Consider the following 72,089-nt stretch of genomic DNA (forward strand, 5'->3'; position numbering starts at 1 on the left):
ACATATAAAATATATATCTGATACTTGTGGGAGAGATATTTCTCTTCAACTCAGTTTTTTTTTTTTTTACTGTAGTTAAAAAGATGTCTAAACTCTAAATAATTTTCAGTTGTATCTATACTTAGCTAAAATTCAGCTGTTTATCAGTAGTTACTTAACAATTAACACAGACAAATGAAATTTTAAGAAAAGTAAGTTAACTCGGGGTGCTTGGGTGGCTCAGTCAGTTAAGCAGCCAACTCTTGGTTTCACCCCAGGTCATGATCTCCTAGTTGTGGGATCCAGTCCTACTTCAGGCTCTATGCTCAGCAAGGAGTCTGCTAGAGATTCTTTCCCTGTTCCCCATCCCTCATTCATTTATGTACATGCTCTCTCTCTCTAAAATAATCTTAAAAAAAAAAAAAAAGGTAAGTTAATAGCATTTACTTTTCAGTGTCTACATGATGGAAATACCAAAAAGAAAAAAAACAAAGAAGAAGAAAGGAGAGAAATGAGGGGGGGAAATTGTATAACTCTCTCTATTTTAGAAATAGGGAAAACAGTGTTTGTACAATTATGGTAATCTTTTTTCTATAGTGGAGTAGTCATATTATCATAAAAAATGTATTCAGCCATCTGCTAGACGACTAGAGATATGTGTTTGATCCACAGCTGCTGCAATAAATGCTATTTGTAAGTTGAATTGGACTGCTTGTATTGTTCTCAAATTTGAATATATATTTCCAGATGACATGTGCCACTTTATGGACATGCTGCAGAAATATTAAGCAATTACAATGGCAGAATATTATCTCCAAGCCGTTCTTCTACCATTCATAAACATAATGCCTTCATGTTCATACCTTAAATAATCAATCCAAGACCAATCCCAGTAGAACCCTGGCTTTCATACATATGATATAGGAAGTGTGCCTAGAATCTCCATTCCACCCTTACAATGACAGATATTAGGATATGTTAATTAGCCTGATTATGGTGATGATTGCATGATATATATGTACATTGAAACATCAGTTGTACACCTTAAATATATACATTTTTACATGTTATTTTTATCTCAATAAGACTGATTAAAAAAGAAGGAAAAGAAATTTCATCAAATCTGAACATTTTCCTTGAAGCAGATGAGTGACTAAATTATCAAGTCAGAGAGTTGTCTTTCTCTTTTTAATGAACTCTAGGAATAGATCCTCTTAAGCTTTCTCAGTAGAACTTCCAGTGTTTTATTTCTCTTATCATCTGAGGTTGCTCTTTTCAGTGTTTAACTGAAATGACTGGCTGTAGTGTTAAATTTCATGGGTGTAGTTATATATTCATAAGATCCTTCATTTACTTGTAGCCATCAATTAAGTCAGTCCATAGTCTTTTTAAAAATTTTCCTTGCTTTAAGCTAAATAGATCTAAATGCTGTGACCTTTCTTTATAATATGTGAATTCCATTTCTTTGGTCATTTTTCTTTAGTATTTGTGAATCATCATCATCACTATTATCTTTTCTGGATTAGCTACAGTACATTCATTCAGTTCTGAAACTTGTTGGTTTTCTCATAAGAATCTTAAAGAAATCTGTTATATGCATTAAAAAGTTCAATTTTAATAAGAAGAATACTCATAATGAATACTCCCTCCATTACTTCCCATTATGTGACTTGTATTTTATAGTTCTCAGTGCTCAAGTAGTCTTTCAACATTAGCTTTATTTTCATTTTTCATTTGCACTTGCATTTTCACTATGGGTCCACCTTCAAACTCCTCTAAATTGAATTTAATTATTTAAATGATAAATGGAGTGATTATATAAGAATATCAATGCTTTATTTTCAAGTTTGATGACTGAAAAATATGCTAGTGATAATTATGCAAGAGTCAAATAGTCAGAATGCTCTGTGTGTTCTAAAACAATCCTCACCAAATTGTATACCTCCTTATCAGTATTAAGAAAAGATCCACTCATCTTCCATTCAAGAAGGCACCCCACAACTCAGAGAGTTCTAGATAAGTTCCACACCACTCCCCTATGCACACCCCAGATCTCTAGACATCTGTGTCAATTCCCTCCATCTCTGCAGCCTTCATACCTTGGTGACGTTTGTCCCTAGCAAAACTCCTACACCTCTGCTAATAAGTCCAACTCCACAACAACCAGCAGTGCCTGGGATGTGAAGGACTATTGTTATAGGCCTTTTATCTCTGTTATATCTGTACTTCCCAAGAAGACAAGAATTCTCACCCACTCATCCGCCATTCTCTGATTCTAATCTATATTAATTTTGTGTTAGCAATAAGTAATACTTACACCATACCCATCACAGTTTCCTCCTCAATTTCTGTAAACAGCACTTATCAGCTTGACATGGTATATGTTTTACTTGTTTTTCTCCCTTTAAGTGAATGTACGCTCTAGAAGAGTTGAAATTCTTGTCTATTTTATTCACTGATGTATCCTAAACAACTAGTATATTGCCTGACAGTAGATAAATATATGTTAAATTTCTAGGTATGTTAAGTGAATGTATAAAAACAAAATTTTAAATAAATACTTAAATATGTACAAATATATAAAAAGTAAAAGGTCTGAGTCATTAATTAAAATTGACAGTGTACATTGTATGTTCACAAATATTCGGGCCTAGACTATTTTGTATTATTCTGCTTGTATTAATTTGTTGCACCACAGTGGAAGACCAATACAACTATAAAGTCTTTAAGAAATATGTTCCATCTAGTAGGAAAAATAAGTGTGGATTTTCCTAAATTAATACATGTATTACAAAAAAATGTGAATAACAGAATAGTTTTTCCACCTAAAGAAAAATATATCACAACATATTAATAGTAATTTTTCCATTAAACAGGTCTAATCTCATAGTAGGAATATATAATCCTTGTGTTAACATTGCTTAAATTCTATTTTTTAACTAAGAGAACTCGTGGCTCTATGACAATCTTCTGAGAGTGTTTTCATTTTAAAATCCCTCTATAGCCAAGAACATGTCTACTTGAGTAATTACCAGACAGTGGCACCACTCCAGATCTTTTTTTTTTTTTTTGATCCTCATATTGAAAAAAAGAGAAAAGAAGGTGGTAAGGTGAGAGGAGAGGGAGAGAAATAGAGGAAAAGGAGAAGGAGAAAAAGAAAAGGGAAAGGAGAAAGAAGAAAAGAAGTAGAAGGAAGAGGAGGTAGAAGTGGGTGAAGAAGAGGAGGAGGAACAATAAAAATATGTTGTGAACATTACAGTGGGTAGAATAGAGAGATTAGTAACTTCTATGTCACACTTCAGTGTATTTTATTGGGTTCTTATCTTGTTTTTCTATACTTACATGTTTTTATTTGTAAGAAGAAAAAATGTCTAAAGGAAAAATTGTAACGCCATGCCCAACTGGAATCAGAACTGAAGGTCAGCTATGCTGGTATTTAGAATACTTTTATTGCCACAGAAATGAGCCATTTATCTTGATTTTTCACAATGTTTGGGGATTTCTTATAAAGAATTTGAACACTCTCAATTACAATTATGGTTTAGTCCTAAAGAAGTGTGACTGACAGATTAAGGATGGGATTTGGGATGATGTGAGCCAGATTACACTAAAGGACAGTGGAGCCCTCAAAAGTAGAATGAGTAAATGTTAAGGAATAAGTTAGAAGAGATCCAGCAACTTTTACTGAAAGGAACAGAGGTTGCTGCATGTATCAGAAAGACACAAAGAGAAGGCCTGAAGTAGGTGGAGACTGAGAAGATGAAGGAAATGGTTCTTCTAAGAAGCTGGAGAACAGAAATAAAGAACACATAGAAAGGGGGAAGAAATGCAGAATGCAAATTAGTTAATTAGATGAACCATTTGTAGAGGACTATATAGATCACATTAAGGATTTTTGAAACCTTTAATGCTTTCATGAAAAATGTGAGACAGTTCAGTTTGTATTTTCTGAAGATCATCTGACTTCAGGGAGTTAATGGGGAAAATGAGAATAAAAATGAATACCAGGGACCAGTTTGGAAGTTCCTGAGGTAAAAAGACATGTGTGACCCTGATTTCAACTTAAGTGATGGTGTAATTGAAAGATATTAATTTTTCGATAATAAAATAACTTACAACATCATGATCTTATCCTGTTATGCCATGATTTAGTCAGATTGTCATGGTTTTATTGTTATCTTCCATATCTTAAAACTCAAGAATAAGTGAATTCTAAATTATGGTATTATAAACATCTGTATTTTTAAATTTGCCTTGGTGGTCAGCTTTCCAGTACTAGGGTCTAAAAATGCTAATTCTTAATTTCTAAACAAATGTTTCTGGCAGAGTGAAGGCATGGTCCCTATGCCATAAATTCAATTGTCTGCCTTTATTTTTATAAGAAACAGTAAAAAATACCAGCTTGACTATCCTTGTAATTATTATTCATTGTCTTCCTTCAGGTGAATAATACACAGTCTTAGAATTACACGACACATAGTTTATGGTGGCCTTTATCAGTGTCCACAGGGCAAGAATGTGTTAGTATTTATTGGTTTTATATATCCCTTCACAAATTGTGCAGTTTTGTTCTTTAACTCTTGAAATGCTTCCCTTTTCCTATCTTCCCTCATATGTCAAGAAAACAGAACAAGAAAAATAAACTTTGACATTCAATTCCATGACCATTTTATGTAACTGATCTTATATGCAAGGGGTATATGATAAATTCAGTATCCAGATTTTATGTGAAAGATTAACTTTATGTAATCCTGGCTAAGCATGACACACAGGGAAGGTGCTGGTGTGAATTTAGGGTCAGAATGTGGCAAGAGCTAGACTGGTGATGCCAAGTGCTTTGAGGTCACATGGAAACATCAACATTATAGTGTTGTGGGGAATGTGATGAAACTCCCTGGAAGAGAAGGAATTTCCATTTTATCTTGAGAGCCACATCAACGTGGGAATATAGAATCACTACATCATGAAAACAAACTGCCATTCTAAACGATGAGGACAGTAAGAAATAAGAATCAAGAATAGAAAGAGTAAAATGCTAAACATGGAGTGAAAACTGAAAGCAGTCTTTCATGCTGCTGTATTTTGGAAATAGAATAATCTCAGATATTTTAGAAACCAAATTATCTAGTGCCTTCAAACTGAGGTCAACATCTGGATGTTAATTTCTAGGGTGTAAAATTTCCAGGTTAATTTTAATTTTATAAAAACTTTGGATCACATTTTTCAAGAAAAAACATGCAAACGTTACAATTTACAACCAAGGAAATTAAAATTGCCCTAGTTGATACAGAGATAGAAGAAATAGGAATAGAATCATCAAAACTATACTCAAAATTGGGTGTAGTAGTGAGGAAACAGAAGTTACAGAGAAAATGAATTTTAAGTTACAGTTTGGAAGGGCCAACTTTGTTTGGACGGTGGGTCTATTTGTGAAAAGAATGAATTTCACTTTAGTTGTACTATGTTTGAAGTTTCTGGGGTATCCAAAACACAAGAGAGATTTCTTAGAAGAAATACATAAAGAAGCATTTATCACCAGCCACAGTAAATAGGTTTCACTGCTACTTCTATTTTAATTCCTCCCATAAAAAAGTACATTATACTCTGTATACGTTAGATGGTAAAGAATTGAAAATGCCAGATTAAAAATCTGATTCCCTGTCGGTGGAATGAACATGCTGTTGCAGTATAACCCACAAATTCTACTACTCAAGTCCAGCATTTTATAGAAGGAGTTTGCAAATTCATTCACAGATCTCTCACTTTCAACTGTCTTCCCCCATCTGAGCTCATTGTTTTATCCTGAAATTCTCCATTGAGATAAAGTTTGCATTATTTGTATATTTATTTACTATTTAAGAAAAATTTTAAAAGATAAATCCTTGAGTTATTGTATTAATATGCATATTATTAATATATATTATTATATATAATATACTTATATATATTATTAATATATATTACTTTTTCCTATTAAAATGTTATATATAGAATATTATAAATACATAATTTTATGACAAAAATCAAGTATCCATCACATAGATTAAGCAATAAGTAATTAAATCTTAAATCTTAAATAAATAGCTAAATCTTCCTTGCATCCCTACCTGATCGTACACTCTTCCATGTCTTCCCTCCCCACACACTCCCACCCCACACACATACACCCTTCAGATAACATCTTTGTTTGATTTCATAGTAGTCAATATCATGCGTGTCTTTACAGTTTTGAGGTAGATATGCTTTCCTAAAAATATGTTCAATCATATTTTGCATGTTTATGTTTTCTCTATAATAAATGATACCTCATTGATCTTTCACTTCTCAGTATTATATTTGTCAGCATCATACTCAATGATAAACTGATACTAGCCAATTTTTATCAATTTTAACATTTCATTATGTGATTTTACTGAAATTATTTACTGATTTTACTTCTAATAACATAGAAGTGATCTTTAGTTGTTACTGCTGTGGATTACATGAATATGAACACTTTTTTACATGTTACCATGCATATCAATATGAGGAGTTACCTAGGTATATACATAAGAATGGAATTGATGAGTCTGAGATACTGCCGAATTGTGCCCCAAAATGTTTATATCAGATGTCATTCTTATTGGCAGTGTCTAAGAATTCACATTGTTCCACATTTTATTTTATTTTTATTTTTATTTTTTAAAATATTTTATTTATTTATTTGACAGAGACAGATCACAAGTAGGCAGAGAGGCAGGCAGAGAGAGAGAGGAGGAAGCAGGCTCCCTGCTGAGCAGAGAGCCCGATGCGGGGCTCTATCCCAGGACCCTGAGATCATGACCTGAGCCGAAGGCAGAGGCTTTAACCCACTGAGCCACCCAGGTGCCCCTGTTCCACATTTTAAAAAGCCTAAATATTTATTTCCTACTTGATAGTATAATAAGGTAACTCTTTGTAATCTTTAATCTTGTAATCTTTGTAATTTTGTAATTTTGCTTACAAAAGAAAGAGGTTTTTGTATATAGTTCATGAATTTAACAGATTTATAGATTTATGATACTACCATCTCAATAAGGATGCACAATAATCCCATCATCCCCCCAAGTTCTCTCATGCTGCCCCTACATGGCCAAAGTTTCCTCTCACTTCAACACTTGGCAACCACAGATCTGTTCTCTCCCTCAATTCTTCCTTTGAAAAAGTTTCATATAAATGGTATTATACAGTATGTATACTTTTGTGACATCAACATAATTCTTTAAGATTCATCCATGTTAGGGGCGCTTGGGTGGCTCAGTCGTTAAGTGTCTGCCTTTGGCTCGGGTCATGATTTCAGGGTCCTGGGATCAAGCCCCGCATCAGGCTCCCAGCTCAGCAGAAGGCCTGCTTCTCCCTCTGCCTGCTGCTCCCCCTACTTGTGTGTGTGCTCTCTCTCTCTCTCTTAAAGAAAAAAAAAGAAAAAAAAAAAAAGACTCATCCATGTTGTTTGGTTATGAATACTTTATTTGTTTTTATTTCTCAGTAGTATTCCATTTTACAGTTGTGCTATATAGTTTCTTTATCCATTGACCCATTGAAGGACATATGCAAGACAGACATATGAAGCACCTGTGCACATATGCAAGAATTTGCAAGAATACAAGTTGTCTTTTCTTTAGGGAAAACACCTAGAAATGTGATTGCTAAGTATATATTTAGCTTGCCAGGAAATTATCAAAGTATTCTCCAGCAAAGCTGTGTCCTACCATTAGGTTGTGAAAATTCCAGTAACCTTACACTGTCGCTAGCACTTGGTATAGTTGACTGTAATCATTATAGCTATTCTACAGGAGGGTGGTAGTACTGTCATCTCCTTTTGATTTCAACTTAAATTTTATTAGGATAATTCTGTTGACCATCTTTCCTGAACATATTTGTCATCTGCATATCTAATTTGGTATAGTGGCTTTTCAAATACTTCTCCATTTTTAAAATCGGGTTTTTTGTTTCCTCATCGTTAAAATCCAACTTTTTTTGTGGATTTTGCTTTTGTTCTCATTTTTAAGAACCTTTGCATAACCCAAGACCATTGAGATGGGCTCCAGTGATTCCTTTAAATGGTTAATAATTTTATGTCACACCTTTAGATACATTATCCATTTTGAGTTAATTTCAGTAAAGCTGTGAAAAACAGATAGAGGTTCATATCCAGGTGTTCAAACATCATTTGCTGAAGACACTATTCTTTCTCCATTTGATTTCCTTTGCATAATTGTCAAAAGTCGACTGATGATATTTGTGTGACAATAGTAATTCTTTCTCACTAATCGATGAGCCTATCCTTGTTCTAAAACCACAAAGTCTTCATTATTGTAGATATATAGCAATTCTTAAAATCACATGGATAAGCCCTCCTAACTTTTTTATTATCAAAATAGTTTTGACTGTAATTTGCATTTTCTTACAAATTTATTGTCGTTTACATTTTCTTATACATTTTAGAACACCTTCTTGTACCTACAAAGAAATACTGCTGGAATAGTTTGGGAGACATTATCTACTTATTTGGTAGTATGATGATAGAGTTTAATAAGACAAGTTGAATTGCTTTCCATATATTTCTATTTTCTGAAAATATTATGGTATGACAATTATGTGTTTCTTAAAAATTTTTTAGTAAACCATTTGCCTTGAAGTTTTGCCCTGGAAGTAATGTTTGGTTGCATTTCCACATTCCTTTAATTGCATTAAATCTATATATAAATTCAGAGGATTGCCATCAGAACTATGCTGGGTCCTTAAATTCATGAGTTTTATACGTCTTCAATAGCAAATCATTCATTCTTTTTATCTGGATTTTATTTTTAACATGCAGGTCTCTTTTATTTTTTATTAGATTTATATGTTAGTATTTCAATATTTTGTAGGTACAGTAAATAGTATAATAAATTGGCTCCCAATTGGTTTTCTTGGCTTTTTTTGTTTTGGTTTGGTTTTTTGTTTGTTTGTTTCTTTTAAGAGAGAGAGAGTGCATGGACACAAGAGCAGGATGCGAGAAGGGCAGGAGAGAGAGAGAGAATCTTTTTTTTTTTTTTTTGATATTTTATAATTTTTTATTTTTTATAAACATATATTTTTATCCCCAGGGGTACAGGTCTGTGAATCACCAGGTTTACACACTTCACAGCACTCACCAAAGCACATACCCTCCCCAATGTCCATAATCCCACCCCCTTCTCCCAAACCCCCTCCCCCCCAGCAACCCTCAGTTTGTTTTGTGAGATTAAGAGTCACTTATGGTTTGTCTCCCTCCCAATCCCATCTTGTTTCATTTATTCTTCTCCTACCCACTTAAGCCCCCATGTTGCATCAACACTTCCTCATATCAGGGAGATCATATGATAGTTGTCTTTCTCTGCTTGACTTATTTCGCTAAGCATGATATGCTCTAGTTCCATCCATGTTGTTGCAAATGGCAAGATTTCATTTCTTTTGATGGCTGCATAGTATTCCATTGTGTATATATACCACATCTTCTTGATCCATTCATCTGTTGATGGACATCTAGGTTCTTTCCATAGTTTGGCTATTGTGGACATTGCTGCTATAAACATCCGGGTGCACGTGCCTCTTTGGATCACTACGTTTGTTTCTTTAGGGTAAATACCCAGTAGTGCAATTGCTGGGTCATAGGGCAGTTCTATTTTCAACATTTTGAGGAACCTCCATGCTGTTTTCCAGAGTGGCTGCACCAGCTTGCATTCCCACCAACAGTGTAGGAGGGTTCCCCTTTCTCCGCATCCTCGCCAGCATCTGTCATTTCCTGACTTGTTCATTTTAGCCATTCTGACTGGAGTGAGGTGATATCGCATTGTGGTTTTGATTTGTATTTCCCTGATGCCGAGTGATATGGAGCACTTTTTCATGTGTCTGTTGGCCATCTGGATGTCTTCTTTGCAGAAATGTCTGTTCATGTCCTCTGCCCATTTCTTGATTGGATTATTTGTTCTTTGGGTGTTGAGTTGGCTAAGTTCTTTATAGATTCTGGACACTAGTCCTTTATCTGATATGTTGTTTGCAAATATCTTCTCCCATTCTGTCAGTTGTCTTTTGATTTTGTTAACTGTTTCCTTTGCTGTGCAAAAGCTTTTGATCTTGATGAAATCCCAATAGTTCATTTTTGCCCTTGCTTCCCTTGCCTTTGGCGTTGTTCCTAGGAAGATGTTGCTGCAGCTGAGGTCGAAGAGGTTGCTGCCTGTGTTCTCCCCAAGGATTTTGATGGATTCCTTTCACACATTGAGGTCCTTCATCCATTTTGAGTCTATTTTTGTGTGTGGTGTAAGGAAATGGTCCAATTTCATTTTTCTGCAGGTGGCTGTCAGGATATAAAATCAATGCCCAGAAATCAGTTGCATTTCTCTACACCAACAACAAGACAGAAGAAAGAGAAATTAAGGAGTCAATCCCATTTACAATTGCACCCAAAACCATAAGATACCTAGGAATAAACCTAACCAAAGAGGCACAGAATCTATACTCAGAAAACTATAAAGTACTCATGAAAGAAATTGAGGAAGACACAAAGAAATGGAAAAATGTTCCATGCTCCTGGATTGGAAGAATAAATATTGTGAAAATGTCTATGCTACCTAAAGCAATCTACACATTTAATGCAATTCCTATCAAAGTACCATTCATCTTTTTCAAAGAAATGGAACAAATAATTCTAAAATTTATATGGAACCAGAAAAGACCTCGAATAGCCAAAGGGATATTGAAAAAGAAAGCCAACGTTGGTGGCATCACAATTCTGGACTTCAAGCTCTATTACAAAGCTGTCATCATCAAGACAGCATGGTACTGGCACAAAAACAGACACATAGATCAAAGGAACAGAATAGAGAGCCCAGAAATAGACCCTCAACTCTATGGTCAACTAATCTTCGACAAAGCAGGAAAGAATGTCCAATGGAAAAAAGACAGCCTCTTCAATAAATGGTGCTGAGAGAGAGAATCTTAAGCAGTCTCCACACCCAGGGTGGAGCCTGCTTTTGGGCTTCATCTCACAACCCTGAGATCATGACTTGAGCTGAAACCAAGAGTGGACACTTAACTGGCTGAGGCACCTAGGCACTCTAGTTTTCTTTGTTTTTTGTTTGTTTGTTTGTTTTTGTTTTTTTGCTTATTAATTGATTTATCAGAGGGATCTCTTCAACATAAAAAAATGGAGGAGTGGCAGGGTTGGGGAGTAGGGGTGTGGAGCTGCATATGTTATTTAGGGCCAAAAGTGGCTGCACAGTTATATACAGAAATAAAACTTATTTTTGTATGATGACTTTGTACTCTGCAACATTCTGAACTCATCTGGTTTGAAGAGATTTCCTGTAGATCTTTTGGGATTTTTCATTTGAACAGTTGTCTGAAAATAAGGACAATTTTTTACTTTATTTCTCATCTTTCTGACTTTATTTTTTGACCATAGTTCATTGGTTAGGGCTTCTGGTTCAATGTTGAATAGGAGGAATGTTTCCAGTTTTAGAGGGAAATAATTCTGACATTCACAATTAAGAATAATGTTAGGTTTGGATAGATTCCATTTACAGGCACTTCAATATGGCAGAGTTTTAAACATAAATTATGTTGATTTTTTTCAACTGTGTTAGTGCAATTGATATGACTGTTTTTTTCTGTTTTACTTCCTTACAAAAAATAGTGAATTATATTGATTTCTTTTCAAATGATGAACCATCTGTTCATTCTTGAACTCCAGTTGGTCATGGTGTATTTTCTACTTTTCGTTAGTTTGGTTGTTTGTTTTAACTAGTACTCATCACAGATCTAAATATGTCTATTTATATGTATTTCTCCATCCTGCCATTAGAAGGACATAAGCCTTTGAAAGCAAGAATCCTATAGGGCTCTTTTTAAAATATTTTACATATTATATTTAGCCCAGTACTTGGCACAGTCTTGGTAGTCCACACATTTCTGAAGGAAAGGAAAAGGAGATAAAAGATAGAAGAAATAACAAGGAAATTTGTGTTTCCATGACAGTGTATTTCCAATCAACTATGTGTCAAATATTCTGTACCCTAAATTTCATGCCAACATCACCTGCCAGAAGTTAAAGTTCAGTCAATTTAAATAATTGTTTAAAATTTTGATAGCTTGGGGGCACCTGGGCAGCTCAGTTGGTAAGCTAAGCATCTGCCTTTGGCTCAAGTCATGATCCCAGGGTCCTGGGATGGAGCCCAGCATCAGCCTTCCTGCTCTGCGGTGAGCCTGCTTCTCCCTCTCCCTTTGCCTGCTGCTCCCCATGCTTGTGAGTGCTTGCTCTCTCTCTGTGTCAAATAAATACAGTCTTTAAAAAAAGTCAATAAAATATAATTGTGATAGCTTATAACATAACAATAGCTGAATATCACAAAGAATCATATTCTAAGATATCCCAAAAAAAGTCTCAGAAAAAAAAAATCTGGTACACACAGAAGAATATCATGTACTCAAGAAAATAACAGTGTGAAATAGGTAAACAATATGAAATGCATAATCTTTCTCTTTCCTAATTAAAAAAGATACACAGGAGTAAATTGAGTAATTAATAATATATAATACATTATTAATTCCTCAGTGAAGTGTTATTTAACATTATTGTAAAAGATTCTGTCACATAGATTTATTCACACATATATTACACACATATATTACATACATAGTGTGTATGAGTATAACTGTGAAGCTCAAACTACTTATATAAATATTGGTTATTAATCATTAGTTGTTCATTACTATAAGCATAATGTGACATTACTATAAATCTATCTTATTAATCTTAGGCTCATATTCTTACCCTCTATTTCATGATTATATAAAACTTTGAACTGAAGTGTGGAAATGTTCAGACACTGAAAAAATTTTCCTCATTATGTAATAATCATATCTATACTTCATCCAGTTTTTCAAATGATCTCCAATCTCACCTGATTATCCTTTATCAAAGAATGAAAAACCTGCTGTCCATTATTAAAGAACAGTCTCTCCTTTATACAAAATCATGTAAACACCAATGACATTTAACTGAATTTATTTTTATCTACTACAGGATTGAATTAACCAAATGTTTTTAAAGCTTTGAACACTGGATTGTATAGTAGGAGATTTTCTATTTGAGAAATTTCAATGTACTGAGAATGCCCTCTGGATCTGTAATGCCACCCTCAACTTTATTTGCTAGGGATTAAAATGCCATTAGAACTTTGTTTCTTTGGTTATAAGCTTTTTCTATAAATGAAATGCTCAGTAAAAGAATGCACTAAATATTTTCTATTATTTATATAATAATGAATAAGATCTCAAAGAAAGATTATCGAGATTGGAAAGGTACAGAGAGGTCACTGAACTTGAGCCAAGTGTCACTGCCATAAAATAGTTCTTGAACTTGCTAAGTTTAACTTTTTCTGCGTCACAGTTAGGTCTTAGCCAGGGTGGCAGGTGGCACAAAAGTTCATAATGGGGCAATAACCGGAATCCGGCATACTAGAATCTTACAGAATTCCTTTGTGAAGTGTTAAAGTTCACTTTTGAGAATCTTCTCACAGCAATTTTTAGATGAAAAGTTGTGGGTGACTTTCCTTTTTCCACTTGGGACCAGATGGAATGGTATTCACTTTTTAAAACCATCTGTCATACAGCACCTTAATCTTCTTACATCAAGTAGAGGAGAATAAGAACATCTGACTTTGCAGAGATAAAGTTAACACGACAAGATGTCAACCAGACTCTTTTATATGGTGCTTCCAATATTTTGTCAAGTCACTTTGAGCTCTTTTCAGTTAGCTGTCTTACGGGCTTTAGAAAGCAGAGAACACAATGCCTATTTTAGAAACTGGTAAATGTCATTGCTTCCTTGCCAATATGTTTTTTTTTAAATTCATTTAGTTCTTCAGAAGGTCAGCCTAAGCTGAATTTCCCCCCTGTGGAGGTGACATTGCCTAGACTATATTTATTAAAGCATCATCAACTGTAAAGCTTACCATAAATAATATTTTATTGATATCAAGTACCAGTGTTTTCTTTAAAAAGAATCTTAGGGAAGACTAAGTATAGAAGAGGTAGACTGCAGTCATCTTTTATGCGTTACTTGAAATATTTGTGTAATTTAGAGTCCCCAAAGAAAAAAGCTAGCACAATGTAATTGGGACACTTTAATGAAGAAATAACTTTATTTACAAAGATAAAAGTAGAATTATGAGAAAAAAGTAAAAGTAAACAACCCAAAGGTAGTAAGAGCTGAGAATATTCACCACTCCTTGTCTTGAAGAAACTAAGGAAGAGGTAGGATGCTAGAATGCAAGGAGAGCTAGAGCTGAATTAAAAGGACCACTTGACCCTAAAAACAAACTGTGTGGACTTAGCAGGGAGGGGGGCAGTACCTACTTCCCATTTTAGGCTATCAAGAAAGAAACGGGAGGAAAATGTACTCTGACCTCTTCCCCTCTCATGGTACTGGTGCCCCCTATTAGCTAAACCCACACAGAAACAAGAGGACAAGAAGCCTAATTGATGCAGCCACAAAAAGTCAACTTCCTGAAACATTAACTTATAAAGAATTGTAGAAAGTGGTCCTATAATGAGAATTAGAAAATATCTAACACAATAATCCACTGAAAGTATTGTATTCCCTTACCACTTTTAGACTCAAGAAGGAGTCTCTGGAAGACAGAGTGTAGGGAATTATTTAGTCAGCCAATTAACAACTGGAATACAGAAAAAAAAATTAATCATATGGAGGTCTCCAGAGAAGAGCCATCAAAATCTCAATTTTGAGGATACTGCTTCAAGAATTTTTTTTTAAAGATTTATTTACTTATTTATTTGACAGAGAGAGAGAGATAACAAGTAGGCAGAGAGGCAGGCAGAGAGAGAGGAAGAAGCAGGCTCCCGCCGAGCAGAGAGCCTGATGCGGGCCTCGATCCCAGGACCCTGGGACCATGACCTGAGCTGAAGGCAGAGGCTTTAACCCACTGAGCCACCCAGGTGCCCTGCTTCAAGAATTTTTAAATGTAACATCAACATGTAGGTAGGTGTTCATTGGACTTACACTAGATTACAAATATTAGACTCTGTATATTGATGATACAGGAGATAGAAGGTGTAAGACTTGCTCTCAAGATGTTTTATCTAATTTGGAGAAGAATAACAAGCATATGTCAAAAATAACAAATGATACAAGAAGAAGTACAGATCAGTCTTTTTCTGTTTGGTCTAGACTTAAAGTATTATAAGTACTAAGAGGACACAAATAGATATAGTAGTTGAAAACACTTACTGAAATATTTATGTCTCCAACTAAATTTAGGCCATGTCAAGAAAAGAAGACATTCCAGAATTTTTAAGAAACCAGCATTAAATATATTACATAATTAGGAATTGGAAGAGATTGAATCAAACATGTTGAAGAATTTCAGAAAAATGCTTTTAGAGAAGTTATTAAGAGTCATATAAGAAAAATATAAAGGCAGATCTATATTTTACTGCTTCTTTTCTGAAAATGTTTAGCTCTTTATGGCAGATTTTTTAAAAAGCCTAATATATATTAATGGAGAGGGAAGCTGAAAGGGAAATATGTCAAAAGAGAGGAAAAGTATTATTTGCCTGACCATGAGAAATCTACATGAAAACAAAAAAATACATCATCAAACTAAATCAAATATGGTTTAGAAACTCACTTCATTCCCAGGAGGTCTTTTTCTGAGCCAATATCAACTATTCTAAGAAATTTTAAGTAAAATCTCAAGCAATGAACGTATCTCTACTTCACTCAAATATTAACAATCAATCAAGTCTCTCTTCTTGATGATGTGCATATCATTATAAATATAAATTGTAGTAGTGGATCAACCATGATGTGCCAAAAAATGATTTTGTATAAAGAAAAACTATTTTCTTCTGTCCAGACTGACTATGAAGCTCTGAGGTATCTACTGTACATTTGTAAGTTTTCAGTTAAAATTGTCTAGAAATCTAAAATCCATAAACCTTAAATATAAGATTATTTTTCATGATTTAATCCTAATCCTTAAGGAGAAATTATCCGTAAAATAAAATGTGAAAATGGCTATTATCTGACAGTATTTAACATTTGAGTTAGAAACGCTGGAGCTAATATCAGAAAAGCAGAAAAGATGTTAAAAAAAAAAAAGTAGAGGGTGGAGAGTTACAAATGGGGCGATTGTCAAATCCTCCTAGTTTTCAATCACTTTTATTTCATTTTTGGCCAAAAGTTGTAAATTTGAAGAAAGTTAGAAAAGTAGATCTAGACTAAGGGGACCAAATCGATGTAACAATAATTTAAGCATAAGTTATCTGCTATTCTTCTTTATAAATTATTAGCTGTTTTAAAGTAAAATGTGAAAAGAAACTGGCATATGATGAACAATAATATGTATGAGTATTACTGGCTTTCCTTTACTAAAAATATGAAAAAGTCCCAGAAAAACAGCTAAAATCATGAATTATAATTGGCAAGCCATTTTAAAATAAGAATACCATGGAATATTACTCAGCCATAAAAAAGAATGTAATCTTGCCATTTATAACATGAAAAGAGCTAAAGTATTATGCTAAGCAAAGTGAGTCAGTCAGAGAAAGACAAATACCATATGATTTCACTCATATGTGGAATTTAAGAAACAAAACAAATGAACATAAGGAAAAAAAGAGAGAGTGGCACACCAAGAAAGAGACTCAACACTAGAGAACAAATTCATGGATACTAGAGGGGAGGTAGATGGGGAGGTTGGTTAAATAAGTGATGGGAATTAAGGAGTGACTTGTGATGAGCACTGGGTATTTTATGGAAATGTTGAATCACTAAATTTTATATCTGATACTAATATAAAAAGTAGAAAAAAATAAATAGAAATATCTTAAAATCCTTCCAGACTTTTTCTACTTCAGTAGCAATAGTTGTACTGAACAATTATTTCACTAAAAGAAATCCTTTGCATAGCTTATTTCCTATGATGAAGGTTCCACTTTATTTTCCATATAATATTGAAAGTAAAACAAAGTAAGATATCTGAGTGGATAACAGTATATGTTATAAAATAAGTTAGAGAATAAGACATCTAATAGTATGTGTAATCAAATTGTTTATAAGTAAGATAGTAAGATACACTTTAACTGAAAATATTTCTGTTTTTAATATTGTTTTTGATACATTTGTAGTAAAGATTAGGGAAGAATACACACTGTAGATGTAAAGGTATATTCCTACTGGATTAATAATTTCAACATTTCAAAATGTCCCTTTACTCACTGGTAATTCATATCAGATATATCACTCCAGCCTTCTTATTTTTTACTGTTTGCATGGTTTATCTTCTCCCAAACATTTATTTTCAGCTAATCTATATACCTATGTCAGCGTATATCCTTGCAGACAGCACATAGTTGAGTTTTTTTTTTAACCCATTCTGATAATCTTGGCCCTTTAACCACAGTGTTTATGCCATTAACATTTAATTTAATTGTAGATATGGTTATGTAAAATGGATCTGTCATCTATTTGTTTCCTGTTGGTCTCCTGAATTTTTCCTCTGTTGTTTTTATCCTGCCTTCTCTTGAATTATTGAATATTGTTTATCTTCATTGAGAATTGTGGGAATGGCTTATAAAACATGAAACTCCTAACAATGAAATAAATGGGCAGGCAGCAATAAGGAAGCTACTCAACGTATACAGCTAGAAAAAAGCAAGAATGGATAATAGGATGATGAAAATGGTCTCCCAAGTAAAAAGACATCACACTTTGCTCAGTTCTTAGAAGTCAATTTTTAAATCACCAAAGAGGTGACTGCATCCTAAAAAAAGCGATACCACATTGCTGCAATACCACTTTGAGTATATATTATAATGATATAACCAGTTCTACCTTATTATGAAAATTTGGCCATATACCAGAATGACCATAAAACTGGTAAAAGAATATCAAGACAGCTGAAGATCATTTAACACAGGATCTGAATTGATACTGATATCCAGATATCAGTGCAAACCCTGTTAGGTTTGGGTTTTATTGAGGTCAGTTAAATGAAGAGTCCTAGCCTAAGTCTCCTTTGCAGTGAGATCATTGTTTTTCAAGTAGTAATACCCAGTAGTTGTGTCTTCACCCTTTGTTTGTATTATTAGAATTAGGCCCTTAGGTTGTAGAGTAAAATCTATCATAGTGGAAAGAGTGGAGAAGCAGCCTTTGGAATAGTCATTTCCATTTTAAGGAATGCCAAACATTTTAAGGAAGTAAATGTCATGGGTGCGAGTAGGGATTAGCTGTCTTTAGAAACCTAAAAGATACAGAGTTGGTGTTCTCTATTATCTGTCCCTTTTATTTGCCAGCATAGCCCTGAAGTAACCAAATGAATAGTTCCTGAAGAATGGCTGTCGACTGCTACAGGCTCAACCAAGTTGTGGCCTGCAGCATAGCTGGTTAGCCAGACATGGTGATTTTGCTAGAACAGAAAATAAGGGCATGGCTACATGGAGATAGTAATTTATTTCATAAATCCACTTTTTGTGTGTGTGTGTGTCCTCGTTAGAAAAAGAATCATAAGCAGTTTGTAATCATTTTGGATGGACCACAATATTCATTTATATTTTACCTCAGGGCAGTGTTAATTCTGCTGCTCTCCGTCCAAGATATAGCCTGAAGAGATCTTGGCCACCTGAACAGCCCAGGAACAGGACCCTGATCTACTACATCAATGACACCATGGTACTCAGACAAGATAAGATGTGTGGATCATATACTGGAGGCCTTGATAAAATATACGCACTCCACAGGAGAGAGAAAAACCACCAATTCACTAAAGTGTTTAGGGATCTAGTGGTCAGGGATATGCCTTCCAAAGTGAAAGTCAGACTGCTTCATGTAATCTCTACTACCACAAAGAAGGAAGCACAGCATGTGGTAGCTCCTGTAGGTTCTGGAGGCAAGACATGCCACACCTAGGAAAACTCATCCATGTCTTCTGCAATGATATGGAGGGCTACAAGTTTTGAGTGAGACTTGGAGTAGTAAAGGGGTCTTCAGAAGGCTAAAGCTGTGATATAAGAAATATTTTTGATATTACCAGATATATGTTTCAACTTTATAGTTTATAAAGCATTTACACCAACCAACCATGAGTTTTTTCAATGCCTACTACCTCATTCACTGATAATGTCTTAATGTATCATAATGGCAAAATTCCCACAACACAGTTATTGACAATATTTGCTATTCTACCCCCAAAGGAGATTGATAAAAATATACTTAGATAATCATACATGCTAAGAATTGGGCAAAAGATTGATAGAAGGTAATATGGTATTTTGTATTCACAACATTATTAACCAATAAGAATCTGAGCTATTCTTTTTAGGTTTCAGAAGATGGTTTTACTTTTATATTCTCCCTCCAATTTCAGGATTCTGTTAATGTTGATAGATTTTAATTACTTCTAGATGAAATAGAACTAATAGATCTTCCATTACTCTCTCCTGAAAGGAATTCAATATGCATCCATTAGAAGGCTCCTCTGACCAAGCCATGAATTGAATCAAGATTTGGCCATTTAAACATAATAATATAATAAAGTTAGCAGGAGGGAAGAAGTAATTGCTCATCTTACATAGGGAAAACTAAAAATTTTTATCTGAGACTGATAATTCAGAAATAGGTGTATTTTTTAAAGATTTTATTTATTTATTTATTTGACACAGAGAGAGAGATCACAAGTAGGCAGAGAGGCAGGCAGAGAGAAAGAGGGAAGCAGGTTTCCTGCTGAGCAGAGAGCCCGATGCTGGGCTCCATCCCAGGGCCCTGAGATCATGACCTGAGTTGAAGGCAGAGGCTTAAACCACTGAGCCACCCAGGCACCCCAGCAATAGATATTTTAAAATACTATTTGAACTTATACAAATAACCTCTAAGAAAAATAAAGTAACAATTTAACTAAAAATCATGAGAAAGGGGGAGGAGAAGTAGATAATTGAGAAAGTACTCTAAATTTTTCAGCTTTCACTGGGAAATAAGAGATACTAGGGTTTTCAAGCAGAAAATAAATTTAATTTTTCATGTTAATATCTGTATTTCATGATCTTACCATTATTCTATGTATTAATTAATTATATTAGTTTTATGTTTTATGATGTATGATTTTTGAGAGGAATTGATTTCTGCAAAGAAAAAGTTATATATTAGATATGTATAACTCTGAATTAAAACAAAAGAATAACATGTATGTTATTTAAAACCATGTGTTTTAATATAAGAAAAAAGTCTAGTATTGTCCCAAAGTCTAGTATTGAAAGTCCTAAGTATTTATTTTATTTTTAAATGTTTATTTGAGTATCTTTGGCATACAGTGTTGCATTCATTTCAGGTGTACATCATAGTGATTCAACAACACTATATGTTATGAAGTATAGTTACCATCTGTCACCATACAATGCTATTACAATACCATTGGCTATCTTCTCTGTGCCATACCTTTCATGCATGTGACTTACTCATTCCCTAACTGGAACCCTGTATCTCCCACTCCCCTTGCCCCACTTTGCCCATCCCCCACTCACTCCCCTCTGGCAGCCATCATTTTGTTCTATTTATAGGTCTGATTCTGCTTTTTGTTGTTGAAAATCCTAAGTATTTAAAAGTGGCATCCTACTTAATCTTCACACCAGTTCTATATTAAAAATATTATTACATTCTGTAAAAGATGAAGTTCAGTTAAAGAATTTGCCCAAGATCAGATAGGATATATAGTAGTTGAGTCCACTCAAAATGACAGCAAACTTGAGATCTTAAAAGTGTAAAAGCAGATGTGCAGAGGGAAACTGCATGGAATATGAAAATAATGGCAGAATTAGAATCTATATAATTGGTAATAAAACACAACTGACATGACTGGTCATCATGTGGAGAATACTATTTGAGGCTCTTTCAAGAATATAAAATAAAACAATCAAGGAAAAAATAGGAAAGAAAATTAAAACCTAGAAAGCCAATTTAATAGTTACATATTTTCCCCAAAATAATTATTTTACTGAAAGAAAAATAGCAAAATCTATCTTTCATAGCATTATAAGCATGTATAAGAAGTGGTCTTTTATGGTTCCACACAATTTTTAGGATTCTGCTAGCTCTGTGAAAAATGTTTATGGTATTTTGATAGAGACTGCATTAAATATATAGATTGCTTTGGGAAGTATAGACATTTTAAAAATATTTGTTCTTCCAATCTATGATATTTTAAAATACTATTTGAACTTATACAAATAACCTCTAAGAAAAATAAAGTAACAATTTAACTAAAAATCATGAGAAAGGGGGAGGAGAAGTAGATAATTGAGAAAGTACTCTAAATTTTTCAGCTTTCACTGGGAAATAAGAGATACTAGGGTTTTCAAGCAGAAAATAAATTTAATTTTTCATGTTAATATCTGTATTTCATGATCTTACCATTATTCTATGTATTAATTAATTATATTAATTTTATGTTTTATGATGTATGATTTTTGAGAGGAATTGATTTCTGCAAAGAAAAAGTTATATATTAGATATGTATAACTCTGAATTATACAGATTGTCTTTCCATTTCTTTGTATCATCTTCAATTTCTTTCATCAGTATTTTATAGTTTTCAGAGTACAGGCTTTTCACCTCTTTGGTAGGTTTATTCCTAGGTATCTTGCTGTTTTGGGTGCAACTATAAATGGGATTGATTCCTTAATTACTCTTTCTGCTGCTTCATTATTGGTGTATAGAAATGCAGCACATTTCTGTACATTGAGTTTGTATCCTGTGACTTTTTTGAATTTGTTTATCAGTTCTAACAGTTTTTGGTGGAATCTTTCAGATTTTCTATATGGAATATCATGTCATCTGCAAGTAGAAAAATTTTTATTTCTTCTTGCCAATTTGTATGCTTTTTATTGCTTTTTGTTTTCTGATTGCTGTGTCTTGGACTTCCAGTACTATGTTAAATAACAATGGTGAGAATAGACATTCCTCTATTTTCCTGATTCTAGAGGAAAAGGTCTCAGTTTTTCTCCATCAAGAATGATATTAGCGGTGCATTTTTCACAGATGCCCTTTACTACATTATGGTACCTCTAAGTCTACTTTGTAGAGGGTTTTTATTATGAATGGGTGTTGTACTTTGTCAAATGCTTTTCTGCATCTATTGAAATGACCATCTGGTTCTTATCCTTTATTTTATTAATGTAGTGTATCATGTTGATTGGCTTATGAATATTGAACTATCCTTCAACCCAGGCACAAATCCCATTTTATTGTGTTAAATGATTTTTTAAATGTATTATTGGATTTGGTTTGCTAGTGTTTATTGCATCTATGTTCATCAGAGATATTGGCCTATAGTTAGTTCTCTTTTTAGTGAAGTCTTATCTAGTTTAGGTATCAGGGTAATGCTAGCCTCATAGAATAGATTTGGAAGTTTTCTTTCATTTTCTGCTTTTTGGAGATAGTGTGAGAAGAACAAGTATTAACACTTCTTTAATCGTTTGGTAGAAGTCCCCTGGGAAGCCATCTGGTCGTGGACTTTTGTTTTTTGGGAGTTTATTTTATCACTGATTCAGTGTATCTACTGGATATGTTGCAGTTTTGGTCATTTATATGTTCCTAGGAATATATCTATTTCTCCAGGATATCCAATTTGTTGGCATATAGCTTTTCCTAATATTCTCTTATAATTGTTTGTTTCTGTGGTGTTAGCTGTTATTCCCCCCCCCCATTTTGTAATTTTATTTATTTGGATCCTCTATCTTTTCTTTTTGATAAGTCTGACTAGGGATTTATCAGTTTTATTAATGTTCCAAAGAATCAACTCCTGGTTTCATTGATCTGTGGTTTTTTGGTTTGGCTTTTTTGGTTTTATTTGTTTTTGTTTTTTAGTTTTTACATTTGTTTCTGCTCTAATCTTTATTATTTCCTTCCTTCTGCTGCCTTGGGATTCATTTATTTTCCTTTTCCATCTACTTTAGGTGTAAGTTTAGGTTGTTTATAAGTAGGCTTGTATTGCTTCACTCTTAGGACTGCTTTTGCTGCATTTCAAAGGTTTTGGACCATTGTGTTATCATTTTCACTCATTTACATATGTTATTTATTTCTTCTTTGACTTCCTGGTTGACTTTAACATTGTTTAGTAACATATTATTTAACCTCCATATATTTATGATGATATAATTTTTCTTCAGGTTTGTTTTTGTTTGTTTTACTTCAGGTTTCATATTGTGGTCAGAAAAGGTGCATGATATGATTTCAATCTTTCTGTATTTGTTGAGGCCTGTTTTTATATATATATATATATTTTTTTTTAATTTATTTTTTATTTTCAGCATAACAGTATTCATTATTTTTGCACGACACCCAGTGCTCCATGCAATCTGTGCCCTCTATAATACCCACCACCTGGTACCCCGACCTCCCACCCCCGCCCCTTCAAAACCCTCAGATTGTTTTTCAGAGTCCATAGTCTCTCATGGTTCATCTCCCCTTCCAATTTCCCCCAACTCCCTTCTCCTCTCTAACTCCCCATGTCCTCCATCTTCCCTATGACCCTGCCATTGCACTACTGGGTATTTACCCCAAAGATACAGACGTAGTGAAAAGAAGGGCCATCTACCCCAATGTTTATAGCAGCAATGGCCACGGTTGCCAAACTGTGGAAAGAACCAAGATGCCCTTCAACGGACGAATGGATAAGGAAGATGTGGTCCATATACACTATGGAGTATTATGCCTCCATCAGAAAGGACGAATACCCAACTTTTGTAGCAACATGGACGGGACTGGAAGAGATTATACTGAGTGAAATAAGTCAAGCAGAGAGAGTCAATTATCATATGGTTTCACTTATTTGTGGAGCATAACAAATAGCATGGAGGCCTGTTTTTGACCTAATATATGATCTATATTGCAGAATGTTCCATGTGCACATCTATTCTGCTGTTTTGGGATGGAATGTTCTGAATGTATCTGTTCAGTCTATCTGGTCCAGTGTGTCATTCAAAGCCATTGTTTCCCCTTGTTGATTTTCTGCTTAGATGATCTGTGCATTGGGATAAGTGGGGTGTTAAAGTCCCCTAATATTATTGTGTTATTATCAATTAGTTCCTTTCTGGTTGTTATTAATTGTTTTATATATTTGTGTGTTCCCATGTTGGGTGTGTAAATATTTGCGATTGCTATATCTTTTTGTTGGATTGTCGCCTTTTTGATTATATAATACCCCTTTTTGTCACTTTTTACAACCTTTGTTTTAAAGTCTAGTTTGTCCAATTCTTTTCAAGTATACATGGAACATTCTCCAGAATAGATCACATGTTGAGTCACAAATCAGACCTCCAGAAGTACAAAAAGATCAAGACCATACCATGCATATTTTCAGACTACAAAACTATGAAACTTGAGGTCAGCTTCAGGGAAAAATTTGGAAAGACCACAAATACATGAAGGTAAAAAAAAAACACCCAACTAAAGATAGGTGACAATTGTTTGTTTTGCTCTGTTTAGTTTTCTTTTTGAGTTTTATTTTAAGCCTCTCTAGGGTGAATCTAGCTCTAAAGATTTCTAACGTGAAGTTGTTCTGACCTATTCAGTGTGCTCACGCTATTGTTTCTAGTTAGAATTTGAACATTTCCTAACTTTTTATGAACTGTGAGTATTCTTACTGTGCTCATGTAATTTTTCTGTTCTTGGTATTTGTTCTTCCTGGCTTTGTAGTCTTTTATACTATTCATATCAAATACTTGGTTTGACACTAAACCAAGGAATGACTCAAGGGGATAACTCTACTGATTTCTAGGTCTTTTACTCTACATGGGTACCTCCTCTGCAATACCCTACCCTGAAAATTATGTCTGCTTCCACATCATCAATTTTTACTCTTGGAATATTAGAGCAAGCAGGAATGCTGGTCTATACTTGGTATCTTTCCTAAATTACACTCCAGATTAAAGAAACTGACATTCCCAACTCCTTTGCTCTTTTTTTTTTTTTAAGATTTTATTTATTTGAAAGAGATCACAAGTAGGCAGAGAGGCAGTCAGAGAGGGGGGGAAGCAGGCTCCCCGCCAAGCAGAGAGCCAGAGCTGGGGCTCAATCCCAGGACCCTGAGATCATGACCTGAGCTAAAGGCAGAGGCTTAACCCCCTGAGCCACCCAGGCACCCCCCCAACTCCTTTGCTTTAGGTTTCAAAGTTATTAGAGTAACTTGGTTTTTGTGTTGACCCGTCCCTAGAACATATAATGCTCTAAGTAATGTTCAGCAAATTCCCTGTGGCAAAATTCACCAGGAACTTAGAATAAATAATCTAAAACTCAGTCTTCCACACCAGTGACCACGACGGATTTGGGGGAAATGTGGATTTTGGTTTGTGAGGCAGCTTGTAGAGAACTCATTATTGTGAAAGCTCTACATTCTAAGGAGCAACTGTGTGACTTAATCTAGAGCTGTAAGTGTGAATTCTATTGATCATGTGTTTTCCATACAGGCATTTCTCTTATCTTTTGTATGTCATGATAATGATACATTTGTTCCTCATTTTAGGCATTTTTTTAACAAAATATGAAGGAAAGCTAAAAATATTGTGAACATGAGAAGAGCTTCCTCATATAATGTTTCATTAAAGAAAATGATAATTTTCCTATGTGAATATTAGTTATATTTTATGTTCTACTACTTTCTGATATTGCAAGAAAATGTTCTTATTATAAGATGAAACCCTTTAGAAAATGAATACATACAAAATTCCAAAAGATAATAATAATAAACAATGTTAGACAGTGTTGACTTTAGAAAGAAAACAAAAAATATATCCAGTCAGTAATTAGTTTTACTCTGAGTGAAGAACTCTTCTTACATAGCACATGTCCAGTGATTTCAGTCTTATGTCTAATTTAGTTTCCCTGCATAATTAAATTGCAAAGTCAGAAGTGCTATGAGGAATTGTTGTCTGCTTACTCCATTGGCCCGCAATACATTTTTTCTTTGTGCACTTCCCTGCTATTTTTGGTTCTATCTTGTACTTCGGAAAATTGTATCTGCTAAGAATTCCTAGAATAAAAGGTCTTTTCTAAAATCCAAAAGTCCAATAATAATAAGAAAAACACTAACATGAAATGAACACATAATCTATGGATGAATCATTGTATAATGGATGAGGGAGTGAATTAACACAATTTATTTTATGGCTAAATGTTCTAAATGAGATAAAATCTAGACCAAAGAAAATGGAAGGTTGTAATGAGAGAATTAGGCAACTTAAATCTTCAGAAAACGAAGACCTCCCCCATAGGGAGAAAAATGATAACAGTTAATAAAGCTGTTAAGTTCATCTAAAACTGTAAATAACCATCATTTTCTTTTATGGGTATAGCTAGAACTATGGGTAACATCAAAGGGCATATGAGACACATTATATGGAAAGAGTTGGGCCATTTAAATTTCTTTTAATTCTTTTAGTATTAATGATAGATTACTAAACTATAAAGTCCATGAGGTCTGCAACCTTACAACCCTTGCTCATTCCTAGTGTTTAGCACGAAGCAGCTTTTCAGTACATATTTGATGAATGTAAGAATGAATGAATGAATTGATGGAAATTCCTGTATTTATAGATTTTTAAGAGTATATATTACTCACACAATTATGTCAATATTACAAAATGAGAAGCAAATCTTCCCTTTGCCAGATTGATAGAAAATTTTGCTCCATATTTCAGTAGAAACTTTAGACTGTTTCTTCAGTTCTTCTGTATATTTATCTTCTTTTCGAAATCTGTACATGTTCCAAAAATATTGTGTCTTTTTCTCAAGTAGTTCAAAGAATTTGTTCCTTAGGTTTCCTGTTTTAGCCCATCTTCAAAAATAAAATGTGAAACCTGCCTTAATTTCAGTGAAATAGTATTGAAGGTGAAGTGTACTGGTGGAATGGCATTCATTATTGGGCTTTTCAAATGAATGTATTGAACAGTAACTATCACTTGAGACACTATACCCCCTCTCTTCCACTGGAATCCTCAGAGCCATCACCCCAGGAAATTGCTACATGCAGCCTCATTACCAAATACTAGATGATCTATAAACAAATATTTAAATCCATCACAAACTGGATACTTAAGGAGATCTAAGAAAAGCAAATTATTTTTGTGTGTAAAAAGTTATTCCTCTATAAGTCTAAATAGAGAATTTTATAAAAATGGACTTACAGTAATGCTTGTATTAATAGTGTAATGACAAAGACAAAGGTGTTGAATTTAGCAACTAATGAAAATATGTAATTAGTCTTCTTGGTTTTATTAGAAGAGAAAAAAGGTTTTGTTTTTGTTTTTCTCAATTGCTCCTTCTTTTAGAACCCTCAGCCCAGCTCCAATTTTTGGATATATGCTGTAGTCAATTAAAACACAATTTTATATTTTAAAATGTATGCATCAGTTATTTCAACCAGAAGAAATACTTTTTATGTTTCATATTATTTACAATTGGTATAAATTTACATAACTTAAATTTTGCTTATTTTCAATATCTCATAGAGAAAATGCAAAAAAAAAAAAAAAGTCCTCTTTTCCTTACTTGCCACTAAAGGAGCAAAAACCTTTTTAAATTACAAGAGTACTAGCAATCCACAGTGACTAGCATAGAATGTTAGCATTCATATTCTAGAATGTAGGTGGTAAAGTCTTCCCCCAAAAATGTAGAGATTTCAAAATTTGTGGTTGACTGAGATTCTGCTCCTTCGTTTAATGTAAGTGATTCTTGAACTCTTAACCTCAGATCTGGTTTAAACAAGTAGAATGTGCAGTGATCAATATAAAGAGAATTATTAAAAAAAAAAAAAGGAGTGGCCTATCTAAAATTACATTTATGGGCAACTTTTTAGTGGTTACCTTAATAATAACAACTTTTCCTGAACTATTTCCTGCACTATTCTGAGATGCTAGAGACTATTCTAGCATCTCAGAAACCAAAACCATATAATAATATACACAACTCACTCCTCTATGTAAATAATCAGTTAAGATGTCTGATGAGGGATGCCTGGGTGTCTCACTAGGTTAAGTGACTGCCTGAAACTCAGGTCATGATCCCAGGGTTCTAGGATTGAGTCCCACATGAAGCTCCTTGCTCATAGGGAAGCCTACTTCTCCCTCTGCCTGCTCTGCCTGACTCTCCCCCATTCGTGCTCTCCATCTCTCTGACAAATAAACAAAATCTTTTTTAAAAAATGATGATATTGTGAAACCTATTGCTATCATAGTTCTATTTTTCCCCATAATATCTATACCAAAATTTTAATTTTGGAATAACAGACAAGTATTGAAGAGCTGGGGTTCTTGAAGGACAATCCAAGGTAATTTCATTACATTCATGTAATGAAATTCTTATCGTTTTTGTAGTACTTTGCTAGGGCTGTCATAATAAAGTACCATAGACTGCATGGTTCAAACAGCAGAAATGTATTGCACAGTTCTGGAAGCTGGAAGTCTGACATCAAGATCTTGTCAGGGTTGGTTCCTTTGGAAGACTGTGCGGGAGAATCTGTTTCAAGCCTCTTTTTTTGTCTTATAGAGGGTCTTCTCCCTGTCTCTTCACATTGTCTTCTCTTTATATGTGTCTCTGTATTCAAATTATTCCTTTTTATAAGGACATCAGTAATACCAGATTAAGGTCCACTGTAATAATCTCACTTTAACCTGACTACTTCCATAATGATCTTACCCAAGTAAGGTCACATTTTGAGGTACTGAGTATTAGGACTTTAGCATATGAATTTTAGGTGGGCACATTTAACCCATAACAGCATTTCCTATGAATAAGACATCTATTTTGCTATTAAATGATTAGCTTAGTGATTAAGAGCAAAGCCTGTGGATTCAAAGTTTGTGGGTATATATTCTGACTCTACCTGCATGTCTATTTAAACTCTTTGTGCCTCAGATTCTAATCTATAATACAGATTTGGTGTTAATCCTTGCTTCTTTGGGTTGTTGAAAGAATTATGATTGTACACACAACACACACATGTGCATACCCACACATACATATGTATTCTTGCAAATGAAAAAGTGATTTAAAAGTTTTTGCAATAATTATTACCAGTTTTGATCAATTTTCATTAATCTCAAATATATTACAGATAGATGCAGTTTTTTTTTTTTTTTAAGATCTTTTTTATTTATTGGACAGAGATCACAAGTAGGCAGAGAGGCAGGCAGAGTGAGAAGGGGGAAGCAGGCTTGCTACTGAGCAGAGAGCCCGATGTGGGGCTCGATCCAAGGACCCTGGGATCATGACCTGAGCTGAAGGCAGAGGCTTTAATCCACTGAGCCACTCAGGCGCCCCCTAGATGCAATGTTTTAATCTGTTATACTCCTTGTTATCTTTGTTTCATATAAAAGAAGTAGTGCCAACGTACAACTATTGTCAGATATGCAATTCTTTTTCTTAAAATAACCTATTAAAACAGGGCATGGTGCCAGAGTAGCTATTCAAGAGGATAAGACTTTCAAATGTAATGTAATCGTTTAAATAGTTAAATAAAATATGTGTTTTTTCAACTATTGGTCAAGTACAAAAAAGAAGATACTGATGTAGAAACAAGCTGAAAGAGACAGTATAAAGTACTAGTTTCAGAGCCCAGGCTTTGAGTAAGATGAATGTTTTTTTCCACTCTCTCCTGTTTGAGAGTGACTAACCTTTACTTAACCTTCTGAAGTCTTTAGTGGCAGTAGCATAGCCAATGAGGTTTATCCGAGGTGTGATCATTGGTAATTTAAGTGTCCATTCTCTCAGGTATAAAATGAAGTGAATAAAACTAACTAAATCATTAAATGGTGGTGAGCATTAAATAACATATAAGGCATTTAGCAAATATGCTCTCCTGTGGTAAATTCTCAATAAGTCATCACTAGATATATAATCTTGGGCAAAATACTAAATTTCTTGAGCCTAAAATCCCTAATATGTAAAATGGGGAATATTGGTGTCTAACATCTCAGTCCTTATCACACTAAAATTTTGTAGGTTTTTTTTTCAATTTATTAAACAATCTCAGGCACATAGGAAACACTCAATGAAATGCAATTTTTCTTTCTCATTCAAATAATATTATTAAATTCTGTCTTTTAAAAAAGATATAGGTAATATTTGTCTTTTGATGACTGACTTACTTCACTTAGCGTAATTTCCTTAAGGTTCATCCATGTTATAACATGTAGAGAATTTCTTTCCTTTTTTGCTGAATAATATTCTATTGTATATATATAACCCATTTGTTGTTGTTCATCCATCTGTCAGTGGACACTTAGGTTGCTTTCACCTCTTGGCTGTTATAGATAAGGCTGCTATGATCCTGAGTATAGTATGAATACATCATTTCCCTAAAAAATCAACTCTGTAATTGTTAAAGTTACATTAGTTTGAGACTCATAGATTCTGGGTTTTTATTTCTACTCAGCCAACCATTACAGTGTATTGACTGGTAGCAAATCACATTTAACACTGAGCCTCAGTTTCCCCTTTTATTATCTTATGTCATCAAAAGGATAATCAGAATAAGAAATTATCTTTTTATTATCTTATGTCATCAAAAGGATAATCAGAATAAGAAATTTTTTTAAAAATTGAAAACTTAAAATATTAGAAATTATCACTAGGGAAAATGTAACACACATGGCATCTTATTTTATTATTTATTTGATCATATTTTTCTTGTTAAGATATTCCACTAAACAGTGAATTACTAAATTATTTCAGAGGATGGTGAGTTAATTTTTCAAAGTGTCTTACGATTCTGGTCTTTTTACAATTAAATAAATTGGTCACCAGAAAATTCTAAGTGAGTCAAAGGTATAAAGCAGAATAGAGTAATTAGCATAATACCTGAACATTGTGGACATTCCATAAGTATTTGTTGCACCGAAATTAATTGGAAATATTGAGTATTTATACTGGTATAGCATACAGGTAATTATCTTTGGGGTGCATAATTATATAGTTGTTTTGCTTTTGTAGACATAGCAGTGATGCAAAATAGTGTTGGGGGAAAAGCACAAGATTCAGTGTCCTACAGATTTATTTGAATGTTTCTTTTCTCAAACCTGTGACATGGGCAAATGATTAACATCTCTAGTTCTCACTTACTTATTTACTAAAAGAAGAAATAATTGCATCATATTTAGAAAAATAGGAGGTATAGTGCTATCAAAACTAAAAATTAAAAGCAGCCATCAGTTTTTTATATCTTGAAGAAAAAATTTTGTGACCATAGAGGGACAATGGATATATTAATTTGGAATGTATCAGTGGACATGATAGTCTCCTAAAGATGTTTTTTAGTATTGCTAATAATCTAAGATTCTGTTATCTTAGAAATGGAATTTAATGTGAAATAGCAAATGTATTTCAAATAAATTTTTGGATTAAAAATTCTAAAACTAGTGTTAGATCTTTTTCATATTTTAAAAATGACCTTTTTTTGAACCAGAGAAGACCCTGAATGGCCAAGGCAGTCTTGAGAAAGAAGAACAAAGCTGGAGACATCATGCTTCCTGATTTCAAACTATATTATAAATCTATAATAAACAAAATAGTGTGGTATTGGGGTAAATACACACACACACACACACACACACACACATCAGTGTAACAGAATAGAGCCCAGAAATAAACCCACACATATATTAACTTACTACAGAGGACCCAAGAATATACACTAACCACATCCAAAAAAAAAAAAAAAAAAGAAACTAGACCACTGCCTTAACACTGTACACAAAAATTATCTCAGAATGGATTATAGACTTGAATATAAGCTCTGAAACAATAAAACACTTAAAAATTATTTATTACTTTGTTATCACCATGTTTATGTTTTCCTCTGTTTAAATATATGTAGTGTATTACTGATGATAGTTCTTTCAAATGTCCTATTCTAACTCCATTAAATCTATAATATTTAATGGAGTAAGAAATTGTAGCCAGCCTTCAGGGAATGAGCAGAACCTCCAGTTGACAGCTGAACAGACAGAAAAAAGCCTGAAGCTATCCATATACAACTGTGAAGAACAGAATGTTGCCAACCACAACACAAGTGGGGAAGTGACTTCTCCAGTTGGGCTTCCAGATGAGAAACTAGCCCAGCCCCTTGATTGCAACCCTTCAGGGAACTCAGATACGTCAAATCTGGATGCCTGACTCAGATAAACAGTAATAAAATAAATGGGTTGTTTTAAGCCACTACCTTTGTGGTAATAATGTTATGCAGGGGTAGAGAAATCATACAGATTTTGGAGTTGGAGGGGGAAAAAGCAGGCAACAACCATTTGGTGGCACATACATGTTGTTAGTGATCTACTGACTTGCTCTGTTAGTGTAAAGCAGCAGCTGGGTCTTCAGTTACTTTCCCTTCCCTCTTGGATAGTGAGTTCTTCAGTTTCTTTGACTCCTGGCCAGTATCAAGATGGTGCTTGTCCTTGTCACCATGGTCGGAAGCAACAAGAATGGGACAATCATCCTTCTGATCTCATGGGATCCCAGCTGTGATCTCAAGGTTCTGGAGTGCATATGATCTTCCCTTTCTGACTGACTCCTGTGGAATTTTGGGTTCCAGCATTACATATAGAAACAAACTTGCAGAAATTGCTTAGCCAGATCCCATAATTGTATAATTGAATCCCCTTATAAAAATACATTTATTACATATATAAACATATTAATTACATGTTTATATGTTATATAATAATATATATGTATATTATATGTTCTATAATAATATAGATTATAATGACTGATTTCCTACTGGTTCTACTCCTCTGGTGGAACACTGACTCTAACTGATACACCTGGTAATTGATGGTCAGTGCTAAACATTTTGAATCGTATATTTGGGTGATGGATTTTGTTGTATTCCTTTAAATAGTGTTGGATTTTTGCCTGGAATGCAATTAAGTTATCTGGATCAGTTGGATCCCTTCAAGGCTTGTTTTAAGATTTGTTAGAATGGGCACACAGCAGCTACGACTGTGTACATAATTAAGCTCCATTATTAATTCAGTAACCTTTTCAGGCCATGCATGTTCTGTGGGTTAGGAGGTCTTTCTGTTATAGCTGATGAGAAGATAAATTCTTCTCAGCCCTGTGTGAGCTCAAGGAATTGATCAGCATACTACTTCAAATGATTCTTTCCATGATTTTATGTAATTGCCTTTTATGCTCATATCAGTACTCAGCTAAAACTTGAGCAGGTCCTCTGTGTAGCTCTCCTTTTTCTAGTATTTTGCCACTCAAATTATAGCTGCACTAGGCTATGTGAATTCTGGTTCTGATTCATCAACAGAATGAGATTTCTGGATTTCATCTGCATTTCCCTGCATGCACAAGGTTCACTTCTGCTGTTTCCCTTACCTCAGAGATCAAAGCCCTATCTGACCTGTTGTCACACATGAGAAAATCATTATTTCACACATTCTATTCAGTTTTCTAGTGAAATATGAGACAGTGCAGTCCCTGGTACTCCATTACAGTTGGAACCCAAAGACTTCCCACTGAATCTGTTATGTTTCCTCTTTTTTTTTTCTCTTATTTACCAACACTTATGATTATGATTATGATAGGTAATGAGCTCTTTGTGATGATTATTGTGCTGCCTAGCCTATTCATATTTACACCAGATAAGGTAAATAGATACAATCCCGATCATTTTCTTTTTTGTCTATTGTGAAATCCTCAAGTAGAAAGCAGGGATATTTACTGTCAAGTTAAACACTTCCTATGATTGTTTACATATTTGTAATTGGCTGTCACAAACTGACATAAGCCAGTTCTTCATTAGGTAAATGACAGGTTCTTCTGGTAAATATCAGGAGCTTTTGAAGATTGGATGCAGGTGGGGTCTGAATGTACTTATCTCTGAATGCTGCTAGTAGGTTGTGCATCACAATGAAAGCAAGTGCATATTTTGCAATTCTGGCAAGAGAGCAGGGGAATACAGCTTTGCATTTTGTCTAAAGTCCAAGGTGATCTTTCTCTCTTTGACCTCAAAATCAGAGAGTAACACCTCAAATGATATGACAATGTTTTTATGCTAGGAATAGAATTATAGTTGAACTAAATGACATATTCTTCTATGAAGTGAAATCATAATAATGGACCAATCTGGTCTAGGCCCCAAGTGCTGAAATAATAGAATGTTTGGTTTGTTACATTATGACTCAATTAAATAACAGCAATCAGATGCTACTTTTATCATTTCTCATGATAAATTTATCTAAGTCTATAGTGTTAATATAAATTTGAATAAAATTTTTTACCCAAACATGCAGCTTCTAGTAATCATAATGAGATATTAACAAATAAATCACCATCAGTAAAATATATCATTGTCCTATTACTAAGTAGAAAAATATCAGTGATAATTGGGGTGCCCAGCTGGCTCAGTTGGTGGAGCATTCAACTCTTGATCTCGGGGTCATAAGTTTGTACCCCACATTGGGTGTAGAGTTTACTTGAAAAAAAATTTTTTTTTAAAGATTTTATTTATTTATTTTACAGAGAGAGATCACAAGTAGACAGAGAGGCAGGCAGAGAAAGAGAGAGAGGGAAGCAGGCTCCCCGCTGAGCAGAGAGCCCGATGTGGGACTCGATCCCAGGACCCTGAGATCATGACCTGAGCCAAAGGCAGCGGCTTAACCCACTGAGCCACCCAGGCGCCCTACTTGAAAAAAATTTTAAAGAAAAATATAAATGAATATGACATGATGGAGAACAAGAAGAAAGTTGAAGCCATGAGAAAAAGCTGGAAGACTTGATGACAACCTGGAGCCCATACATGACCTTATCATAGCCAGCATCTATAGTGTAAGCAATCATCTGAATAGATGTGCTCCCTCACCACAGAGCAGCTATGTGCCTCCTATCTTGGAAGAGATTAAGTTGGAATATACTAAATGTTTGTACTCTTAAAAGTGCTAGAAAGGGAATCAGCCTCTGCCCCATGATATAATATCAGCCATGTTCTCTGAGCAGTTATTCAGAGGAATTATCTTTCCTCTCTACTTTGTGTTCCCTTGCACTTTTTCAGCTTTGAGAAGACAGAGAATACTTTGTTGGTCCATTCAGAAGCTCCCTTTTGGAGGTGCTGAAGACCTGACTTATCCGCATGTTTCTGATTTTGACTTTCCCATTGTAATACCAAGGGAAGTCTAAAACGCCAAGTTCTTTAAAGAATTTTTTTTATTTTTTGTCATTCATCACAATGCTACTTTTATCCAAAAACTTGCACAGACTACATAAGACATGCTATAGATTGCATGTCTATGTCCCCCCAAAATTCATATGTTGAAATCCTAACCCTAATGTGATGGTATTAAGAGGTGGAATCCTGATTTCAGTATTATTTCTACCCTGGCCTATCCTTTGCAAAATGCTAATTTTTTCCAGCTTTATTGATGTATGATTGACCAAAGAACATTGTACATATTTAAGGTGGAAAAAAAAAGTTCCCTCTCTTCTGTCTCTCCTCTCCTTCATTTTCCATTTCATGCGGTTGATGCACTTGAAGCTGTTTACGCGTCTCTGAGTCTCTGTTCCTCTTTCCCCATTCTTTTTTTCTCTACAGCCTGGAACTAACTCAGGTTGTAAGCTGGGGGAAATGTGATTCAACTCTTTTGTCTCCATTCTCTTTAACATTCACTACCTGTTGCCCAATGACAGAAAACTATCATTTCACATATATTGTCCTATTGTCACATATAAAATGGAAAGTGGATCATGAAAGGATAGTTCTTATAGCAGTTAATAATACCTAGGCCCATTCTTTATTGTGTGAATATTCTATGTTTATATCCTTGTTTCTACATTTCAAAACAAGGTAGCTATATTATTTCACTATGAATAAAAAAAGTATAAAAACTGCATTTAAAACAAATATACAACATTTACAGAAATAAGGATTTCATATGTAATTTAAGTGAATTTTTAACTTTCTTCCTTACAGAAAATTAAGGGTATAAATATTATATAAAGGCAAAATTGGCACCTGTGAAATAGGCTGATTCAAATCTCATTTCAGTACTTCAAATAAAAAACACATAAAGAATAACTGGTGCAGATAATATGTTTTTTTTCTAATGATTTGTGATCCTGTAGCTTCATTGATTTTCTTACCATCTGATATTAACCACTCACTAACATAACCCACCTACTATAATAATGTTGGTAATAATTATATCCTCCTGGCTTCTCTTGCAGTGCTTTCATATGGCTAGTATTTTATTGCTATTTCTTGCTGAGTTTTATCCAGCACTTTAAATTCCCCACTGCCTTTATTTAAAGTTACTGAAGCATATAAACAAAAATATCACTTTCTTTGAAAATAGATTTTGAGGCTAGTAGAAAATCCAAATCTCTCATTTTTTGGAAGAAAACTCAAACTCAATATTATTAGCATAAATCTAACAAAAGAGTTGCTCATAGTTTGAAAGACTTATATTGTGGGTAAAATATTACTATATAGAACACTATAGAATGGCCTAAGATATTTTCACAACAATAAAACAATTGCCCAATTTAAATCTAGCTTTGGTGATTTGTATACTTACATTTTTCTTAAAGCAAATAAAATATTGTTTATAAGGACAAATCACAAAAGTCCATAAATCCTTTCGAAGACATTGCTTTGAAATAGGACAACTTACAGTAAAATTATATTTAAGAACCAGAGAGCTTTTTTCTTATGAACTATTTGGTGATATTACTGAAAAATCAGTAGACATATATAATAATTACACTTGTCCCTAAAATGTTATCTTTAAAGAATAGCAATATTTAAGTATTCTATTTTTATAACTGTTTTAAGTGATACATAATTCACAAATCATAAAGTTTACCTTTTTAAAGTATACAATTCTTGTTTTTAATATAAAGTTGTACATCATCACCACCATCTAAATTTAGAATAATAACCCCAAAGAGAAACCCTATACCCATTAGCAGTCACCCTTTATGTTCTCTTCTGTCCTTGCCACTGGAAAATTATTAATCTTTCTATGGATTTTCCTGTTCTGGTCATTTCATATAAGTGGAATCGTACAATATAGTCTGTTGTGTCTGGATTCTTATTTCCAATCTGTCCCCATATCACAAAACTGCTTCTGAAGTACTCCTCAAATATATTCATGTGCCTCTACTACTACTACTAGAAATCAGTTTCAAGCCATCATAATTTATTATATAATTTTAGCAAATTACATATTTTTACGATGATGGGTACACAAACATATTCATCTACTAGATTATTTTTTTATCTTTGTTTATAGTCAGTCAGTGACACTTCTCAGTAAGCTCATGAGAGAGAGAGGGGGAAGGAGAGAAAGAAGTGGAGGAATGGGTAGAAAATGAACGTTTATTTTGTTATTGCACCTTCATCATGAGTTACATTGACCTACTCATCAGAGGTGATAAAAACATGTTTGGAATATATATATATATATATCAGTGAATGAGTGAATGGTTGCCTGCATGACTGGAGGGACAGATCTAGGCTTATGTCCTGTAGTCTGTTACTGTAGTGATTTTTTTCAATACCATTGAATATATTCCATATGCATAAGTGATTTTTCTAAATGTAAATCTAGCCATGTCACTCTCACTGTTAAAATCTTTTCTCCATTGCCTTAAGTATGAAGTCTGTATGATATAGGATCTGAAGAACATATTTAGCATCAGTTTTCACCAGTCTTCCACATATCCAGTATTTAGCTTACACTCGGCCCTTTCATTTTTTTGGTCCTTCTCTGAAAACACCATTTTATTGATCTCCGTGTCTTTATGTAGAATACACCCAGAGCACTTAATTTTTTTTGATAAAATGTACATGTATTTTATTACTCAGCAAAACATCATTAGGCCATAATACTAAGGCATGCATAATAATAATAATTAAATTTAATCATTCTTAACGTTTGCCAACTTTCTGTCATGTAAAAAAAATAACTTTACCCACATTTTTTATTTCTCATAATGAAGATACATGGGAGAAAGAAAGAACATTTTTTTTTGAAAGAACATATTTTATTTAGCAATATGTTAGCTTGATTTAGAACCACAGAGCACTTTAGACATTCACTTCCTGTAGGAAGTTGAACATATTGCTTACCTCTATCACAGTGTGAGGATACCACGTTCTATTAATTTTGTGACCTCTGCTTTCCTTTAGGTGAATCTTTCCAGGTACAGATAGAAGCTTTGCATCCCCAAGGTCTTTTATACTCTCCTGCATTCAGTAGACAAATAATATATAACATAGAATTTTTTAAAAAATTAATGAGCTAGGACACACAAAACAATGTGCTGGTGCATTCTGGTACTTGCAGAAGTTTTTTGTTTTTGGTTTGTTTGTTTGTTTGTTTGTTTTTTCCTGAGGTATCCAGGCACTTGAAATGTAGACTTAAAGTAAAATAACTAAAACTGAGATGTAGGGAAGTTGGGAATTTATATTTCCACCTTGCTATACGTTGACAAAAATTACAGGAATTTCCAACAAAGGTTGGGGAAAACATGGCTACAGAGTTTTCTAAGAAACTGGTACTTATTTTAAATAGATATTCAAACATTAGTATCCATATTTTAAAGTCAAGGAAATTGAGGCTCTGAGATGTTTAACGTTCAATTTCATACAGATAAAAGGAGAAAATATCAGAGTTGCCAAATTCTAATGTATCCTTCTAGACCCAAAATAATAGAGCAGCCACTATCTTGAACTCTGATGACCTCTTTAACACAAAGAAAAGTGAGATGTCTGGAAACTTACACCAATAACTAAAAGTATTGCCTGGGAATAACTTTTGTTACTTCCATTAACAAGTCATTGACTGAACTAAATTACATGAACACATTTAGAAGCATATATGTTTGTTATTGTTACATTTTCCTTAAGGTTTGACTCTTTTGTCATGATAAGAGCTCCTTCCTCCTCTCTAGTAATGATTTTTTTGTGAAGTTTATTTTGCAAGTAAGGTTTGATATTAATATAGCCATGCCATCCCTCCTCTGATTACTGTTTGCATGGTATAGTTTTGTCCATCTTATTACTTACTACTCATTCCGTCTGTGTGTCTTTGAATATAAAGTTTGTCTCCGGAAAACAGCATAGTTGTATAATGGTTTTTTAATCTTTCTGCTAATCTCCAGCCTTTAATTGGAGTGTTTACTCCATTTACATTTGATTACAAAAAAGATTGTTTTACATTATTTGCTATATGTTGTCTATATGCTATATACCATTTTTGTTCTTCAGTTCCTCCGTAACTACCTTCTTTTGTGTTAAATAGATGCTTTATAGTATATCTGTATGAGAACGAATGATCTTTACCCAAAGAAAGATCTGACCTTTGCCCTATTCCTGAGACATAGTATCTAAGTCCTTGGAATATCTTGTCTGATGAGGTTCTTTGCTTATATGGGATCTTTGAGCCACAGCAAATAGTAACAGTGTGATTTATTTTATTTTGGGTCATGAAGTACAGCTCCATCTCTGGAAGGGCTGGAGGGTAAGAGCAACCATGATGTGGTCAGCCATATCTACATGATAAAGCACCAATAAAAACTCTACGCACCTAGACTGGTGATCTTCCCTGGTTGGCAGCGATCCATGTATATTAACACACATTGCTGCCAGGAGTCAACACTCTCCATGACTACTGGGAGAGTACAACTGGAGGCTCTACCTTTGTAACTGTCTAGGACTTTGCCCAATGTATCTCTTTCCTTGGCTAAATTTAATCTATATTATTTCACTGTAATAAACTTTAACAATGAGTATAACAGCATAGTGAGTTGTTTGAATCTTTCTAGTTTAATGATCAGCTCTAAGGGTAGTCTTATGAATTCCTGAATTTGCAAATTCATGTTAGAGTGAGGGTGGTCTTGTGGACTACTTTCTAACTTTACAATACCATTTAAATTTTTATGTTGCTTTCATCTTAAAGCAATCTAGTTTGAATTAATGCCAACTTAATTTCAATAGTATAAAAAATTTTGCTGCAGTATAGCTCTGTTCCACCCTTTTTATGCTATTATTGTCATACAGATTACATTTTTATACATTGTAAAGCCATTAACTCAATTTTATATTTATTGCTTTATATAACTGCTCTTTATATTGGGGGAAAAGAGAATCACAAACAAAATATTCATACTTTTTTTTTCATACTCTTTTTAATAGGTACCTACGTAGTTACCTTGACCAGTGCTCTTTTTTTTTATTTTAAAAATTTTAACCATTTTATTTTAAAAAGTTGTACATATTTTATATTTTTTTAATAAAATTTTTTATTTTTTATAAACATATAATCTCATTATCTTTATGTTATATGATTCTTTCTTCTTCCAGTTCAGATATGCTGGTGAGTTCTTCTAGTGAATTTTTCATTTCTTTTAATTCCAGTAATTTCATTACTTTTAATTCCAGAAATTCTGTGTTATTCTTTCTTTTAGTTTTATATCCTTATTACTATTCTGTATTTGTTGACATTATTCTCATACTCTAATTTTTTTGATATGTTTTCTTTAATTATTTGAACATATTTATAATAGTTCATTTAAAATCTTTTATAAGTTCTGTATGTGGGCTTCCACAGAAAGAGTTTTCTTTGGCACTTTTTTTTTTTAATTTGCTGTGTATAGGCCATAATTTCTTATTTCTTTATGTGTCTCATTATTTTTTCATTAACAACTAAACATTTTAAATAATAGAATATGGTATCCCTGGAAATCAGATTTTACCTAATTTGTTTGGATTTGTGATGGTTGTCATTGCAGGAGTTCTTGATGATGATTGTTTGTTTAGCATTTTTCCCGGACTAATTCTTCCTAGCTTGTATTCTTTGGTAAGCACAGCCACTGAAGTTTCTGCTGCATTAACTCAGTGGTCAGATAATGGCCATAATGTTTCAGTGGTCAGAAAAGATATCTTTCAATACTTCAACCAGTCTTTGCCTAAGAACTCTAATGCTCTGGGTAGTACTTTTAATGCTTCAGCAGGAAGTTTATGATTCTAACTTAGACTTCACTTTCTGCTTGCACAGCCACAGGTGAGAAATTAGCCTTTCTTCTCATGTCTTTCCTTCATATGGTACTGCACCCATGGGTGACCTTTATATCCCTTTATATCCCTAAGAATACATCAGATCTTTGTCAAGCTTCCCATGGAAATCTCTTTCTCAGTTAGACCTTCTAAGACTTTGGTCAGACTTAGCCCCAACTCATAACATCATGTCCGTCAGCAGTGATGTTAAACTCCTGCTGTTGACTGTTGTCAACAACTGTCCTAAAGACGGGGCTATTCAAGAGCTATTTCAGAATCAGACCAAGTGAAAACAAATCCTGATAATGGAACATGTTAAGGAACTGCTAGACACGTCAAATAGTGACAGTTTTCTCCAAACTACTTTGTCATTTCTGGTGACTCCTAGGTTTCTGTTTTTTTCATAGGTGCTTTACTTATACGACTGGTGGTTTTCAAGGCTACCACAGAGATATAAGAAGAAAAGTATGAGAATAGGATAAATGAAAACATCACAAAGCTCACTTTTATTACCAAGATTCAGCCATTTTTTTTCCCTGAATAAACTCTCCTTGGAGTGTTATAAGCTTTTGGTTCATTTCCAAAGTTCTGAAAAAGTGTTGATTTTGATAATTGTTGCCAGTGTTATTGTATTTATAGAGGAATGCACTTTCACAGATCCTATCTCCATCATTCTGAAATTGCTTTCCTCCAGAGCAAACTATTTTTTAGTTGATTGATTTTGTATATAAAACAAGATCCAAATATGAAACATGAGATTTACATCAAATACTATAACACAGAGTGGGACAAAAATCAAAATAATAGGAAAAATAAGAGAGCAGTCAGATTCTGATGTCTTATTTTAATTTTTATCATCAGTGTCAAAATGAATTAGTGAATGAGTGTGCGGGTATGTGGGTGTGCGTGTGTGTGTGGGTATGTGTATATTTGATTCACCAAGCTTTGGACCTGACTTTGTGAAACAGGTTCTGAAGAAAAACAAAATTAATATTTTCTGTGATTTCATTATCCTGGACTTTCTAGACATTAATAGGATGTGTTTTGTAAGAAACCGCTTTGGTCATACTTATATTGACCCATATAAAATCTGCTAGTCTAATAGAAACGTGCAATGGACCCACATAATATCTACTAGTCTAATAGAAACACACAATGTCAGGTTTCCCTGTAGTTTACCAACAGCTAGCAGTGCCATAGAATTTCCATTAGTCAGTGAAAGTCAGCTGCAACCCCAGAGGAATGAGATCAGATAATGTGCAGGATGATATCCTTATATTGGTCTGAAAAGCTCAAGTAAGAACACCATGTATTTATTTGGTTGCTGTATTATTAGTATAAATGCTGCTTTTTGGTGAATTCTGGAAGGATCCTTTTCTTCCCTTGGATATTTTAGTGACCTTGCACCTCTGAGTGTGATTCAGACAGCCCAGGATTCTATTGGAAGTGAGAGAGAAAGAGAGAGAGCAACAGGCAAAGACTCTCATGCCAGCAATTTTGAGACTCTTCTTTTCCGGGAAAGAAGTCCCCTTTCATTTCTTACATAATAACTGTGACTTTCATTTGTCACAAATGGTGTTTAATTCATCTGGTGGTTCCTGCTCTAATCCAATCTATACTAAACTACCAACTTGATAAGGTGAGGTGAAAGGGGTTAGAAAAAAAAAAAAGACACACCTTAGATTGCTATAATATATGAATGTTTAATTTGAGAAATCTCAAAGAGGAATTTATTTTTCTTTTTCTCAAAGGAAAGGCATAATTTATTATGGTGACTTTGATATTTTTAAAAATAATGTGTGCTTTGCCTTACATTTGATACTGTGTGCTAAATGAAGATAAATGTTATAGCTATGTATAATTATATTATGTTCTCTCTACTTGCCCTAAGTAATTTTGATGAATTTACATTTATCATTATATTATCTTAAAATAGAAATACATATGTGAAAATGTAACCAAATAATTTAGATTTATAGAGATTGATTTTCAGCGGCTCTGCTTTGAGAATCCTAATATTTCTTTCATGCCTAAATTAAATCAGACACATTTTAAGAACAGAGTGTATGCCAGCAGTGGTAGTGATAAAAATCTCAAAGTGGAAATCCAGAGTTCTTTATTTCAAAATAGTATGTTTTATCCAATTAAAAGTAAAATGATGTCAAAACAAGTAACACAAGATAACCTGCAAATAACCATGTTTGGGAGATTTAACTCTACCACTATAACCATTTACCAGTTACTTGATTGTTGCCCAGGGTTTCTTCGTATTTTTTTACTTGAACCTGTGGTGTGGCTATGTTGAACCTAAAAATATAGACCTACTATAATAGCTTTGAAGAATAACTTACATTATTAAATGCATTACTTAACTGAGAGCATAATTCATTTCAACAAAGAACCTTTAGAGATGACTCACTCTTCTAGGATCCATTTAATGATATATCTTGTGAACTAAAGAAGTTTGGTTTTGAGCCAGCATATTTCTTGCTTATTATTATAGTACCCTAGTATAACCGTTGAATTTGAACTCTAAATAAGAGAATTAATTCCTTTTGTAGCTGGCATTATTTTTTTCATAAATATGGAAAACACTGTATCTTCCCTAGTCTAGAGAAGGCACTAGAACTGAGTGCCTTGATTTCATCATTGTTTAGGAACTATGGTCAGGTACTTAAATAAAGTGGAAATTCAATAAACTTGTGTCATTACATTGGGAAATTCAATAAACTTGTATCTTTATACTCATCATATTTTATGAACTATGGTCAGATACCTAAATAAAGTGGAACTTCAATAAACTTGTGTCTTTACATTGAGAAATAATTAATTTACTACTAAGGTTACTAAATAACAAAGTGTGCTTTATTCACTAAGCTGCTTATGTAGTGTGTGCATGTATGTTTTATTTCTGTGTGCATATATATATAATATAAATTTTAAGTGTCAATATTTTGTGTCAATATTTCTTAGCCATAATTATACAAGAAGATAACTCAAGCACTAGAAAGGCAAGGAGTCTTTTCCTGTCATGTTTATTAATGTGTCCCCTTCATTCCTAGAAAAATATCAGGCATGTGTTTGGTCTTTTCCTGTCATGTTTATTAATGTGTCCCCTTCATTCCTAGAAAAATATCAGGATATCAGGCATGTGTTTGGTGCTCATTTTGTTATTAGTTAAATAATTTCCCAGGCATTCCATAATGATTTTTAGAGTTATGTTTATTTTTTATATTAATTAATAAAAAATTAAACAAATGTTTAAGAAATTCTAAAATTTATTTACTTTAAATTACCTTATAGTTGAGAAGTGTTTAATAAGAAATTATATTAGTTTCAAAATATCATATTTGATTTTCTGTATACATTCATAATCTCAATATATATATATATACCTCTAAATTATCCACCACTGAACTGTAAGTTTGAGAAATTATCGGATTCCTGATAAATTATTAGACTTATTGAGAATAAATTTTACCTATAGGATTTATAATTTAAAAATAAAAATAAACTATTTTAAAATTATTTTTTTTCCGCAAAAGAAAATGCTACCCACACCACTTTTGTAGCATGAGACAATTTCAAAGTTTTATTATTTGTTTTTAGTAACAATGAGTACAATAGACATATCTAACAGTTTGTTGTAGGGCAAAGTTTATTTGCACCATAATGATACCTGATTGGTACTATATTATAGAGTGTTATGTAGAGAAACTGATTCAATAGGATATTAATGTGTGTGTATATTCATAACATATTTATGTATATAGGCAGATATCTATTCCGTTTTAAATATATATTGATATATATATATAAATACATGGATATATATTTTTACTCTCTCTCTCTATATATACATATTATATATATGTGTGTGTGTTTTAGTATAAATAATCCTATACATATCTATTCATCTTATATAAAGACAGACATAGATATGGATATGAATATAGATTTATTTTAAGGAATTGCATGCACAATGGTAGCTGATGAGTCTGAAATTTACAGGTCAGGCTAGTGGGCTAGAAATTCAGGTAGGAATTTATGTTTCAGTCTTGTGGAAAAATTTCTTCTTCTCCTGGAATCCTCAGATTATGTGCTTGAGACCTTTAACTGATTGGATGAGGACCAGTCACATTATGGAGGGTAATATTCTTTACTCTCAGTCACCTGATTTCATTAACACACAACCCATGTTAACCACATTAGCAAACAGCCTTCACAGCAATGCCTATATTAGTGCTTGATTAAATTACTGGATATTATTATAGTAAATCAAAGTTGACACATAAAACTAAATACCACAGGTACATATCAAGGTCTAATTGCTTAGATATATGTATTTTTTTCAATCTTACTAAATTGTATCTATTAGATGCTAAGTATTTTCTGCAATAATAGCAACTAAATACACAGAAGAAAACTTCACACTAGTAGTTAATGAATTAGGTATCTAGTTTTTTCAGATATCAGAACAAACTGCATATACAACATAATATCTAAAAGCTTTAAATCAGATAGGAGTTCAAAGATCAATCCTGCTACTTTACTTATTAATGTTTCTTTGAACAGTTTGTGTAATCTCTTTCTGAATTCAATACCTTCAAATAGAAAATCGAGTTTAATAATATGTCTGATACATTATATGTCCAGCACATCCTAAACACTCCTTAGAAATTAAGTTTGATATGGGGAAGTATTTTGTTTTTTCAGCTGCATTTAAGAACGGCAAAAGAGATGTTTTTGTTATTTATAACCCATAGTCTTTCTACTACTCAACTATCATCCCCCTACTCTGTCTTTTCTAAATGGAGTGGATTTTATTAATTGGAACATTTTGTTTTCTGAGCACAAATTCATTCTCGATATAAAGAACTTTCACATACTTAGAGGATATTAATTGTTGGTTTTGAAAGAGCCAGGGCAGAACTAAATAAATTTACATGCAAAATGAAGGACCAAGAACAAAGTGTTTGAGGAGGCTGAAGCCTGGAGCCAAAAGACTGGAGCCCGGGGAAAGCTGAGAATCTGAAAGAAAAAGAATTAGGAGGAACCAATTTTGGTAAAGAGAAATGTTTAATATGAACTGTTAGCCATTATTACACAATATTCCCCCTTCCTCTAAAACACACTTTCAGTAAAATTCACACTTTCTTCTTTGTCTCCTAGAATATATTTTATTTTAGAAGAATAAAGATAGTCCAGATTTGATGCCAGGTAATAATAATGGTCATCATAACAGCTGCTCCTGAAAAAGAGCCATACTAGCATTTTTATGCCAATCATTTGGTCCTGGCATTAGAAGAATAAGGATAACCAACAAAACAAAAGAGAGTGTCTAAACATAAACTTGATTATATTCATATAGAAATAGTGTATGTGACGGGAGGAATTTCAAGTAAGTAGAGAAGAGCTGGGTTTGTTCAATACTGTCTGATGAAATGGTGAACTCTTTGGGAAGAGTGAAGGCATTACACTCGATAATTTCAACATTGATTTTAAGTGTCAATATTTCTTAGCCATGTACAAGGAGATAACTCGAGCACTAGAAGGGCAAGGAGTCTTTTCCTATCATGTTTATTAATGTGTCCCCTTCATTCCTAGAAAAATATCAGGCATGCGTTTGGTATTTAGCAGATATATATTAAATTAATGAATAAAACCCTGTGATAAATATCTTAAAGCATAATTTTTTTGTTGTTTGTCAGATTTTTTTTAAAGTAGATTATCAAGACTAGCCAGGATTTCTACTGCAGCAATTTTCTTCTAATAGTCCCAAGTAAAAAGTAAGTGGCTCTTGACTAAAACCATTTCAACAGTTAGAATCCACCTCTACCCCATATTACCTAGAAATAATGCTTCTTTACTTTCACGATCAATATGTCTGAATAATCCTGAGTAAAACACATGCTATCCAGTAAAACCTAAAGAAACTTTCCAAAATTTATGGACTTCAGAGGGGATTTTTTTTTTTAACCTGTAAACAGTCTGGACACTTAATTAATATACAGCATGACCGACAACTAGTCTAGCTTTTAGTGCAGACTTAATAAGTGTGCTTAAAATGAAAGGATCAATCAGACTGGATGTAATTTTCCAAGGTATATTTCACGGAGGTGGTAAATTGAAGGTCTCAAAGAAAATGAGACAGTCATTGGTGGAGAGAAGAGAATGGAGCTTTTCAACTGGTGGCAGTGAAATGAGAAATGGATAATTAAGGATTGAGTTAGAGTTTTGCGCCATCACTGGGGGCATCAGTCCAGGAAGTAATGCTGAGCCCTCAAGGCCTGATATCACTTAACAGGAACCTCAGGGAACCCAGCTGCATGCCGGCAGCAGCCAAGGTTTGGCTGTCACTACTCTAAGATGAAACAGTTTTTGGTGACCTGAAAGCTCGGAACTAGGTTGACCTTAAAGCTTTGTGAGGCTTTCAGCGAGATGCTGAACGGTGCAGATTTACAAGTGGATTAGCCTATTCAAAAAGTCCAAATTAAAAAAAAATGGAAAATTGTCTCTCATGTCCAAGTTAATTTAGCATAAAAATATAATCGATCATGAAGGTATGAAGCTAACGCCACCAGTTAAACCTCTCCTCTATCACTAATAGTTTCGTTGCTTCAGAATTGCAATGCAAGGGGCGCCTGGGTGGCTTAGCAGGTTAAGCTTCTGCCTTCTGCTCAGGTCATGATCTTAGGGTCCTGGGACTGAGACCCACGTTGGGCTCTCTGCTCAACGGGGGGCCTGCTTTCCCCCACCCCCGCCTGCCTCTCTGCCTACTTGTGATCTCTCTCTCTCTCTCTGCCAAATAAATAAATAAACTTAAAAAAAAAAAAAGAATTGCAATGCAAGAGTGTTCTTACTATACAGGAGTTCATTGAAATTGTAGCTGGATTTAATTAGAATATTTCTTCTCTCCTCTCCCAACAAAAACAAAACAAAACAGTAGATTGGTTTCTTGTTTCAGTGTATCTATATGAGGGCTTCTTATTATTAGTCATATGAAATATGAGTGTTAATTTATAATATGGAATAGCCACATCATCCATAAGTAACTTATCCTTATATTTTAGAAATCATGTATATTCCTAATTATATATTATGAATTAACTTATAGGGAATTTTGAACCTCAAGATTTTTTTAATAATGTACCATGAGTAATACATAAAACCAAAACAACAACTGAAAGTCCTCAGATAATAATTTATGACAGTATTCCATACCGGTGAGGAGTTGCTCTTCACCATACCAGAGCAAGGGAAATTGTTGGCACATTGCAACAAGTAAGTCAAATAATAATATTTATGTGACTTCATAAAAAATATACATATAACTATATAATTTTAATATAGCTAATATTCTAATATAAAATGCCATCTTAAAAATCACTAAAAGAACATGCACTGAATTTCAATTTGCATTATTTTCTAAAAACTGTAGAAAAAGTGTTGTATCTTCTTTTTATCCTTCTCAGTTATATATACATGTTGTTTTAACCAAATTTCTTTGACTTACTCTTTCAAGAATCTATAATTAATTTTTCATGTTCTCTTGCTTCTGGAGATTATCATTCTCTATGAATTTATTTTGTTGTCTCTTACTATCACTTTTCTGTTGTGGAAACTAAACATTTCCCCCTAGGGCAGCATGCTTGTTAGTGATTTTATTTTCACTTTATATTATCATACTAAATCCAGTATTTCAGAAGAACTGAGGTAATTTATAAAATCAAATACTTTTAATTCTAAGAAATTGTGTAGTAGCCATAGAAGTTTTGCCAAAACTACATAGAAATTATAATGTCTATTTTAATTTTTTTGTTTTAATTATGAAAAAGCTCATGGATACAAAAGAAAAGAATATATGCTAATCATAAATATTAACAAAGACACAAACATACAGTTAGCCCAACAGCAAGCTTAGGATAAAAAACTATATTTTGAAGAATCCAAGAGTCCCTCCAGGATACTGTCCACCCTCCCAGAGATGATTAATATCTCCAATTTTGAATTTATTGTCCAGTATGCATGTATGTGTGTGTGTGTGTATGTGTGTGTGTATATATATCCCTAAAATGTAGTGTTGTCTATGATTAAATGTTATGCATGAACCCTACTGTGTTTGGGTATGAGGTTATATCAAATTAGTGTTTTTCTTAACCAACAAAATACGATGAAACGAAAATAAAAATATCCTGAGTTTCATAATGTCTTAGAAATCAGCCTAATTCTTTAGCATATGCAATAAATATTTTAATTGAAGGCCTTTTTCCTTCCACTAGTGAAAATGTTATACAAAGAAGGTAATGATAAGCTTTTTAATACAATTTTGTAGACTCTTCCTTAAATTTTATTTGCAGTAGATGGAAATATTTATTGGAAACATTTTTCTTCCAGAGAAAATGCATTTACCAAATCTAGAAATTAGTGTTTTTCTTGCTGTTTAACAAATTTATATTTTTTATAGAAAATATCTTCTAACAACTTTAGCATTGACCTAAATCAATGCTAATGTTTTGAGAAAATTTTCTCATTAGTCCACACAAACATTTGCAAAATATACTTGGTGGTATGGGGTGGTATCCTAAGTCTATAGACTAAGGACATCTTGAGTCTTAGTCTTTAATTCTTTCAAGTTATACTTTTATTTTTTTCTTTGTATCTTTTTTTATTATTATGTTCAATTAGCCAACATATAATATATCATTAGTTTTTTATGTTGTGTTCAAATTTCATTAGTTGCATATAATACCCAGAGCATACTTTTAAGAAACTTAAGAAAATAAGTTAATGTTGAGGTAAACTGTAACCTACACTGAGGGGTAAGGGAAATTAAGAGATAGTGAGAAACATTCCAAACCTAGTATGAATGAATCATATGATGGTTCTGCATTTACTGTGATAGAAATGAATTAGCTAAAATAAGTTTAATTCTAGGACTATCATCTAACTTAACCTGAATGTTTTTGTTTTTTAACTTTATTTATTAAAATCACTGATTTTATTCCAGCATTGAATTTAATTTTAATTTTATATTTATTGGGGATTTTAATATTTTTGGGTGCCCCTTATGTACTAGGTCCTGTGAACAATTATATATGAGCATGAATCAAGCAATTGTGTAAATAATTTTATGTATATAAACTATTATTGGGTTCTGAATAAAATCTGGTTTGAGGCAATGATGTAGCAATATGATGTCTATCACTGAAGATGGACAATGAGAGCAGGAACCCATACTATCTTCCTTCATTGGTAACATAAGGTATAGAAATGTAAAGTTAACCTTTTATTCTAAGCGGCAGTTTTCTTAGGCACCAAAAACAACAAATAAAAAAACACACTTCTACTTATCTATATAGTTTTAATTATTCCTGGTGTTTTAAAAACTAAATCATAAGAATATTATTTATCTAAATAACTCAGACTAAAGGGGAAAAAAGGCTAGCTCTAAGATTCTGGTCAGACAATAAAATACATTTTAAAAAATTGTAATTATTATGTCATTCAAGTTTTTATTCAGACCTTCACTTTAATAAACTTCCATTTAACAATTTCTGTTTCTATCTATCTAAGCATTATGTAGTGTGCAAAATCAAGTAGGAATCTGTAATTTGGAGATAATGATGATAATGAATAAATTACAAGACAATACTAATTGTAGACTTAGATGCAATAATTTCTTAATATCAATTGAAAGCTGGACCATAATATTTTACATAACTGAATATTTTACATAAACTGAAAACACGGTTTATGGATTCCTCATCTATAATCAGCATTCTAAGAATTACTTTCTATTCTTGATCCATTGTTCAAGAGGATCCTATAAGCATTCAACTATATAAATGCATCTTTTTTAATTACCATAGAATGATTTATTCATGCGCTATTTTCTTTTTTGTATTACATGGTTATGAAATCAATAGAACCATGTTGTTTCCTTGCAGATTCTAATGATAATTGGTGAGATGACTTGAGTATCAGAATATTCCATTTCATCAACTCTCAGAAGGATAACTATAAGACTTCCATTTATTTTAGCATTTACTTTGCATCATAGTCAATTCTCAATGTTGTCTGTTCTGTAGCAGCAGTAATATTGCAAAGATATAAGTGAAGACAACCAGGAAAGCATACTTTTAAATGTGTACTTCTGAATGTACTGAACATTAATAAAATGAAACATTAATTCTAGGATATAAGTCTGTCAGATTACACTGATGGTAGTCAGAACAAGAAAAGCATTTATGTACCTGACTCTTGCCCTGTAAATGAGAGAGTTCCTTCAAAGTGTATGAGTGCTGTGAAGTGTGTAAACCTGGTGATTCACAGACCTGTACCCCTGGGGATAAAAATATATGTTTATAAAAAATAAAAAATAAAAAATAAATAAAAAAAAACAAAGTGTATGAGGTGATAATATTCTAGACACTTCAAAATAATAATAATAATAATAATAATAATAGTAATAATAATTGTAAACTAGAAAGGAAATGCATGCAAATGTTATTTCCCTAATGGCTTTCTCAGATTGCCTATAGGATTGTTCTCTGAGTGATTAAAAGAGGAGTACATAAAAATGTTTGGCCTTACTTGCTATAATAGGTAGTCTTAGGTGGCTGAGTGGTTCATTTGGTTAAACTACTGCCTTTGGCTCAGGTCATGATCCTAGTGTTCCAGCCCTTATTGGGCTTTCCCGCTAACCCTCCCCCTCTCATCCTCTCTCCCATTCTCTTTCTCTCAAATAGTTAAATAAAATCTTTTTTAAAAAATAAATAGGTTGTCTCTGCCCATAAAAGTAAATAGAACAGACTGCAATTATACATACTAAAGGCAATACAGACCTATAACTTAAACTAATATCTGTATGAAATACACACATATCAGTTCATAGAACTGATTACAGAATTGATCACAGTTTGTTCACAAAACAAATAAATTCACAGAACCACACAAATGAGTTCACAACATAGAAAAATTTATTTCAGTGTAGACCAATTCAAAAACAAAATGGCGTGGGAATTCTGTATTTTTTCAAGGCAGAATTTAGTTGAGAAAAATATTTATCAACTATCTACTATGTGAAAGATAACCCAGCCAAGGACTGCAAAAATTAAATCATAAAATTCAAGTATTTTTCCCCAAGTAGCCTATAATTTGGTATACATGAATAAATAAAATTTAGATTTGAAAATTAGATATGGACAGGAAGATCAGAATATATGAACAAAAATTTTCCATTGTTAAGATTTTATTCTATGAAGTAAGGTAAAATGTCATTATAATGCATTGTATTTATTGTCAACATATTTATTTCATAATTAACTTCATCTTATTTAAAAATGAAAACACAGTGGGATTATGGACATTGGGGAGGGTATGTGCTTTGGTGAGTGCTGTGAAGTATGTAAACCTGGTGATTCACAGACCTATACCCCTGGGGATAAAAATATATGTTAATAAAAAATAAAAAATTTTAAAAAATGAAAACACAATTAGGAAACTAAAAATGTTATCACTGTATCATTTAATGATAAAGAACAAAAGCTTGGAATAAAAATACTAACATTATTCATTAATAAAAATAATTGTAAATCATACAACAGAAGCTGTGTTTAAGAAAGAATGAACAGAAATAATGCACTGTAAGTTTAATAATGTATTCTAAATATAAAAGATTGAGAACAGAGATGTAAGGAAAAAATGAATGGCATAAAATAGAATTAAATTGCTCATATTGGTTGTTCTGTATTAAACAAAATTATTCTTAAATATAAATAGATGGCGAAATGAAAAAAAACCAAATCAGAGATCAAAATGGAATGCAGAGATGAAAGGAATAAACAACTGTAATTAGAGAAGTTTTTCAGCTGTTCACTTTAAGAAAGGGGGTGCCTGGATGGCTCAGATAGTTAAGTGTCTGTCTCCAACTCAGGTCATGATCTCCAGGTCCTAGGACTGAGCCCCATGTCGGGCTCCTGGCTCCGTGAGAAGTCTGTTTCTCCCTCTCTCTCTGCCTTTCCCCTTGCTTGTGCTCTTTCTCTCTCCATCTCTGTCTCTGTATCTCTCTCAAATGAATAAATAGAATCTTAAAAGAAAAAAAAAAGATTTACTTCAGGTTTCAGCTCTGACATGTAAAGAGATTGGAAGTCATCAACCTCATCTTTACAATAATCAAAATCTGAACAGATGGAAAACTTCAGTGACTTTTCTTGGAGTTATCAGTGCACTGAGGTCACAAGGCAAACTACCATTCCAAAATCTGAAGAGACAGGTACAACTAGAGAGATACAGCCCAGATCTGTTCACAAGGAACAAATGCTTGAATGGTAATATTAATGAATTGCTGGAAACACTGTAGGCTACCATGAGTGTAAGAAACCTCTGAGGGTATGTAGTCTAAAGGGAATTTCCAAAATTTAATGGGTTTTCTGCCAGGAATTCTACCATGTTCTCAAACCAAAGATACCAGAAAAATCCCTTCAGGTTTCTGATAGTAGATTCTGAAAAGACAAAGGCGCTCTACATACTAACAGTCCATGCCTCTTACTAACACTGAAACCACTGGATGGCCTTAATACATTATTAAACTTACATCTATCAACAGGCTCCACTCATTTGTGTGTGGCCACCCTTTCCTATTATTTTCCCTTTTTTATGATTTACCTTTTACTATTGTATTAATTTATTGGGGATTCTGAAGACATGCCAAGTAAATGTTTATGCTCATTTGCCATTTTGAACTAGAAGCCCAATTGTTACTCTTTAAAATGCAATCATGTGGCTAACATACACATGTAGAAACTTGCCAAAACTTACAAAATCAAATACTCGAAATGGATGCATTTTATAGTATGTTGGTTATATTTCAGTAAGTTCTGTTAAAATAATCAGGTAACAATAGCCTTAGTAGGATAATTATTATTAGGCTGTTATGATATCAATTTACCAATAGAAATAAACTGGTTTGGAAATAAGATTGGTAAAATAATCACATTTATCTAACTTTTCAAAAGACTAGAGTGATAGGTAAAACAGTTTTCTCCTTCTCTTTTAGAATTAATAAAAAATCTTGAGGTCTTCACAAGAATGATAACTGATCCCTTAAATTATGCATGGTCACCCACTCATCACAAAACTCAACATTCTAAGGCCGTGCTAACATAACTCAGTAGGGAAACAGTAAAAGAAGTAAACCAGTTTCCTATATAAAGAAAGATAATCCAAAATGCAATGTTCTAACATCAAATAGGTAATGCTGAATTGCCTTTATTTATATGCTTGCTTTATTTAATTAAAATTTTCTAGGGGCGCCTGACTGCCTCACTCCGTTGGTTAAGTGTCTGCCTTCAGCTCGGGTCATGATCCCAGGGTCCTGGGATTGTCCTCATTATAAGGCTCTCTGCTCCCTGGGGAGTCTTCTGCTCCCTCTCCTCTTCTGAACCCCCTGCTTGTGCTCTCTCTCTCTCTCTGTCAGGTAAATAAAATCTTTAAAAAATCAAAAAATGGGGGCACGTGTGTGGCTCAGTGGGTTAAGCCTCTGCCTTCGGCTCAGGTCATGATCTCAGGGTTCTGGGATCGAGCCCCGCATTGGGCTTTCTGCTCAGCAGGGATTCTGCTTTCCCCAATCTCTCTGCCTGCCTCTCTGCCTACTTGTGATGTGTCTGTCAAATAAATAAATAAAAATCTTTAAAAATAAATAAATGAATAAATAATTTAAAAATTAATTAAATTTTCTACACCATATCAATAGAAAAATTGTTCATCCTTCAGGAAATACATATATCACCCTTTCACAAATATAAAATCTTCTCTGAGTTTCTAACAGAAACCTCCTCGTGTTTTGCTTGATATAAGAACCCACTTTTTAAATACGCAACACGTTCAATATGGTTTGGTTGGAATAGATGCTTTCATCCACAAGGGAACGTACATGACTCAGCCTTGATCACTTATAATACGGCATCTTAATAGCCACCTTTCCCACCAATTTGAAGATACTGGATTGAAAAGCAGAGAAAAAGATGGAAAAAGAGAACAATTCCTTATGATATCGTTAACACTCCTCTATCATGATTACCCAGTTAAATGAGTTAATATATCTTTACCTCTTTAATCTACTGAGTTAGGTTTCTTCCAAACAACAACAAAAAATAGTATTATAATAGTTTTCCTTTTTAAATAATATTGTGAAAGCTGTGTACAACATAACCATTTAGAATATTCAGAGTAAGCACATCAGAAACTAAGCAGTCATTTTCATTTTTTGTCTTTTTTGCTAGTTTTCTACCTAATGTTCTTTCATAAGTGATAGGTTTTAAGTGGCATTGTTTAACTAGTGACAAGAAAATTTTATATAATGAAATAAATATAATGTTACTTTATTGTAATAGTTGCTAGTTGAAAGGGTAGAATGAGAACTTAACTACTGTAGTTGACTTCTTATCAGTGCCCAGCTATGTCTCCTCAGTGAAGTGATCACATCTACCTCTCCTTACAGGAGGTTGTCACCTTCTTAAATTTGGGACCACTTGATAACCCTCCATCCTTGGCTCTCAGAAATTATAAGCTAATTTGTATTTTACAATGTGGAAAAGTCTACCTAACCATAAAGTGGGACTGCTAAGTATTCCTTAATAGTCAGACTTTTAGAAAATGATCATTACATTGATATACACTCTTGGATGAATGGTTAGTGTTCCTTGCTAGCCCAAAATAATGTGAAAGTATGATTTTTTTTACTTTCCTGATTTTTATTATTATGTGATCAAAAAAAAAATTTGCACTTTTCTACATTCTAACTCGAAGTTAAAGTCCAAATGCCTTTAAAAGGAATAAACAGAGGACTCAAGCTAGCTAGTTGCCAGCTCAATACTGAATTTACTTTTTCCGATTCCTTGGGAAGTGCTTTTTTTTTCCATCAGATTCTTTGGAAAGTGCTTCTTTCGTCAGAATCACTGATGAATTTAAAATAAACAACTTCAAGAACCCCAGACACATTCACAACCAAAACAGCAATTTGATCAATTAGGCTAAGCAAAAATAATCTGAGTGCTATGTTTTCCAGAATTTTATTTCTTACCTGTGTCAAATGAACCTAACAGGCTAAGTGGGGACTCTAAACTTCCCTCAATTATCTCAGAACCCTTTGGCATGCTTAGCTGGTTGTCACCTCAATATCACATGAACAATGCTGTAAACCAAACAGAGATTGTTTTTAAATTGTCTCTTGAGACATTGCTAATAAGAAGAGGAATCGTAGAAAAGTCAGCTCTTGATAACAGATATCTTAATTCATTCCTGAAAGAAAAAAAAAGCTTTCCAAATACCTTTCAAGAAGAACATGTAGGTATATCTCTGATATATAGCTCATCCTTGTCTACTTGACAATTTAAGAAGGATGAATAGAAGCTAATTCTGTCAGGATTGCTCAATTGGAACACAATTTAGAATATGATATTGCTGCTGCAATTAACTGATCTCTCACTTTGAGGGGCAAATAAATGCACCACTGATTTATATAGCATTAGCATTCTCAGTACTGTTTAGACAATGACTCTCATCTGCTTACTGAATTCACTGAGATAAAATGGAAACAGGTTCTGTGCTGAATGTTACTAACATTACACAAAGAGAATTAGATTTGATTACAAGAGTAAAGTATAGGGCATTTTAGAAATGGATCTCTTTGTTTCTTTTGTACCCAAAAGAAAGAAAAATTCTTGCTTTAGAAACTTAAATTATCCAGTTTAAATATCCTGAGGGTGAAGAAGAGGGAAAAATAAGTGAAGCAGTATTATCATCATCATCATTATTATTATTAATTTACCTTTTCTAACATTCTTAAAGAAGTAATATTTAATTACTCTGGACTGTTCTAGAGTTTAGCGTGTTGGAAAAGAAATTAAGCAGTCAGGTCATGGGCAAATTTGATAATGATTACATTTTATTAATTTTTACTATGGATCAAACACCATTTGAAAGGTTTGCTTACATTATTTCATATATGTAAAGTGTGTAATATTGGCTAACTTTTCAAAACTGGGTAAAGAAAAGCATTGTTATGGCAATAGGAAGAAAATACAGATAATACATAGGTTTAAAGATAGATGTTCAGAAGTCTGACATTCTTCTAACATGCGTAAAGAAGTCCATTCTTTTTTCTTCTTACATAAAAATATGGATTGCTAGGGAAAACTGTCACCATATAAAAGTTAAAGATATTTCTTTAAAAAGAGTTGCATAAATAACCTAAGGTAGAACAAATTCTCAGGTGTTTTTGAAAAAATGAAGATTATGTATCTCGCATAAATTATTTTAAACAATTAAGAACTTGATTTCAAATCTAGTATCTTTCTTCTAATGAAACAAGTCAGGTAAAGAAAATGTTATTTTATGATATGGGAAAGTATCATGAACATGCTCTAGCTTTCTTGAAACAAACATCACTTCTTTGAGGGGAATTTTGATGAGTTTGGAGGAGTTACAAGTAGTGGTCTCAAGAAGTTGATGTTCCAGTTGGGAGGGCAGAGTTTAACATGATGAATTTATGAAACATTCTATAACTACTCGAGATATGTTACAAGTGAGAATATAAGAGACTACTGAGTGCAAATGTCTGAGCAGAGAATGCCGTCATTCTGGGCCAGCCAGCTGATACTTCACAGTATAAGGAGTAAAAGTAAATTTCAAGGATGGATGGGAGGAGAAAGAAAAAGTGATTGCTCTAGTATGGGGGACTCCAGCAAGGATATAAGTTTATAGTATTATATTTTATTTTTCTTAAGGTTCTTGATTGTAGTAAACATACCCCAAAATTTGTGAGCTCTTACATGTATTTGAAAGTTAAATGGGGCTATATAAACTATATAAATTTACTATATATATCACTTGATTTTAAATAAATAACTTTTTTTGTTTTATCTCATTATCATATCTGATGGATGATTTTCGTGTGTAAAAAATGATTCAGGGAAAGCTCAATTTAAAATATACCAGTTTTGTTGTTTTAAAAGAAGTGTGATTTTTATATACAAGGCACCAAGTTTGGCAATTGCCTTCAGTCTTTAATATTTATAATAGTCTATAAAATTTCATCCACCAGTCTTATTCCTTGAATAAATTTGTAAACTTTCCAGCTCTTATTATTAACTTTTTTTTAACTTCCATTTAATATTCTAGAACTGTGTAAAGTCCAAAATTTGAAATAGTATCTCAATTAAAGTAGAAAAATTCCTCTATCTATAAAATATACATGCTGGCTGAATAGGAGAACAAAAAGATTCTATTAAGGGCATACTCAGATTGATTTATAGGCACCTTAGGTTTAAGAGCTCTGTCTGATTATGGAAGAAAACTGTATGTATACAATTTTGTTCTTTTTTGCAATCTCTTGGACATCAGAAACAGTCTATAAACAGAGAACTGGTTTTTTCTGACTTTGTTTCCCTTTTTGTAATTGAGAATTAATGGAGATTAAGAAAAATGCCTGCATAGTCAGCAAGGAGAGTTAACAAATGAATAAAATTGTAGTTTCCTTATAGAATGAATCAGATCACATTCGAATAATAGCCACAATTTCATACTTCTGGAATAGCCAGTAAAATGATAAAAGTGAAAAAGGAGCTAATATGCAATCTGGTTTTAATTTCCCAGAGCTAAGAGCCAAAGCTAGTAATACAGTAAGAGTATGGGACTTGAAGTCATCACACTTAGATTTAAAGATTGGTTTTACCATTTCCTGGTTTTCCTTTGTCACTGAATGGCTCAGAATTTGTTTTCTCATTTGCATAATTACACATCTCATCACTTGATACTGCTTTAATAATTTCATTGCAGTTATTAAATCAGATAATGTATATAAAGTTAAAATGTAAGGTATTAAGAGAGAAAGAAGCTTCTTTAAGACACTTGCATAGGTTAAGTGAGCATCATCTTTTTTATCCTTTTCCTGTTATTAAAATTCATCTTTGATTGTCAAAGTTGTTCTTATTGCATGCCTTCAGAGTTGGATTAAAGTATTTTGTGGTGTTTATTTTGTTTATTCATTACATTGTTTTCCTCTCAGAATATTTACAAACATAGCTAGTGAAAAGTTCAATAAAAGTAATATATCTATAACAATTAATGTTTATATTGCTGTGATAGCAAGATGTGTCTTACCACCTCCTCTAGAAAAAATGATTATCTAGTATCCTCACACTACTTCCATATAATTATGGATGTATTCAGCAAATGAAATAAAAATAGAAATTGTTTTAAAAGGCCCAGGGAACAAGCCTGAATGATGGGTGCCTGGGTGGCTCAGTGGGTTAAAGCCTCTGCCTTTGGCTCAGGTCATGATCCCAGGATCCTTGGATCGAGTCCCACATCGGGCTCTCAGCTCAGCAGGGAGCCTGCTTCATCCTCTCCTTCTGCCTGACTCTGCCTACTTGTGATCTCTGTCAAATAAATAAATAAAATCTTTAAAAAAAAAAAAGAAAAGAAAAGAAAAGAGTTGATGTGTGAATGTGTTGCTTTAAATTATGTTTTTTGTGTTTTTTAAAACATTTTTCCATCTGCATATATTACTTTGACAAAAATAAAATTTAGAAATAATAAGAAAAATTAAAATACTTTCCTATTAGAGAACACAACACCAATGATCATGTAGGTTGGAACCAGCACTTAAAATACTATGATATGCAAGGGTCAGTATTCCAAGACACCTGGTTTTATAGGGAGGAAGGAAGGCAATCTCATTTTGGGCATTTATTCACAAAAATTGTTGCGGAGCTTTACTGTTTTGGTCTTTTCTTATCCTTAATCTACTCAAAACCAGACAAAGATGGAAGGGTGTATAGAGAAACTTAACTCAGTTCAACAAATCATTTGTTACCTGCTGTATGTTGTGTATTGTACTGGATAATAGGGATACAAAGATGAAAAGTCAAGGTCCCTACCCCCTAGGAACTTAATGGAGAAAAATATGAGGAACTATACAAGTTGTCACCTTATCATCTATATTTCGTGTTACCTTCAAAACCCTACAGAAATTTTAACTTCTGCATGCTAAAAGGAGTGGGGCAGAGAGACACTGCAGTAGAGAAGGTGCTTCCATAAGGAGATCATGGCTATTAGGGAGCTAAGTAGTACCTCAGAAATGAGAAACTGACAGCCATATAAAGCACTAAGAGAAGTATTGAGAATAGGAAGGACAGAGGCTCCCATTTAATAACCATTTTAATGTATGCAGGGAATAAAAAGAAGACCACCATAGCAAGTGGACAGTCAGCCAAGAGTGGGAGGAGAGGAAGTCTGAGAGGATGACAGGGACCAGGCTTTGCAGGACTGTGGAAACCACAAATGGAGTTTGGATATTACTCTAGGTACAACAGACCGTCACTGGAGTTACAGCTTAGTGTCTTGGAAGAGATGACACTAACTATAGTGAGGGGAATAATAGTGTGAGAAGTGTGAAGGCATGGATATATGTTGAAGGCATAGTACCTTCCATTTGCTGTGTGGTCAGGACCAGCTGATCCTGTTGTCACAAACACCACCAACATCACAGTGACTCACAGCAGCAAAGGTTTACTTTTTATCACACATCATTTTTATTGTGGGTGGCTAAGGTCTCTGCTATATGCTGTCACCGTGCTCAAGTTGGGATCTAAGCAAAGGATGCGTGCATTCTCTGGAAATTTACTATTTCAGAGGAAAAAAGACTAGGTAAAGTATAGTAATCTTTTATTACAGTTTCTGCTAGTAAGTGGCGAGCGTCACCTCTGCTCACATTTCATTTGCTAAAGCAACCATATGACCTGATCTGATTCAGAGGGCCAGGATGTATAATTCTTCCTCAGGTTAGGGAAATGGATACTGATCAATAGCAGTACTGTCTACTGCACCAGACAAGAGATGGAAGTGGCTTTGATTAAGGTAATTACAGTTTAATAGAAATACATGGAAATATCCAAGATTTATATTTGAGGCTAGAGCTAATAGAAGTTGATGATAAACATGAGAGCCCAGAATGTGCAGGCTCAAGAATGAGTTTTTTGGCTTGAATTCCCATGTAGATGGTGGTGGGTCCAGTAACTGAGCTGAGGAAAACATGAGGGTGTCAAGATTAGGAGAAAGCAGCAAATATGAGTTAGATTCCAGCATGTCCATTAAGACATAAAACTGGAAAGATAATCTTACATCTGTATCTGTATCAATAGATAATTTTCAATTCTGATCTTTTCTTTAGCTCCACACTTAATATCTTACTACATATATATGTATATATATATAGATAGTATATTATGATATGATATGTATCACATCATTATATATCTGTCTATATATACCATTAAAATATAGGATGTAGGCCATGAGACTGGATGAGCTCACTGAAGAAGACAATTCGTAAAGAGAAGAAAAAAGCTCTCAGAAAACTCCCAAAGCATGCACAATTTACTGGTAAGGCACAGGAAAAGCAATAGAAAAGAAAGCTAAATTGTAGCCATCAGTTAAAAAAGATGAAAGACAATGTCCAGCTTGGTGACTATAGTTAACAATACTTTACTGCATATTTGAAATTTGCTTTAGAGTAAACCTTAAAAGATTTGTCAGAAGAAAAAAAAGATTGTAACTATGTATAGCAGCAGATGTTAATTAGACTTATTGTGGTGATCATTTAACAATATACAGATAATCAAATTATCACATTTCATACCTGAAATTAATTTAATGTTATAGGCCAATCATATCTCAGTTTTTAAAATGGATGGAAACCAAAAGAAAAGCAAGAAGAAAACGTGTCAGAAATAAAGGATAAGGCCACTAAGTAAAAATGCTGCTGTGACCCCAGAAAAGTCAGAACAGGAAATAAGTTGCTGGTTTGGCAGCATAGTAGTTGTTAGCAACCATGATAAAAGCAATTTCAGTCATTTGGAGGGAAAAATTTGATGTGGATAAGGTGGATACACTAAGCATTAGAGGACATAAGCCTACAGGTAATATTTGAATCAATGGGATTAGATTAACTCAGTCACAAAAATGTTTGGAGAGTGAGAGCAAATGGAGCAGAGTTTAGAAAGCTATGAAACACCAGTATTTCAGAGGAAAGAAGAGGAAGATGAAGAGACAAACAATATGAAAATAGAAGATAGGGAAGAATTAGGAAAATTAAAATAGTACACTATCTTAGAAACCAAAGAAGTAAAAAGTGCCAACAAAAATAGAATAAATGAAAGTATCAGAAGTTAAGCTCAATCACATAATGAATGGAACATTCATTAGCTATTAGGGAGCTAAGTACTACCTCACATAATTATCAGTGCAATCTCAGCTAATGAGGAGTTTCAGTAACGAGGCATACGTCTACTTTGAAAGTGTGGAGAGTAGGATTAGAGCCAGCTCTCAGTACAGACAAATGAGTTGGAGTAGGTCAGCAAGACCTAGCTTAATACTACCCAATGCCGGAGTATAGGGTAGGGTCGAGGGTGGGACTAACACCAGATGCCAAAATAAGTTTAAAACACAGACAAACAAAACCATAATCTGGGTAGTAACATTAAAGATTCAAATGTTGACTATCAATTGCGGGGGGTGGGGGGACAGGGACAAATGAGATTGCAGGACAAGATGCAAGGTTAGGGTAAGATAACTGATGAGTCAGAGTATTTCTTATATACTGAAATGTCCTAATATTCTGGTCCTGCTAGGACCAGATCCCCCAAAACTGATCCCTCTCACTGTACTCCATTGCCTACCTTTCTCTGTTCATCCTGTAATGCATCTTGTCCTTCCTAAAATGAATCTTATACATCTGGTAGCTCATTGAATTCTACCTGGACCAAAGCATAGAATGGCAGAAGATTGTAATTGCAAATAGAAAATTGAGGCTGTCTTGTAAAAGCATTGAAGAAATAAGCAAAAAGGTACTAATTTGAGGTATTAAGTGTGTACTAGGTATAGGTGGAAAGAAGACATCCTTAGCATCCCAGGAAATATTTAAGTGTAAAGGTAACAAAGAAGAAATTAAATAAAAGCTAATTAAAAGGCACAGATGGTGTGCCCAAGTGGTGCAGTTGGTTAAATGTCTGACTCTTGATCTCAGCTCAGGTCTTGATCTCAGGGTCATGAGTTCAAGCCCTGCATTGGGCTCCACGCTGGGTGTGGAACCTACTTCAGGAAAAAAAAAAAAAAAAAAAGACAGAGATAGAAGTTAAAAATTAAAATTAAATAAAAATTTCAATCGATTAAAATTGAGTATAAATATTAAAGGATAGACCTTGAAAGATGTATGTGTGCAATTAGATACAGAAAATATATGAAGAAAGAACAAGGGAATATGAGTACAGTGATAATGTGGATATTAATATACACCATGATATGGTATAAGTAAATACACAATGTCTTAGGATATTTGCTTAAGTGGAAGGATAAAAAATGTAGCAGAAAACTTGAAGGCCCCTCATTGGTTGAAACCCAGTGTTATTCAGTTTCATCAAACGGTTATCTAATGGGAAATGATTAGGAATAAAAATCCATATAATAAATAATCTAGTATTTTAAACTCATAATCAAAATCTATTCATAAATTTCAAAGGAAGTACTGTGTTAACAAGGAATTTTTTTTATCATAAAACATACTTTAAAGACTAAATCTGATAGTACATATTGTTACTACTGCCCTCTGGGCACTTTCTTTTTTTTTTTTTTAAAGATTTTATTTATTTATTTGACAGAGAGAAATCACAAGTAGACGGAGAGGCAGGCAGAGAGAGAGAGAGGGAAGCAGGCTCTCCGCTGAGCAGAGAGCCCAATGCGGGACTCGATCCCAGGATTTTGAGATCATGACCTGAGCCGAAGGCAGCGGCTCAACCCACTGAGCCACCCAGGCGCCCCCTTGATGCTACTACATTCCATATGCTAAAATCCTTGATGTCAGAATAAAATTAAATAGATACCAAAACAATATTAAAGCATTCAACTAACTTGTCTTGAAATGTATGATATTGGCAATAGAGTATATTCCAAGTTCCCTTTCTTGTGGAGGTGGAAATACATATACTGTTACAAACTTTCTCATGTTAGCTGTACATTATGAAAAATAACTACTTTAAATGGTTAGTTTGTGAAAAGTCAAAGACCGGGGAAAGGAACCAAACAAATTAGTTTTCATGAGGATTAAGTGTATGCTTTTATTTCTCTTTTGGAGTATTCTCACTAACTGAGCCACATAATATAAAAACAGTCATAAGTTATTTATTTGAGGTAGTGTCCTATAACTAGCCCAGGTTCAAAAACATGAAGCATAACTCTGGAAGGGGGGTTGCTTCAGAATACTTTTTTCTTATCTAATTACATAAAATGTCGTAGAAGTAATGACAATCTCATGAATCACTGAAGTATATTATTTGAGCACACTAGGAACTCATTAAATAAGTTACTGTGTTTTGAAACTTGGTGCACTAAATTCCATTAGAACACAGGAGTTATGTATTTTCTTAGAGTAAATGACAAATCAAACCAAAATCATCATCTAATTACTTCAGTATTTTGCTTATATTAAAAAAGTGGAAATCGAATATGTTAAAATTTCTTTTATTTGAAAGTAGTGCACAGGAAAAAGGAAATGGGAAATAACAATCACCTGTGTTAAATAATAATAGAATATTGACTTTTAGTTTGAAATTTCTTTATTGCCATTTAGTAGTCAATTAATATAGTATTGGAGGCTCTGCACCTAATTTCAATGTGTGAAATGGGGGTTTTATTCTCACACCAGCAAAAATGCATGTGACACCAGCCCAGTGTCCTACAATTCAACTCAATTCTGACATTATCTTCCTGGAAACAGTATCAGATTCCACAGGTAAAGGGGCTTAGTTCCACAAGACCACCCTTCACTTCAGACTCTGAACACAAATCCAAGTTATAAGCTGTGCTTCTTACTGTCTATAAATCAGAGGTTCCCAAGTCCCTTCTTTGGGTTCAATTAATTTGCTAGAGCGTCTCACAGAACTCAGGAAACCTGTTTACTCACTAGATTATTTGATTCAGTGCAAAGGATATTAAAAGATATGAATGAACAACCAGATCAATAACCTTAACAGGGTAAGGTCTTTAACAAAGAGGTCTCTCTCCTCCTGGAGTTTGGGGCCCAGCATGACAGCAGAAGGAATCATTCTGGTTCCCCAGCCACCATGTTGTCCAAACTTCCTCCTTTTGGGTTTTTATGGGACCTTCATTACATACATATGATTGATTAACTCGTTCATTGTTGGTGACTGATTTAACCTCTAGCTCCTCTCCCACCCCTGGAAATCAGAGGGTGGGACTAAACATCTATCTGCCTACTGGGGATTGGTTTCCCTGGCAACAAGCCTCCATCCTTAGGGGCTTTCCAAAAGTCACCTCATTAATATAAACTCTGTTGTGGTAGAAAGGGGCTTATTATAGAAGACACCCGTTTCACTCTTAAGATACTTAAGCATTTCTAGGAACCGAGAGCAAGAGACCAAATATTATAAGGAAGATTATCCCATTGCTCTTGTACTCAGGAAATTCCAAGGATTCAGGGTACTGTGAGCCGGGAACTTGGATGAAAAGCAAATAATGTGAGGATTATATATTTTAGTTATTTAGGTGGCCAGATATATACTTCTTATAAATCATGGTATCACAATTAGTAATTGGTTGATTTTTTATGTTTTGTTAAGTTTTATTACATATAAATGTATTTTATATATATATATATATATATGAGACATATTTATAACATCTTCTATTAGATTGAGAAGTTAGAAGACATTTCTGTAAAAGCTAAACTGTGTCCAAGTGTTTTTTCAGAATGTGTTAAATGCTTGATGCATACGACTTGTATGGTCTTGGTATTGCCTAAAGTCTGACTTTACCTGATATAAATAGGAAAAAGGAAACAGGTCAGGGTTTCTATCCTTTCTTTCAGCTGTTGTGCTATATCTGCCCCTTTCTTTCAGCTGTTGTGTTGTATCTAATGTGGACCCTTAGCCATCATTACTTTTACATATCCATAGTTCAGAAATAAAGAAGTATAAAACATGGAACTAGTAATTAAGCAAAGCTTGCAATATTATTTTGGTGAGACCACAACTTTGGCACATGGGTTCAGTCTTTCAAAATGAATTGATTTCCATATAACGCAATACTTCTGTCATCTTATTTTCCAGTGTGGTGTCCAATGTTTCAACTGCTGCTATTTCAGTGAAAAATGAGTATATTATCTGCGCAAGAATTTTCATTTTCAAGGCAAGCAAACCTCACCTAGCTAAAACCAATCCCTTCATTTACCAGAAACCACCAGAGAATAAAACTAAAAGAGGATAGAAGGGATGATTTGATATTTTGACATCCTACTTTACTCAAGATCCAAGATGACTAAAGATCTGACAGGAAATAAAACAGTTCTGAAAAGTTGGATAAGGTGACAAAATTGAATCAGATGATAACATTTATAGAAAGTAGCACCTTCTGTGAATGACCATTATTCAGAATGGATTGACTAAGGTTAGTGAGCATGTTCAGAATATAAAACAATGAAAAAGTAGCAAATGCACAGAAAAAAATTCTTATGAAGAAAATTTGGGGTAATTTTTGAAAATATTTTTCAGTACACTATTTCTTTTAGCATTTTGGGAAAGGAATGCATCAGGAACAGATATCAATATTGTCACTACTTTAACAGTGATTGAATTATTCCTCTTACTTGCCACAATCTGCAGATGTTAGAAAATACAGAAGTGCTCCCTTATCCATGGATGTCTCTCCACAGTTGCCATTACCAGAAGTCAGCTGTGGTCCAGAAGCAGATGCTCCTCCCCCTGATATATCATCAGAAGGTCAATAGCAGCCTAACACTACCTCACGATGCCTATGTCAGTCTTCTCACTTCCTCTCACCAGGTAAGCATTTTATCATCTCACGTCATCACAGGAAGCAGGGCCAGTATGATAAGCTATTTTGAGATGAAGACCACATTTACATAACTTTCATTACAGTATAGTTATTATTCTATTTTATTATTGTTTATTGTTATTGTTCTTAACTGTGCCTAATGCATAATCTAAATTTTACCATAGGTGTTACATGTAGGAAAAAACATAGTACATATTCAGTTTGGTACTATCTGCTGCTTCGGGCATTCACCAGGGATCCTGGAACATATTCTCTACAGTTAAGGGCAGTTAAAGGATGACCACTGTATGTTTCACTTTGCATTTTGCCTTGCAACTGGAAAAAATAGAACCATCTGTTCCAAGTATATAGAACTTGTGTCTTTAGTTAGCAAGTTCTGGTTATATGTTCTGGTTATATGTACGCTGTGTGCCTAACATCTCTGTTAACACCCACAAATAGTAAATCCTTAGTTAACTAGAATGTTTATACTTCCTAATAAAAGAACCCACACAAAAAAACATTTAAAATTTTCTTTAGCAAATGAGATTTCTGTGTTGCTAAAGGATGATTTCTCTAAATACAAACTTCTACAATTCTAGAAATGTAAGTATGTCAGTTGATTTGATTAACTAGAGACTTAAAGTGACTGATTCCCATTGTTTTACATACTTCTTTCTTTCTTATAGTAAAGTCAGGAAAAAGAATGCAGTAAAATGTGCTAATCCCTACCCAAACCAAATTAAGAAAATCAGGGCAGTTCTTCAAGAAACTTGTAATTTAGACAGATAAAAAAGAATAATAATAAAAAAGAAAAAAAATATGGACAGTTTTAATATAGAAAAACTGCCAATTTTCTATAGAAATAGAAAATTATATAGAAGCAGAAATGGTTTTGCAGAAAAAATATATAGTAGTTGACAGTTACTCTTGGCTCTCTGGAACCCACTTTATTTTTCTTTATATGCTTTTCATCCTTCTCTTTTTGAATCGATAGAAATTGCATTATTCGTATTTTATTCTAAAGCTGCTTTCAGTTGACTGTGATATTATAACAGAAGGTAAGACTCCTGAGTGTGTTGGCATTAATAAAAATGCCTCAAAAATATTAAAGTGCTTCCAGAATAAAACGACAACACTGATGGAATGAAAGAATATGATAGAAATTCAGAAACAGGGAGTCCTGCCTCTGATCTCTTCCAATCACACTTAAATTACATCTGTTGTTAGGACAGATTCTATTAGGAAATGATCTTTAGCAAGGTAGAAAGTGATGTGATGTAGTTGTTAAAAGCAATGAGAATTTGGAAAATAAATAAATGATATATTTGTAATGTATAGGAAAAACTTCACAAGTACTTGGAATATAAAGGACATCCAATTGTGTCTTTACCTCAGAAAATCAAAATGATGCTACCCTTGGCTTCTTGTCCCTGAGATAGGAATAGCTAGCTCTGTTCTCAGTCTGCTGTGCTAGAGCGTTTGACCTGAGGCAAAGGCCGCACATACTTCCTTTTCTGAGCTTTTTAAGAAGCTGTGTGAGATCTTCTATGGCCTGCAGAAGGATCTTGAAGAAATGTTCTGAGTGGCTATGAAAGACTACAGAGATTAAAGAGAACAGTATCAGAAACTTTAACAAAAGGGAAGAGAAATGATGACAAAAAAGGACATTTTCCATTCATCTCATGAATGACAAGTGTCAAACCCATTAGAGGGATCTCATTGTGCAAATGGCCTCCACATCCTTGCTACCTGTGGCAGAAGCTAAAACCAATACAAAATAGAGAACAGAGAATAAGCATATAAATGGGCTTTGGTCTCAAAGGCTCTGTGAGCCTGAGTGAGCCTCCCAGATAATTTTGTGGTCTAATCAGAAAGACATTGAAAAAACTAGAATCAGGGTTTATAAAAGGCATGGCAAGTAAGTTGATAACTTCCACTCTCACCTTCTGAAGCTGGTCACTTTTGGGGTCTTATTTATTATGGTATTTTTTTCCCTCTACCATTGAGCTTTATGTCATTGGGCAAAGTCAAATCTCCACATATCATCCCTGTCTTAGCCAGGATGGTGCTAAGGAATTAAGGCAGAAAGAATCTGGGTTCACAACCAGGAGGCTCATTATAGAGCAGGAGGCATGGGACAATGGACAAGTAATAGGAATTGTTTACATATAAAGCAGTGCCCAACAAGTTACCAAGGGCTGTGTTCCTGCGTTTCAAGAATAAGGAGAAGGAAAGGAGGAAGAGGGGTCAAGAGGAGGAGGTGGGGTGAAAGAAGAAGTAGGAGGAGGTGAGAAATGAGCCAACAGAGGAAAGAAAGTTAAAAGCATGAGCCAAGCACAGATGTTGGGCACTGTATGCGTGGGAGAAAGCATAATGATTTCCGTAACTAAGAACAGCGACTCCAATTGGGGGAGCAGGACAAAGGCTTTCATCTCCATGCAAAGCTATTCATTAACATTTCCTGAGTAGGAAGTCTTATGAAAAGTGCATGGGTAAGTCATAGATAATAGCTTCTCCGTGTGAATTGGGAACTTGGAGGTCAACACGTTTAACCTCCTGTTAGATCCTATGTACCTATCAGAGATTAATCTCACAGCTTAGTTATTGGAATGAAGAAAAACCTGTGAGTTATTAATTTCTTAATGATTAATTCAACAAAATGATTTAGTCAAACAAAAGAAGGCTCCTCCCTTGTGAAAGCCTCAAGTCTCATGAATTAGAAATACCATGGTAAAATGAGAAATATTTGATCGAGTTCTGTGTCTGTCTCAATAATGAAGACCTCATTCACTATTCATGAGGTTGATTTTTTTATGAATTATCTTCATATAAAATTCAGATATCACAACTCCAACCTAAATGATCACTCAGGGAAACCCTAACTCAACATACCATATGAATTAACAGTGCTTTGGAAAGTATTGCTCACTAGGCTGGAGATGTGCTTCTGCAATGCAGATTAATTAAAGGAGAATACTGAAGATGAACAAATCATGTGGCAGTGACACAAAAGGGAAGTAGCAGACTTAATTCTCAATATTATTTAGAATTCCAGGGGAATAGATTTTAAGTTCTGCTGTCAGAATTTAAACTTTAGAAAAGAACATCATTTTGAAATTAATACCACCAAATATCAGTTAATACTTAGCTGTAAGTAGTTATATTGGGAGGAATTTTCTGAAGGATACTTAATACATTTGCTAGATTTTTACTGTCACCAGGGAATTGGCAGAACACACAAAGTCAGGTGGTGTACTTCAGCATTGTTTAATTAACCCCAAATTGCCACACCCCATCCCAAGTGCACCCTACCCAAATACCACACTTTGAAGTGCACGATATCCACATTCTACATGCACTGGATTGCTTTACTGATCGTGCTCTGGTATGAGGACATGGGGGATTACATTAAGGGTTACCGTGAATCTTGGTACTGGAATTGTGCGAAAGCCACTGAAGTTGAACTGTGTCTTACAGTTATGAAAATTCTTGGGAGAAACTTCTTTATGACTTAGTTTCGTGAAAATTTGTGCCTTTTCCAATTAATGAATTTGCTTTCTGTTTTGGACACTGTGACTTATATCACCAATCACCTTTCTCTCTCACCGGTGGCTAGGAGTAAGCTTTAGGTTTATTAGAGTTCTACTCTTAGCAAATATAACGTTTTCATGGTGTGCATCAATTCTAGCTCCATGTAGAGTCTCAGCCTATGTCTGTTCCTGGCCTAACCCTTTTCATTTATTTCCAGTGTTTGGCATCTTACATCATTTTATCTACATTAAACACTGTTGTAACTCCACTTTTATCAAAAACATTTTTTTAACTAAAATGAGAGGTGAAAAGATGGTAACTTTTCTAAAAGAAAATGTTTGTTTTTCAGCAACCAGTTATTTGAAGGTAGAGGTTGGGAATAATATTTAACACAATATCAGTGTATCTGTACATAACACTCTCAATAGGAAAGCAAAATATAAATAAAATCAATTGAGAGCTTTCCATTTCTACATAAAGAAACTAGCTACCTAGAGAATAGTTTCAGTCAACAAAGCACTTTTGAAATCTGATTTTTACTCAATATAGTTTAACTAGAAGTATACCTATAGACTCAGTTAATATAAAGGTGTACCTACTTTTAATAGCTTAGATATGATTTAATAAAAGCTCAAATCTTTTCTTCTACCCAACACTGTGATCAAATCTGCAAGAAGCTGCAGCTCTCTTTTCTTAGTTTTGAGTACACACAGAGTATACATTTCATCTATAAATGGCTTGAGTTTAAAAACTATTAGGTTATACAAGATAATGCTATATTAAATTTTGATGCTATTATGATTATATGAATAGAATGATTTTTTAAATGATATTAGAGAAAACTTAACATTTAATCTAGCCCTTTCTGGTTATGTTGATCATACTCATTTTCTAGTTTTATCAGAGCTATCTTAATTACATTTCCTAAAAGGAGTTAAAACATCTGTTTAACGGGATAATTTAAAAATGTATTTTAAGGGAACCCTCGGTGGCTCAGTGGGTTAAGCCTCTGCCTTCAGCTCAGGTCATGATCCCAGGGTCCTGGGATCGAGTTCCATATCAGGCTCTCTCCTCAGCGGGGAGCCTGTCTCTCTGCCTACTTGTGATCTTTCTGTCAAATAAATAAATAAAAATCTTTAAAAATATATATTTTTTTAAGGAAAAATGTATGAGGATAATGAGGTATCATATTGTATCTATGATTAATCAAAGTCATTTTGAAGATCAAGGAGGAAAATGTACTTCATAATGATAATCTATCAACTAGCTGTATGAGTCAGATAGTGTAATAAATTGTCATTTGGTAACATACCTCCTCTCAGCTATCATTACGCACCACTTATACATTTTATTAAACTAAAAGACATATTTAGATCTTGTCCATTTCATATAATGAAAGTACTTACTGTATATCTCTTGGACTTTAAACATAGCTTGACCCATGTGAAAACGCCAATAAGAAACATCTTTCTATTTCACATAAGTGAACTGTAGCAGTAATTTCATGCTTTTTTTCCAAGGAGAAATGGAAGATATTTAGGAACTTACTAATTGTTC

This window comes from Mustela putorius, unplaced genomic scaffold, assembly GCF_011764305.1.
Source record: "Mustela putorius furo isolate JIRA1106 unplaced genomic scaffold, ASM1176430v1.1 tig00003845_pilon_pilon_pilon, whole genome shotgun sequence".
NCBI classification, from domain to species: Eukaryota; Metazoa; Chordata; class Mammalia; order Carnivora; family Mustelidae; genus Mustela; species Mustela putorius.